We start from the raw sequence: 71,410 nt of genomic DNA, 5'->3' as shown, positions 1-71,410 counted from the left end.
CAACCATTACTTGTCAGAAGTTTTTCGTTAAATTGTACTGAACGTCTTTCGGGGGGGAGACGCAACTTTCACAGCGGCTTATTTCGTCCTAAGTGTTTTCATTTCGTCATTAGCAGTGCAGAAGTATTTATTTATTTATTTATTTATTTATTTATTTATTTATTTATTTATTTATTTATTTATTTATTTATTTATTTATTTATTTATTTATTTATTTATTTATTTATTTATTTATTTATTTATTTATTTATTTATTTATTTATTTATTTATTTGTCTTTACCCTCAGGGCCGTGCAGGCATTTCAGAGGGGAGTGGGCAAAAAGAAATACAGGAAAAAAAGAAACACTGCAAAAATCGGGTACATAAATAATACATCCTATATATACAATATTAGCTATGAAATCGGCAATAATTGTATTAGTAGACACAAAACTAGTAGTACTTATACAATGCAAGTTAAAGCTTTGCGAAAGTTATTTGTATCAGTAATAGATATAATTTCATTAGAAAGATCGTTCCATTCTTTGGAAGTACGGGGAACAAATGAGCGTAAGAAAGAATCTGTTTTGCATAAAGGGATGGCTACTTTGCAGGGATGATCAATGCGATGCGATATGTAATAGGGTGTCTGGAAAAAATTGTTGTGTAAGACGGAATGATAATATAACTTGTGGAATAGGGTTAGCCGGCAAACTTTTCGTCGTGAAGCCAATGATGGAAGACGCAAAATAGTTTTCACTTCTGTGACACTTGCTCCTCGGTTATAGTTAGAAAGAATGAAACGAGCAGAGTTATTCTGAACGCGTTCAAGTGCAGTAATTAAGTAATCATGGCTAGGATCCCAGACCGCTGCTGAGTATTCTAATTTTGGAAGTATTAAAGTTTTATAAAGGAGTGATTTCAAAGTAGACGGGGCGCGGGAAAAATTACGTCTCAGATAACCTAGCGTTTTGTTAGCATTGTTGATGATGTAATCTATGTGAAGCCGCCAAGTTAGGTCGGATGAAATGTGAATGCCTAGATATTTATAAGAATGGACGCTATCAAGTTCAATGTCATTCAGAGAGTATAGAGGGGACGAATTAGCAGCACGGGTGACACGCATTACCTTGCATTTGTTAGAGTTTAGTTCCATCAGCCATTGATTACACCAATTGATTATAGCCGTGAGGTCGCGCTGTAGAATGTTAATATCATTATAGTCTTTTATTTCACGAAAAATAACGCAGTCATCAGCGAATAAATGTATGTTAGATGACACATAGGATGGAAGATCGTTTATATAAATTAGGAACAATAACGGTCCGAGTACGGAACCCTGTGGAACACCTGATAGTACATTAGCAAAGGATGAGTTGTAGCCGTTAGCGCAGACATATTGGGAGCGATTGGTGAGAAAGCATTCGATCCATTTGAACAAATTGGTGTCAATATTTAGGGGAAGTAATTTTTGAAGAAGCAACTGATGACAAACCTTATCAAATGCTTTCGAGAAGTCTAAAAAGATGCAATCAACGACTGATGACTTATCCAGTATATGATGTAAGCTATTTGTAAAAGAAATTAGTTGAATCTCACATGAATAAGTTTTGCGGAAACCATGTTGTGCAGACGAGAAAAATGAATTACTCTCAAGAAAGTTCACGAGTGTGGCGAATATGATATGTTCAAGTAATTTGCAACATGTACTAGTAATGGATATGGGGCGATAATTAGCAGGAGAGGACTTGCTCCCTGATTTGTGAAGTGGAACGATCTCTCCAATTTTCCATTGTTCAGGAAGTGTGCTTGTGTCCAGTGACTGTTGAAAAATATAAGTTAAAATAACTGAGCTATAGGCACAAGTGCTTTTTAAAAATTTTGCATTAATGAAATCATATCCTGGACTAGAATGGTCTTTTAGAGTATTAATTAGGCGAGCAACACCAGCTGTGTCAACAGTCACTGGTGGCATCACCAGGTAATCATGATAACATATAGTAGGAAGACTGGTACAGATTTTGGATGAAAAATTATTAACAAAAGCCTCATTTAACACTTCAGCACAGATATCATTATTAATCGATTCACCACATGAGTTTAACAAAGCGATAGGATTGCTGGATGTGGGATTGATTACTCGCCAGAATTTTCTGGGATTTGTTTGTAGCATGTCCGGTAGGGTGTTAGATAAAAAGTGGTCCTTGGCACTTTTTAGTGCCAATATGTATAGTTTGGAGGCAGCTTTGTAGGCAGCCCAGCACGAGTCAGTTGGTGAACGTTTTGCGATGCGATAAAGCCGTTTTTTTCTTGTTTGATAATTTTTTGATATGGGCGTTGTACCATGGCGCGTGCGAGTTAAGAGACGATGTTGCGGACTGGAATATATTTGTTTGTTAGACGGGCAACTTCCCCTGCAAAGATATCCCAGTTTGACTGAATGGAACGGTCATGAAAGTTTGAAAGAAAAGATTCCATGAAAGTGCATAGTTCATCATTTATTGCCACGAAATTTGCTTTCTTGTAGTCGCGTATAATCTTTTTTGCCTTGGTATGTTTGGGGGGTGCCGCATTAAGGTGAAAAGTAATTGATAAATGGTCACTAATGCCTGAAAATAAAGTAATGTCTGATACAATATCCGGTCTATTTGTCAGGATGAGATCAAGTGTGTTTGAGGCATTAGGTGATATTCTGGTTGGTTCAGTAATTAGCTGCGTCAACGAAAATAAGGAGCACAAGTTAATGAATTCATCCCCCTGCGCTGAGAAGGGAGACAAAATGGGCATCGTATTAGTGTTCCAGGAAATGTTAGGAAAATTAAAGTCGCCGAGCAGGAATATAGGAGTAGAAGGGAAAGTCGTGCATATTTTATTAAAACAGTCATGTAGTTCGTTTATAAAGGTAGGCGGTGCAGATGGGGAACGGTAGCATGTACCCAGTATCAATTTACGATGATCAACACCCAGACTATTTCAAGACCAGTGTTAATATTGATACTTGAGGATGAAATGTCATTAGATATAGCGAGTAGAATGCCGCCACCACGATGAGCCAACCGATCACATCTGTATATGGTAAAATTATCAGCGTTGTGAAAAATTTCGTGATCTAGAACATTAGGCGTGAGCCATGTTTCAGTAAGAGCAATAATGTGAGCCGAACATGTATCAACAATAGATGATAATGCATGATGTTTATTTTGAACACTCCTAGCGTTAGTAAACAGAACAGACAGTTTCGTATTGGACGGAGAAATCAGACCACTGCCCCTCTCGTACCCCTAAACAATGGCGGAGGATGATGCATCTGAATGACTGGCAGTGCTATCTGTGCGTGTCCGAAGTTTAACGGAATCCGACGCTATGTCATACGTGTACAACCTGTTGTTGATTGATAGTTTATCATATTTTAGCTTGAATTTCGGCGACTGAGGTAGAGATTTTGCAAAACCTATTAGCTTTTTGCGGACGGTCCTAGTAGCAGCCGAAAAATTTTCGTTTACTGTGACGCCGCTTGATTTCAACTCACTGCGCAGTGAAAGCACTTGATCTCGCATTTTGAAGTTCGTAAACTTTGCGATAACGGGGCGACATCCGTTAGAAGAAAAATTGCCCAAACGGTGAGCACGATGGAATGAATCAGCGGGAAATGACTCAAATACAGCCTTAATCTGATTTGTTAGCTTTTCTTCTGTTTGGAGCCAGGATTCTTGAGAATCGGGAATGCCGTAAAAAATTAAGTTATCCCGACGAGAGCGATCTTCAAGCTCGTTCAGACGCAATTGTAAGCGGCAGTTTTCAGCTTTTAGTTCTTCTACTGATGACTGAGTAGATGTTAGTTCATCTGAGAGACGGTCAAATAAATCGGATTTCGTTTCTAGATCGTCCAATCGCTTGCGAATGTCAGTGATGTCTGTTTGTATAGTTTTTTGACCGGTTTTTATGGATTTTATGTCGGCCGCCAACTCAGTTTGACACTTCGCGCTTTGTGACGAACGGTTGTGCAAATCTTTGAGTAGCTGGAACAGGACAGACATTTGTTCGGCAGGGTCATCAGGTAAATTTTCAAGTTCAGTGACAGCGGGTTGACGCCTAGGAGGACCAGGGTTGGATTCGATGTCCCCACAGCATAACAACAGAAACAACATCGAGAAACACTCACACAATGCTTCACGCAAGGTCCCGGGGCACGGGAACACTACTAAGCACCTGTTATCGGATTTCTTAGCATATAGTGCAAATTTTTTACACACCTGCATGTCGAAAGAGGGCTGAATCAAGACAATGCCTTGAGCAGTGTTCCCGTGCCCAGTGAAGCCTCGATCGATGGGGTGACTGCTTAAGTAGCTAGTTGGTAGCGATGTCGTTGCCGATGATGTCGGACGAAGATCACCAAGTTGTGCCGATGATATCAGGTCATGGTAGAGAGGGAGCGTACAATTGCAGTCATCGAGCGGTGGGCTTGATACCGGTGACGAGGCCAAAGGTACTGGCTGGTTGAACTGCGCAGCTGATAGCAGCGATGCGAAGAAAGCCAGGAAAGCCTGCATGTCGAAAGAGGGCTGAATCAAGACGATGTCTTGAGCAGTGTTCCCGTGCCCAGTCTAGAATATGATCCAGAATATGATCCGTCGAAACTTGACAACACCTCAAATGCCTCGAGTGCCATCTGCTGGCTTCCTAGCATGGGCTGGGATAAAAACAAAACAGAAGGATATGATGCCGCTCAACCACGGAACGCACCTGTTCGCCGAGAAGGGGGCCTTGCTTCGAAGTTCTACGTGGAGGAGACTAGAGAGTAGTTTAGATGAAGCAACAAAAAATTGGCACAAAATCAGAAGAAATTAACAAGTTCACATTTAACAGCTTGGTGACAATTACCGCCTCCTCGATACAAAATGGATGCTACTAACTATCTGTCCATCATTAGGGGATGTCAAAATTCACCTCTACCGGTTCGGGCGGCGATAGCTACTCCATTTTGTTCGTCAATCCCAACATTTAAGGGGCCGCAATGCATGATTCCGGAAAGGCGCACCTTCGGCCGTCTGTGCCACTAGACCGTCTAATGCAGCTTACAGGCATAGACGTCATATTTCACGCACGGCGTCTTTTTCGATACCACAGGTCTACACAATCCTTTAGAAAAAAAAAAATGATGTCCCACAGCAGGACAATAGTTGTCTCTGCCGTAAGTGGACTGGGTTTAGCACGTTCCCTGAAGTTCATTACCTGAAGTCTATATAGTTCCAGGAATCCAGTTCCAGTACCCCTAAACTAAAAAAGTAGTGTTAATTCGATCTTGTCGCTCATTACGCCTCTCTGTTTTCATTCTTCGCAGGTGTGGCACATGTGCACCGGAGTTCCTAACTTGGGGGCGAGACACAGCTTCCTGTGTCCCAACGGCACCATCTTCAACGAGCGGAGGGGTGTCTGCGACTGGTGGTACAACGTGGAATGCAGTGAATTCAGCTTCTGAGCACCATCCACATTTCTCCCAGACGCGTACACATCCGCTCGCCGGGCCGGACACGACGCGTCACGTGTCACAAACAAGCGCAACTACTCGGCATACCGCGCACAACGACGCTGACGTCATGCAACGCACACGCGCGCGAACTGCCCTGGGACGGGGCATCTTGGGCGTATCTGTTCCTGAGGCGATTACAGTCGTCGAACGTTAAGATCACCGAAGGAGTTAATGGCATGACGTGATGGCGTGAAAGATATGCGATACTCAGAAAGTGCCCGGCGCTTATTGTGCCATTGGCCATACAGGTGAGATCACATTGTGCTAAGAGTTCATTAAATCTGTTTCTTATGACCCAGGTCGGAGGCGAAGCTAGTACGAGTTCTAGTGGGATTTCATCACAACTGCACAAGCCACGACACGACATTCCGTAGCGATTGTGACTGCGAAAAGTAAATCAGTGCAAAATTTTGTTTTTACGAAGTCTTAGCCATAGTGACGCATATTCCAATTAGTGATACAAGTAGTGCTTGTCGCCTATGCGTTAATACTCGCGCAGACTGCCTGGGCTGGAGATGAAGCGACAGTACTGTTGACATCGCGGTATGCGTTTAACATAGCCAAAAATTTCCACAATATTTATGATATTAGAACACTTGAAAACTCCAGCTGTAAGTCAAGTCTCTGCGCGTAATGTTCCAAGACGTTGTGTTGTGAGCTCGACTGCCAGAAGCGTTCTCATCGAAGGAGCGGATCGAATCCAGCTTGGTGATCAGAGAAGTCTGATCAACCCTGACCTCAAGGTGGTAGCAGATCCGCATGTTGTTGAAAGCGAGTACCTGCAACGTCACTGTAGCCTGTTATCACGCTGTGTAGTGTTGTGAGCGTCTCCTCCTCCCAAGCAGCTTCCCCTGTTGGGAGTGTGTCGTGTATAAGCCAGTAATCCAACAACATGTCGCCAATGTTCTAGCTCGCTCGGGAGACATATCCACGCAGTCGATCCTCCACACGTGCTAGCTATGTTCATACCACCGCTACAAACTATACAACATTGGAACCATAGTAACTCTCTCTATATAATACTATCCGTCCATACTATCTTCGGCATGGCTGCTGATTGCTCATATGGGATCTGTCAAACCAATTCCTTCCGGCGTGGCACCTGGCATCACTAACTGCCCACAACAGATATGGTAATGTAGCATAGTGAGTGTGAAGTTGTGTTGCTACGTTCACAGTGTAGCGTTTCTAGATTCTCAACTTCTCGGTGTATCCTGCCTTTACTTGTTGTAAGTCGGTATCACGCCCTACACCTTTCTGGCATGGATGATACTTGCTGAATGCCTATGAGAGATTGGCGCGATACAACGATGTTGTCTAGAGCACTCAGAGTATCTGTAGAGACAAAAAAGAAATGGACGCATACGTGCTTTGTAATTTCACCTTCTAGCCTCCTTCCGGTGTTGGTTTGGGAATTCAGCGTTGTTCTGTGGGCCACCCATTGATGTTTCTGTGTGGCGGCGTTCACAATACGGAATAAGGCCTTTCGTGAACTGGCCCCTGCACAAATTTTTTTTAAAGCAAATGCAATGACCCACATTTACCCAGAGTCAGTTTTCTCGTCACAGCCGACAATGTGACAAATTCTAGCACGTCAGTCGTACACAGGAACGTTTAACTCAGGATTTACTTCTGCTTGTGTCTGTTCTAGCATTTGTTGTGCTTGCAAAGTCTTTCTCTTATACCCTGAAAAAAAAAAAAAAAAAAAAAAAATCTCAAACGCGCTTATTTCGTTGGCGTGTGACATGCTCAAGACCCTGAACATTTCGTTCTGATGCAGACGTTTGACATGTTACAACTGCAAAATGAATTCTTCGTCTGAAGGGTGTTCTAATTCACGGCTCGCCACTTAATTCGATCATGTTAACCTAAAATGAGCGTTGAACAAACGTGAACGTGTCTGTTGAGTGTGTGTCGACAAAATATTGTTATTTGTGTGCCTTCCACAATTCAGGCTCCATAAAATCTTTATTGCTTTTTTTTTTTTTTTTACAGCGTTCCAATATTTATTTTGACTTGTTAGAATTTTACACGTTCGTATTGAAGAGAAAAAATATACGCATAAATTATTTTTCCTACATGCTTGAGGATTTAATATAGCAAGGGCCCATGTTAACGCTTAACATGTCAAGATGCACCTTTCTATTAACAACGGGTAAAAAGCAAGTCCTAGAGCTATCCTTGCTTCGTTTAATGTTATCGCCGCGCTTTACCAGCTCTGTTCTCGCAAAGATGTATTTACGCTTTCGCGAGTAGTGGGAGAGCTGATATATCGCTGTTTTCTTGCTGATGTTCAATATTTATTGAATGCCTTTCCTCTAGAGTTATCTTGTTTCATCCGAGGCAACATTTTATTTAATAACAAACTTTGTAATGCTTAATGCCAGTTTTTTTCCTCTTCTGCCACTTTTTGTTCAACTTTGGCACTCTTACAAGAAAAAAGAAAAAGTTGACTGTATTGCTCACAAACCTATCTCTGTCAGAACTATCTTACTATCATGCTGTTATCGTTGCCTACTATATCAGCTTTGGTAGCCGATCAATGATAAGTATACCTGAATTGTTTTCTCTCATGCTATACTTGCAAGTAATACTACATTCACTCACTCGCATCACACACACGATATTTCAGACATGTCCTCGCCAATCATTGTTTTTGTTGCAGTATTGGAGCACTTGTTTTTGTGTAATCCACCAACTTTGTAATTTCGGCTTGGAGATTGATAACTTTTCCAACTAATGTACGAAAGCTTTCCCCCCTGTACTGTCATCTGCTGAAAAAATACTTTGTAGTCCAAAGCAAGGCACCACTTTTCCTTTAGAAAATTACTTTCTACGGATAAGGCGTCATGCATCTCCGAGATGCCTCTTTTTTCTTTCTTAACATCTCTTTTGTTAATTACTAACCGATCCTCCTTCGGTTCATTACGCTGTCGGCGCAGCATGCCAGTCGTCTTAGCACACTCTTCTAGCCATATTTTTACGCACGAATAATAATAAATCTCCGCGGCATACTTTCGCGTACGAAGGCATGTGCGCCCTTATTATCTTTTAATCTGACTTTAGCCTACCTGACCAGTAAGCATGCCTTTCTTCTGCCCACTGAATACCTGCGCCTTTATCTCTTATTTCCACCTTCGCCGTTTTACAGCGGAGTGTTTTTGATAAAAAAAAAATAAAATGAAATAAAACCAATAAGTGCTCTTTCGCTCGCTGATTTTACGTAACGTTTACTGTTCGGTGTTCTTAATTATTTTTATTTCGTGCACATTGTATATACATTGTATTGAACAATAAATGTTGTTTCCAAATGTAAATGTTCATGTTTACATTTTGGATGGCAGCGAAAAGAAAAAAACGAGGACTGAGGTCCTTTCTTTTGCCGCATACTGTAACAATTTAAACCAAGCCAAAACGGGCGCCGGCAGAAGAGGAACAAACAGATTGCTTTCAGAAAAAAAAAAAAATGAAATCAAGGAGGAGTCGTGCAAGTGTTGGACACCTATATACCTGCTGCTTGTTCGCACGTGCGGCATTCGCTTCATCTGAGGTGCCCAAAATATTGTTATGTGGTGTACCATGCTGGCATTAGCAAGTGAAGAAAGAAGTGTCTGGGTGTGTGGACGAAGACGACGCTCAGTGTTGAGTTCTGCGGCTAAGCGATGCCCAGCGATTTCAGAGTGGTGTTACCCATCGGTACGTGATTTCCACTCGTAACATCTTTGGTGGAGGTGCGGGGTTGCTATTTTGTGTTATTTTACGGTAAACGGCTAAGTAGTGCTTTTTCTGTACGTGAATGCATTTGTTCGTTACTCACCAGTGTCATTTCACCGAAAGTTCTCCAAACACTGCCTCACGCAAAGCCCTTTTACAGTTCACGTCGTCTTCATCAACTACTGTAGCGTATATACGCTCCAATTTATGTTGTCTGACCGCTGCGGACTTCATTTTCTCCCAGAAGTCCAAACAAGTTTCGCTTTTACTTGACCCCGGCTCCCCGTTTATGCGAGTCCACTTAATAACACAGGACGTGAGTGTCGAAGACTAGAGAACACACGAATTCCTTACAGCTGCCAAGCAAGCGGTAATTATTCAATTTCTTGGGCTAAAACGGCCTCAACGTTAGCAGCTTTTCATACACCACACTTTTTCCAAGTCTCAACAGGCTAATTGATCTAATGGCGCATTCGGTTGGGGAGACGAGAGCAGAAGTGCCGAGCAGTACAGAGTAGTACAGGAGCACGCCGAGCGAAGGTGTAACTGTCCTCCCACGGGAACGCTGTCTGCGTGCCGAGAGCAGCGCCACGACACTTCTCTTCCCAGCATTCCCCGTCTGCCCGCAGTGGCGGCAGTTGCAACCCGAGGTATAGTGCTCTATCCGAGGAGAGGCCAACGCTCCTTGTAGAACCGCTTGTTTTGTATGCCTTTGTTCTCACAGCGCGGCGATCTGCCTCCTTTGGCACTTTCGACGCCAGCAGCGACTCTCAAACATGCATACAGCACCCGAGAATGATGCGCCGACGCTTTACAGCCGCCATTTTGAGCGTCGCCGACTGAAGAAAAAAAAATGGCGCGGATATGACGCTTTATGCCATGTGACTTCCTCTACACTCACTTTAGACGAGGGAGCAGCCCTGAGTGCGCTCGGATGCTCTCAGCGGAAGAGAAGCCCTCCTCCTCTACCATTGGAAGCCAGTGATTCTATTGCTGTTCTCCCACTGGAGGGCGCCTGCTTGTCTGAGAGCACTTCCGAAGTGTTCTCGAGTGCGCCTGCTCTCCCACTCGAATTCCCATAAGTGTACTCCTCTAATCTCTCAATTTTTTCTCTGAAGTTCACCTCGAAACGCTAAGGCATAAAAAAAAGCACACGCCCCTCTGTAAAAGCTCATCTCAGCACCTACCCACAAGGAATGAGGAGGAGGTCACTTCCTGATAATACGCGGGCCCTAAAATTGTAAAGGTGCGATGTGAGTTACTGCTCTTCCCGACCAGCTAATTTCACGACAAGAGCAAAAAAAGCCTGTGGCGATTTTCGTGATGTCAGCGCCGCTGCTGATGGGGCATGAACCAGCCCAAGAAGGATCGCCGCACGGTTACAGTTTCGTTTGCTTTGCCCTCTGATTGGTTCGTGAGGGCACAATAATAATTTATCTTATTTGACATGACGGTATATCTTTAAAGCTTTTTTACATGCATGCTTCCAGGATAGAGAGAGAAGAGCCGTTCGCTGAGCGTCATTGGGGGAATCTTCTAGTCACAGCCGAGAACGTAATCCTGCAGGATATGTCCGCGCCGTAGTGGAATGCTTGCAGGACTCTGACAGCACACTTCTTATCAGGCACGGAGCCAATTTGGATAAAACGAGTATTCGCCTTGATCAGAATGGCATATTTAAATACGTTGTACTGTTTCCTACGAAACACTGCTGAACGTACATGACCTACGGGCACATTTGCAGCGAGAACAGATTTCCTCGTTAGTGCATCTGCAATTGCTGGCTTCTTAGCGTGCATGTTAATATTGTGCATTGTTAACTACGAAGAGCCACGGAGGGCAGTGTAAGGACTACACTGATTTTTTTTTTTTTTCATTTCAAAATGGTTGTTTTTGCGTTTTAACTGCACCGCGCGCCCTAGCTCGCTGTCTCCACAATGTGGTATGCATGTAAACGAGAAGACAACAAGGACAGAGACCGACAAATAGAACTGCATCATAACGGTTTCACATTTACGACACGCCTTCTATCTATTGCTTACAAAGAGCACAAGGCGATGTTAATTATTCTGGGAATTAAGACAATGCTCTGAGAAATCTGACCTGTCTCTCTCTCTCTGTTTGGCTGTAGACGAAATTTTAAATCTGTATTCATATATGATGCAGGTCATAGTAAATGAAATTTATGGACAGAGCAAGGCGTAAGCGAGCGCTTAATCACCTTCAGTAGTTCTCATACATGTGCCACCTATTGGTTGCTTCGACCGACGGCACTCTACAATGCCCTGAAACATATACATTTGACCGCTCTATCCGCCATACGCAGAACCTCACTCCGGAGTAGACTCGTCGTCAAAGATTTTCATGGCTGCCCCCTCACGAACTAAATCTACCTGCCTGGCCAACCTAGTTGCGAAAAAGCTCCATCTCATTGTAACCATGTTTGAAGATCCCGGTCATCCAGTTCCTGTCATAAGTCTTCACTTACGCCAGCAATTCGCGAAGCTGCCGAAGGCTGTCTCTTTACTTTCACTCCTCTCCTGGACCCTGTTGAAGAGGAGATCCTAAATAAGCGGTTGCCGCAGCTTCAAATAACTTGGAGAGCATTTCCGTCCCAAATTTCCCGTTAAATCAAATCAGGAACGCAAGTCGTAACTATCCTGATGATTTAATAATGCTTTAAGGTCTCCACCAAGATAGCACCAAAGTCTACCGGGAAAACCAAGTTTTCGTTAACAAGCCTTGTGTAATGGCTGTCTACACAACCCACATTCCCCACAAATTGTGCATGCCCCGTCACCGATAGTCTTCGTCGCTAATGGTGCACGGTCACACATTACTGAAACGCCCATACTGTTAAACTAGACTTGTGTCCCCTAACATGGCGCCGCTGCTCCTTTGACTAGGGTCCCTAGAAATAGTTCTAGGGACTCTACTTTGACTTAGGCCTTGGCTTTGACACGGCTTGGCTTCCAAATATGCCACATCCACATAGTGTTCCGGAGTACCCGGGTTCGATCCCGACCTTGGCGGCCGCGTTTCGATGGAGGCGAAACGAAGAGGCGTCCGTGTGCTATGCGATTTCAGTGCACGTTAAAGAACCTCAGGTAGTCGAAATTACTCCTCAGCCCTCCACTAATAATATTAACACTAATAATATTATTATTAGACACCGATAATGACGCAAACCCGGAATACGGGCCCAGGTGGTCTAAATTACTCCGTAGCCCTCCACTACGGATTCTCTTTCTTTCCTCTCCGTGATTGAGGTGTCCACAGAAAAAGTGTGACAGATATTGCGCCTTTCTTTTCCTGTGAACCCATTATTATTAACCACAAAACAAATGTGACACATACTGCGTCTTTCCTTTCCTGTGACCCAATTATTATTATAAAATTACGAGGGACTTTAGCGACTAAAGTAGTCTAGCGTTGTCATTTGTCTAGCGTTCCTGCCATTTGCAATCCCACACTAGAACGCGCTCCAAGGAACGCCATGCGACAGTAGCCGCAAAAGTGGGACACACTTTGTCCAGGACAGTATGGGGTTTAGACGGCCCTACGGGGCTAGGACTGGTACTCCCCTGATGGGGCTGGAACAGGTGGGTCACCGCCGCTCGCGGTGGGGGCTAGCCTGCCACAGAATTTTTATCTGTTGTAGGCCGTCATTTCACCTGCCATCGTTTCGATGGTGGACGACGGCTCTTGTTGCAGCGTGCGTCTTTCTCTCCCTCTTCGTCCGTGTGCGATGTCAGCGCACGTTAAAGATCCCCAGGTGGTCGAAATTACTCCGAAGCCCTCCACTACGGCTCCTCTTTCTCTCTTTCCACTTTCACTCCCACCTTCCTCACTTCCCCTACGGCGCGGTTGAGGTGTCCACAGGAAACAAGTGAGACAGGAAACAACACAGGCAGCACACGGACACCTCTTCGTTTCTCCTCCATCGCCGCCGAGGTCGGGTTCGAACCTGGGTACTCCGGCACAGTAGTCGGGCGTCTTACCACTGCACCAACTACTGTGCCGGAGTACCCGGGTTCGAACCCGACCTCTACTACGGCGAATCTTTCCAGTTTCGCACCCATATTTCTACCATCGCTTACGGCGTGGTTAAGGTGCCAACAGAACAAGTACGACAGTCCTGATACTTCGCATTTACTTTCTTGTAAACTAATTATAATAAAAATATGTAACGACCGCGGATTTAAAAGGCGGTGTTACAGGCTGTCGCTGCAACACAAACAGCTTTAGATCTATCACTAGGTTCAAGCAACGCTTAAATCACCCCTTTTTTCAGCCGGGTGATGGCGTCACAGGTAAGCTCGCGGACGCCGCTTCTTGAAACTTTTGTTAAATATATTTGATTCACAGGAAGGGAAAGGCGCAGTATCTGTCACACTTGTCTCTATGGACACCTGAACCGCGCCGTAAGGGAAGGGAGGAAGGTGAGAGTTAAAGTGGAAAGAGAGAAAGAGGAGCCGTAGTGGAGGGGCTACGGAGTAATTTCGACCACCTGGGGATCTTTAACGTGCGTCGGGTTCGTATTCCGGACAGTAGTCGGGCGTCTTACCACTGTACCACCCCGGCGGAGCATGACCGCGCAGAAAACCTGATTTATTTTTTATAGCAAGGGAAAGGCGCGGTAACTGTCTCACTTGTTTTCTGTGGACACCGCAACCAAGCCGTAAGGGAAGGGAGGAAGGCGAGAGTGAAAGTGGAAAGAGAGGAAGAGGAGTCGTAGTGGAGGGCTACGGAGTAATTTCGACCACCTGGGGATCTTTAACGTGCGCTGACATCGCACAGCACACGGACGCCTCTTCGTATCCCGTTCCTCTCGCTCGTAACATGTCCCACGGCTGTGACAACCTCGCGAGGCACTTGTATAGATCTCGTCTTTGAGAATCAAGCATTGGTGTACCAAGTCGAACATATATCAGTCTATTTCTCCGACCACAAAGCTTCCTTCATGACTGTCAAGAACTGTTAGTGGAGTCTTTGTTAAAGGAATACGTGTGAAAAGTAAAAAAAAAAAATCTGTGATAGCGCATACATGTGTTGCTCGATTTCTTTGCCTCAATCTATCGAAAAGGTGAAACAGCTTATTTGCTGCGCTCAAATTTCGCATTAGGAAGTAACGTAATCGTCGGTATTTTTTTTCTTCTCTATTTTCTCTTTTGTCCGCACGAGGCAGTCGAGGTGGCTCAGCGACAGAGCCAGTAGCAGGCCTGTGCATTTTCTTTTCCTCCTTCCTACAGCCACAACAACAACAACAACGGGGCATCTAGCACTGTTTGCGTTCGATGCAACGCGGAGACTCCACAGTTAATGGTGTGACAATAACGTTTCACCTACACGGACATTTAGTGTCTTCGACGAAGGTGTTGGCTGAGGCGCACTGCCTGAGCGCCGGGGCGCAGGAACTGACGTTAAACACAGTACGAGAAGGCCGTCTCTGTGTGCTCCAGCCGAACGTGTGAAAGACACGGATAGGGCCGTCGTTCTTTCTGTTCTGCGAAGCCTTCGAGACTCTTGACTGTCTCGGAGGCCATCCTACGTTTCGCCCGCCGGCTAAATGTTGCGGTTGTGGCGGTGTAGGTTTGTGAGGCACTACAAAGACACTATTACCGTGATCCGCGATCGGTTACCGTCATTCACCACCGCGCGTTCGACTGCGCATTCCCAGATCCCCTTGACGCCGATAGATGGCGCCACATACTGGATGTCGGCACATATCTGCCGCGTAGGGACCAGTAGGGACCCATCATATCAGCTTATGGGGTGGCAGCTCCTGGCCCTACTGGGCTGGGACTAGTAGGTCACTACCGCTTGCGGTGGAGGATATCCTGCCACCGAATTTAGGGACCAGTAGGGACCCATCATATCAGCTTATGGGGTGGCTGCTCCTGGCCCTACTGGGCTGGGACTAGTAGGTCACTACCGCTTGCGGTGGAGGATAGCCTGCCACCGAATTTATATATGTTCTAGGCCGTGATTGCACCCGCTACCGTTTCGGTGGTGGACGAAGGCTCTTGCGACGCGCGTCTTTCTCTCCCTCTTCTTTTAGGAGAGGCGTGGGCCCTTAAAGTGCACGGACATCACACAAGCCAGACTGCCTCTCCATAAATGAAAATTGAATGCTCGTGATTATACAATTTGGAATGTCACTGTGCGTGTGTTGCGATTCATGTACCGATAAATGCTCGTGATGACACACACAGCTTAGAATGTCAGTGTGTGTTGCGATTCGGACACCACATTACTGCTAGGCATCACAGGGTAGAAATAAAACGTGAATTGACGCCATGCGGAACGGCCTGTTTAGTTGCACCAGGTAAGTAAGGAATTACGTTTCGCTAGTTTCAAAACCTTTGCTTTTGCAATCACTCATACCTTGTTATTTACTACAGGACTAATGGCTATTATGTACTTAAGTTTATGAAAAAGTTTCGAAATTGCAAAAAATAACGCCAGTGGACTTTGATGCGGTTCAACTGAACTTGGTTCGACTAGTGGCGCGAAGTACCGCGTGCAGCAGTAACGCTCGGGCTTTCGCATTTCATTGACATGTTAGTCGAAATTACTCCAGAGCCCTCCACTCAGGCTCCTCTTTCCCTCTTTCCACCTTCACTCCCACCTCCCTCCCTTCCTCTACGGCGCAGCTCAGGCGTTCACAGAACAAGTGTGACAGATACTGCGACTTTACTTTCCTGTCAGCCCCGCCGGAATAGTGCAGTGGTAAGACGCCCGACTACTGTGCCGGAGTACCCGGGCTCGAACCCAACCTCGGCGGCTGCGCTTCGATGGAGGCGAAACGAAGAGGCGTTCGTGTGCTGTGCGATGTCAGCGCACGTTAACAATCCCCAGGTGGTCAAAATTACGCCGTAGCCCTCCACTACGGCTCCTCTTTCTTTCCGCTTTCAATCCCACCTTCCTCCCTTCCCTTACGGCGCGGTTGGGGTGTCCAAAGAAAACAAGCGAGACAGTTACCGCGTCTTTCCCTTCCTATAAATCAATCAATTTTAAGGCGAAAGCCTTTAATAGCTCATGCTGTCTGACAAAGTGTGTCCCGCTTTTGCGGCATTCTGATTGGCCGAGGCGGAATGCTCCCGGCCATCTACAATGCCACACTTGAATGCGCGCCAAGGAACGCCCCGCGACAGGAGCGATGGTGTACCGTCCAAACTTGCACTTGCCGGAGAAAGTGTGATAGATACGGCGTCTTTCCTTTCCTGTAAACCAGTTATAGTTATATGTAGCACTGCAACGAACGTTGATAAAAGTCTCATCTTGTCTAGCGCTCCTGCCATCTGCAATCTCACACTTGAACGCGCGCCAAGGAACGCCACGCGACAAGCGCGATGGTGTACCGTCCAAACGCACACTTGTCAGAGAAAATGTGACAGATACTGCGCCTTTCCTTTACTGTAAGCCAACTACAGCACTGCAACGAATGCCGACAAGAGGCTAACGATGGGAGGCAGATTATTGGATAGGAAGGGTAGGCTTTCGCCATTCTCTCACAGACCCCTCCTGCACCCTTTGCAAACACCCCACTGCCACCCTCGCCCACATTCTATTCCAATGCCTGGCGTATCCTTCCCCGCGGGGTCTGGAGCACTTCACCACCTGGGAGGAATGGGAGACCCTGCTACGCTCTGAGGACCCGGTCCGGCAAAAGACCGCCACAGACCGAGCTGGCGACATCATGAACCGTAGGAACATGAACGTTTGAGTGTAGTGGGGCCGTGCCGGGGCCCAGGGGTCGGCGTGCCCCGAACTCCTATGTTTTTAAATAAATGTTTTTAGTACTACTACTCGCCATTCTCCTCTCAAAATGTATCTAAGAGGCCCTGTAATTTTTTTCTTTCTTCTCTATTTTCTCTTCCGTCCGCCTGAGGCAGCGGAAATGGCTTAGCTACAGAGCCAGCAGCAGGCCCATTCATTGTAAAGCGAAAGCCTTTAATGGCTCATATACTGTTGTGGACAAAGTGTGTCCCGCTTTGCGCGCGGCTGTCACGTGGCGTTCCTTGGCGCGCGTTCAAGTGTGGGATTGCAGATAACAGGAACGCTAAACAAGATTAGACTTCTGGAGGAAAGGCGCAGTACCTGTCACACTTTCTCCAAAAAGTGCGTTTGGATGGTGCGCCATCGCTCGCTATGGCGCACCATCCAAACGCACACTTGTTGGAGAAAGTTTCGCGTGGCGTTCCTTGGCGCGCGTTCAAGTGTGGGATTGCAGATGGCAGGAACGCTAGGCAAGATGAGGCTTCTCAGGCTTATGCCTTTCAATACTTTAGTCACTAAAGTCTCGTAATTTTTTTCTTCTTCCTTCAATGGCAACAAAAACATCAGCTTATGCAGCCCGCCAGAGGGTCACGGTGGCGGACTACGGATCACGGTATATTAAACCTCTAAATGTTTTTCATGTTTTATGTTTTAAAGTGTTAATTTTTTATTTTTATACATTGATACCATCAACAAACATTGGCTTTCCATTAGCATTTCGACATCTTTGTATCCTCCTTTTTGCAATGTTTCATTTTCATTTATTTCATTTCATTCAGCATTACAAACAAAATTTCTTGATTAGCATCATGAAACATTGGCTTTTGATTCTGCGCATTTTGACACCTTTACGCCTCCATTTTCTGTTTCATTTAAATGAATTAACGCTAAATTTTGCAATTAGCATCACCAAGCATTGAGGTTTAGTTTGAGCTTCGGACACCTTTAAACACCTGTTCTAATTTTTAACCTTTTCAGTTATTTCAATTCATCAATTGGTCAAATACACTCTAGATCTTAATAATTAGCATCAGCAAGCATTGGCTTTTCATTGTGAGAAATCTGACGCCTTCGAAGGTACCTTATTGAACGTTTTCTATTTTGAAACTATTTCCATGAATTAATTTATTAATTACACACTCCAAATGTTTGTAATTGGCATCATCAAATATTGGCTTTTAATAATTGGGCATGATAAAGGACAAACGAGGCAAGGACCTCACTGAAGCCTCAGAGATAAAGAAGAGGTGGCAGGAATACACAGAAGAACTGTACAAGAAGGACCCGGATGTGCAAACCCAACATAGGACGGTTGTGATTACTGATCTCGAGCCGGGCATCCTGAAGAGTGAAGTTGAATGGGCCTTAGCCAGCCTTGCTAAGAACAAAGCTAGCGGAATTGATGGTATTCCAGCTGAGTTGCTTCAAAACCTCAACCACGACGCTGTTAACACACTGCATACATTATGTCAAAAGATTTGGACAACCCTGCAGTGGCCACAGGATTGGAGGAGGTCAGTTTACATCCCCATTCCAAAGAAAGGCAGTGCCAAAGATTGTTCCAACTACCGCACGATCGCGCTTATTTCGCATGCTAGCAAGGTGATGTTAAAAATCCTGCAAAGTAGGCTGCAGCAGTATGTGGATCGGGAGCTTCCGGACGTGCAAGCTGCGTTTCGCAAGGGCAGAGGAACTAGAGACCAAATTGCCAACTTTCGCTGGATCATGGAAAAAGCAAGAGAGTTCCAGAAACCCATTTACTTCTGCTTTATTGATTATGCGAAAGCGTTTGACTGCGTAGATCACAGCAGATTGTGGCAAGCTCTCCAAGAGATGGGAGTTCCAATTCACCTCATCTGTCTCCTTAGGAACCTTTATGAAGGGCAAGAGGCCACAGTCAGAACTGGGCATGGTCTTACTGATTGGTTTCCGATTGAGAAAGGGGTGAGGCAAGGCTGCATACTGTCGACCTGCCTATTTAACCTATATGCAGAGTGCATCATGAGGAAGGCCGGTCTGGACGAGTCTTCAGCTGGAGTGAAGATTGCTGGAAAACGTATCAACAACCTTAGATATGCGGATGATACCACTTTAATGGCAGAAAGTGAAGTGGAACTCAAGAGACTTCTGATGCGCGTACAAGAAGAGAGTGAGAAGTTTGGGCTTAAACTGAACATTAAAAAGACGAAGATCATGGCGTCTTGCCCTATCAAGTCCTGGAGCATCAATGGACAAGAAGTGGAAGCTGTGACAGATTTTCTGTTCTTGGGCGCCAAGATTACCTCGGAAGGAGACTGCAGCCATGAAATTAGGAGACGCCTGCTTCTGGGAAAGAGAGCAATGGTTAGCCTTGACCGCCTAGTAAAGAGCAGAGACATTAGTCTGCCAACCAAGATCCGTATAACCCGTGCTATGGTCTTTCCAGTTGTGATGTATGGATGCGAGAGTTGGACTGTGAAAAAGGCTGACCGCCGAAGAATTGACGCGTTTGAATTGTGGTGCTGGCGAAGACTCTTAAGTGTTCCTTGGACTGCCAGAAGATCAAATCAGTCGATATTGTCGACCATAAACCCTGACTGCTCATTGGAGGGTCAAATTCTAAAGTTAAAGCTCAGCTACTTTGGTCATCTGATGAGAAGAGAGAAGTCGCTGGAGAAAGATTTGATGTTGGGAAAGGTTGAGGGTCGCCGGAGAAGGGGTAGGCAGCGAACGCGATGATTAGATGGCATTCTCGAGGCATTGCAGATGAAGCTATGTGATGTTAAGAAGATAGTGAGAGACCGGAAAGCGTGGCGTGACATGGTCCATAGGGTCACGAAGAGTCGGACACGACTGAACGCCTGAACTGACTCACGGGAAAGGCAAGGTGCAGTATCTGTCACACTTGTTCTGTGGACACCTGATCCGCGCATTAGGGGAAGAGAGGAAGATAGGAGTGAAAGTGGAAAGAGAGAAAGCGGAGTCGTAGTGGAGGACTACGGAGCAATTCCGACCACCTGGAGATCTTTAACGTGCGCTGACATCGCACAGCACACGGGCGCCTCTTCGTTTCGCCTCCATCGAAACGCAGCCGCCGCGGTCGGGATCGAACTCGGGTACGCCGGCACTGTAGTCGAGCGCCTTACCACTTCACCACCCCGGCTCTGAGAATTTTGAAACCTTCAAACAGAGGCGAGACACGGCGGCCGAAGCACAGTCGTTTCGCATGGAGAAGGAGAGTCGGACCGCTGCTCAGTGGCGGTATCGACAAGAGAGGCTCAATTCCTTGGATCCAATAGTTGTCGCCTGGCAATTGGCCATTCAGCAGGGAAAGAATGAATACCGAAAGGCGAAGCAAACAGCAGATACGCCTGAACAGAGACGAACGTCTCGTCAAGCAGAGACGCCAGGATTCAGAGCTAACAGGAGGCCCATAGCAGCTCAGATGGAGCCTTCGCAAGATCGAGAACCGACTACAGCAACAGAAGATCTAAAGGCCCATCATCGAAACGGAACGGCCGCGTGCTACTATACTTATGCAAAAAAAAAAAAAAAAAAAAAAAAAAACCATTTACGAGATCACTGCAAAGGCTGTACTGAAGAAATGCTTAAGCTTGAGTTTTTGCTGTGTTGTCTGCGAGATGTGTCAGCGGGATTCCGCCAGTGGCAGATACTGCGTCTTTCCTTCTCTATAAATGAATTATAGAATGCCGGTGAAACTCAATGCGTTCAACGGAACGCTGGTCGTGTTCGACAAGGGGCGCCCGATGTACCGTGTGCAGCAGCAAAGCTCAGGTTTTCGCATTTGTGCACTGCAGATTCTGCCGTGCCCTCCTAATTTTCACAACTCCAGTTGATTGGTTACCTCTCATACACACTTTCGAACAATTCCCATCAATTTGTGCACGCAAATCCCTTTACCACTTGTTCACGTTCAAACATTTCAAATTTCCCGGTTCCAAAAGTTGGGCTCTAATTAATTACCTAGTAGGGCGACGCCAACTATTTTGTCGGTTGCAAATCTTTTTTTGATGCTTTCTTCGATGGTACCAAACTAGCTCCTCTTCCGCGAGTGACGCTCTAAGTTTCGATACAGGCGAAACAAAGCGGCTTCATCCTGCTGTGCGTATCAGTGGACGTTAAAGATATCCAGGTGGGCGAAATAACTCCGGAGCGGTTCACTATGGCACCCCTTTCACTCTTTCCGCTTTCGCTCCTATCTTCCTCTCTTCCTTTACGTCACGGTTAAGGTGTCCACAGAACAAAGGTGACAGACGGCATCTATCATTTTGTGAGCCAATTATTATTGTTATTGGTTTGAATTATTTACCTAATTAAACCGTTTCAACGATTTCGTCCCTTACACCTTTCCTTGACGCTCTATCCTATGGTACCATTCTTTTTCCGATATACCAACTAGTTCCTCTTTCACAGCGCCGACAAAGTCAAGCTCACGCGAAACCCGCCTACATAGCCATACAATGCATACGCATTAATTACAAAATTGAAGGGTGCCGATCAATGTCTCTCCATCGCTAATCAATATAAGCTCGACCATAGGCTCAGCAACACGCCGAAACAAGAGGAAAGGCAAAGCCCTTGCCCTTTTTAAATTTCTCTATTTCATCAATAATTACAATGATTTCATTGACGTTGCTGTTGCCCTTTTCTGGTGAAAAGGAAATTGTATATTGTAAATTGGTTCTACCTCGCCTCGCTAATGTCAGGGAACGTTAAAGAGTACCCCAGGTGGAGAAATTACTCCGCAGCCTTCCACTACTGCATCTCCTTCCACTTTCATTCCCACCTTCTTCTCTCGATCCCCACGGAAAGTGTCACAGATACTGCGGCTTTCCTTTCCTGGGAACCAATTATTATTATTATTATTATTATTATTATTATTATTATTATTATTATTATTATTATTATTATTATTATTATTATTATTATTATTATTATTATTATTATTATTATTATTATTATTATTATTATTATTATTATTAATTGATCAATTACACCTTAAAGTGTTTCAATTGTAACCATCAACCTTGGTTTTTCATTCTGAGCATTTCAACACATTTAAGCCCCCTTGTTAAATTTTTTCTTGTTTCAATTAGGGATTAACTCGTAATCGCCAATCACACACAAATCAATCATCCGTCACTAGAGCCGCAAGTTACCCTGATCAATTTTTTTTTACGCAGCCCCGATTATTTCCGACACGTGGTGACGACAGTTACGTACGACGCCGACGGCTTATCGGCTGAACGAGCTGTATAAGCTATCGCTTAATACACTTCGCGTACCCGTTAAACGCCTTTTTTTTTTCTTTTTTTTTTTCGCTACAGCCCCTAAATAGGGGTCCAAAAATTGCACCTACGCAATCAGTGCGCGGCACGTGCGTGTTGTTTCACGGCGTCAGCAAGGCCGGCCTCACACACCGATCCTCGGCAAAACCAAGCTCCCCATGACAAAGACGGTCGAAACAGCTCACCACAGGGAATGGAATGCACACATTTTGGCCCTGTACATTTAACCTGATGTAAGGACAGTTACAGCACTCTCCTGAAACAACACCTGCATAATTTTTCAGTGACTTAGTCGTCATGTAGGTAAGAGTCTATATTACACCTAGCCTTTAGTTAGCATTAATAAATTTGCTTTTAAATTACCCGTTCATGATATTTTACAGCAAAATAATTAGTGTTCTTTTGCTTGGTACCACTGTGTCCAGACAAGCATATAGCTTTAGCGGAATTTGGCTGCGAAGTGTGAGTCCAGGCATATGGCATAAATGGCACCCCGGCGCGGTGGCTCAGAGGTTAAGCATAGAGAAAGAAAATATGGTTAATAAGATCGGCTACTGAATAAAAAATAAGCAGTGGTTTAGCTCTGGTTAAATCTAGTTGAGTTGCGAAAGCAACAGCTGCATGGCTACGCTTAGGATAGCTTAGGCTAGCTTAGGCTAGGCGCTGAGCAGCAGCCGGGCTCCCTTCTCTACAGTTGGTCGATTCTGTTGTTGTGGCTGTAGGAAGAAGGAAAAGAAAATGCACTGTCCTGCTACTGGCTCTGTAGCTGAGCCATTTTTAGTAATTTACAATTTCATTCCTTTTTTTTTTTTCGTTGCTTTCTATTACATCGCCTCAAAATTTCAAGTTATTTCAGCAACACTAGCTCCTAATTATTAGGTTATCTATATCATACAGTCAAATCGACATTATCAAAGATATGTCACCTACAACGAATTCTGGCCAATCCCCCACTGTGGGTATGTGCCATTACAACGAGGGAGGAGGAAAAGGAGGAGGAGGAGGAGGAGGAGGAGGAGGAGGAGGAGGAGGAGGAGGAGGAGGAGGAGGAGGAGGAGGAGGAGGAGAAGAAGCTGAGCCACCTCCGCTGCCTCGTGCGGACATACACCTAGCCAAGTCAAGATCGTTTTCGTATTTTTTCTTGTATATTTTACACTGATTTCTAAGAAAGGACTGATTGAGGAAAGCGCAGTATCTGCCAGACTTGAGACGGAAGGTGAGTGGGAGCACCGAGAGAGAGAGATCCCGTAGTGGAAGTCTAAGGAGTAATTTGGCATTCTCTGGAATTTTAACGTGGGCCCTTAAAGTGCGCGGACATCGCACAAGCCAGGACTGCCTCTCCATAAATGAAAATTGGATGCTCGTGATTATACAATTTAGAATGTCACTTTGCGTGTGTTGCGATTCATGTACCGCGATAAATGCTCGTGATGACACACAAAGCTTAGAATGTCAGTGTATGTTGTGATTCATATACCACCTCATTGTTAAATGGTTGTGAAGGCACACACACAGTTTGGAATGCCAATGCGTATATGTTGCAATTCGGACACCGTACATTACTGCAAATGCTCGTGATGACACACACAGCTATCTTAGAATGTCAGTGTGTGTTGTGATTCATATACCACCTCATTGTTAAATGCTTGTGAAGGCACACACACAGTTTGGAATGCCAGTGTGTATGTTACAATTGGGACACCACACTACTGCTCGGCACCACACGGTAGAAACAAAACGTGAATTGACGCCATGCGGAACAGTCTCTTTAATTGCACCAGGTAAGTAAGGAATTACGCTCCGCTAGTTTCAAAACCTCTGCTTTTGCAATCACTCATACCGTGTTATTTACTACAGCACATATGGCTATTACTCAAGTTTATAAACTGAGTAACTGAACTTGGTTCGTCTAGTGGCGCGATGTACCGCGTGCAGCAGTAACGCTCAGGCTTTCGCATTTCATTTACATGTTAAAGATCCCTTGGCGGTCGAACTCCCCAGCCCTCCACTCAGGCTCCTCTTTCTCTCTTTCCGCCTTCACTCCCACCTCCCTCCCTTCCTCTACGGCGCAGTTCAGGCGTCCACAGAACAAGTGTGACAGATACGGCGACTTCACTTTCCTGTGAGGCCCGCCGGGGTGGTGCAGTGGTAAGACGCCCGACTACTGTGCCTGAGCACCCGGGTTCGAACCCGCGGCCTCAGCGGCTACGTTTCGATGGAGGCGAAACAAAGAGGCGTCCGTGTGCTGTGCACTGTCAGCGCACGTTAAAGATCCCCAGGTGGTCGAAATCACTCTGTAGCCCTCCACTATGGCTCCTCTTTCTCTCTTTCCACTTTCACTCCCATCTTCCTCCCTTCCCTTACGGCTCGGTTGCTGTGTTCACAGAAAACAAGTGACCGTTATCGCGCTTTCCCTTCCTATAAATAAATCAGTTGTTTTTTTTTTTTTCCTGTGAACCAATTATATTATTATTATTATTCAATGCTGAGCCATGTTTCGAGCCATCGCGTGGTCGAGGCGGAGGCCACGCTTGACTTTGAACAGCCGAGGACAGTGAGGAGGAGGAGCAGAAGAAGGAGAAGAAGACTGGTAACTTACGCTCTCGCGTCATACTCTTAAAGGATTAGCTTAAATGTCCCCAATAATTTAGCACCTTACACTGATAGGGCGTGATAGGAGAATAATGTAGCAGGCCACCTGGCTTTTTCATCCTCTTCGCAGTCCCTTCCTCTTCACCGTGACCGGCAGATAGCTCGCCTCTCCGGCACAGTTCATGGACGCTGGCTTCTAAACCAGCTAGGCTAACATTTCCCCCATCCAGTCAGTCCCCCTGCCAACTCCTTCCCCTCAAGAGGCCACAAACCTCCGTATACTTCCTCTTTCAGCCAATATGTCGCCGGTCCTGCGTGCTGGCCGCCGACATGCTGCTGCCTCTCATCATAGTCCGTCCTTCAATACCCATGGAGTCGCTTACACGGATGCCTCTTATGTGGCTCCTCGCGGGTGCGGAAGCCAGGTCCTCCTTCATCCTCGTCTATCTACCCCTGTCACACACACTAGCGGCCCATTTCTCCCCCCTCCGGATATTATCTCGCTTGAGGTCCTCTCCATCATTCATGCTATTCAACGTTTCCATTCTCTCCCACCTGTGCCTCAGTGCCGACTCCCAGGCTGCTATCCGTGCCATTCAATCTAAAAGTCTAACACATCATCTGTCCTCGGAGCTCGAGGTTGGACTTGTTGCCCTGCAGCCCTGCCCCGTCTTCCTCCGATGGATCCCTGGACACTCGGGGATTGACGGCAACGAGCTGGCGAACCAGCTCGCCCGTGAAACTCGTAACCGGGCACCGTTCATCCCCTGGCCAAAATCCTTGGAGGGCGGGTCGAGACTGTCTCTTCGTGCCACCATCAGCGAATATTACAATGCTGCTCGCTTAGAACTGCAAGCTCTACCCCGACCCTCATCCTAATCTTTCCGTTCGGGAGGCTCATATATCCTTCGGCAAATACAGTTGAACACACTCATAACCCCTGCACGACTATATCTCTACAAATTCCGTTGTGATCCATCATGCCCCAACTGCCCTTCCCCTTATGCCAACCTTTCAAACTGCCTATTTTCATGTCCGGTTGCATTGCAATCGGTATTCTTTCCCACCTCCTCCCATACTATTTGGACCTGGGTGGACTGGCTTGGTGCTGAGGGTGAAGAACAGCGCCTGCCCGTCCAGCAGGCCATCCATGTATTAGGCGCCTAAGTGTTGCGCCTCAATAGTCTTTTACTACTACTACTACTACTACTACTACTACTACTACTACTACTACTACTACTACTACTACTACTACTACTACTACTACTACTACTACTACTACTACTACTACTAGCAGGCAAAAGAAGCTTCGGCCGTTGCCATCGCAATTCAACTAGGGTTACCCGAGTTAAACCACAACCAATTATTATTATTATTTCTATTATTATTATTAATCACGGGAAGGTAAAGGCGCAGCATCTGACACACTTGTTTCTGTGGTCACCTGAACCATCCCGAAGGGAAGAGAGGAATGGAGTGGAAGTGGAAAGAGAGAAATTGCATTTGCTGTGGCTGTAGGAAGAAGGATGTTGTTGTTGTGGCTGTAGGAAGAAGGAAAAGAAAATGCACGGGCCTGCTACTGGCTCTGTAGCTGAGCCACCTCCGCTGCCCGATTGATTTATAGGAAGGGAAAGGCGTGGTAACTGTCTCACTTCTTTTTTGTGGACGCCTCAACCCCGCCGTAAGGGAAGGGAGGAAGGTGAGAGTGAGTGGAAAGAGAGAAAGAGGAGCCGTAGTGGAGGGCTACGGAGTAATTTCGACCACCTGGGGATCTTTAACGTGCGCTGACATCGCACAGCACACGGACGCCTCTTCGTTTCGCCTCCATCGAAACGCAGCCGCCGAGGTCGGGTTCGAACCCGGGTACTCCGGCACAGTAGTCGGGCGTCTTACCACTGCACCGACTACTGTCGTGCGGACAGAGGAGAAAATAGAGAAGAAAGAAAAAGAAAAGGGAGAGAAATACGCGCGCCGCAACAACAGCCGTCGTCCACCACCTAAGCGGTGGCGGGTGCAATGACGGCCTACAACAGAAACAAATTCGATGGCAGGCTGGTCCCCGCCGCAAGCGGCGGTGACCTACCTGTCCCAGCCCCATCAGGGCTAGGAACAGCCGCCCTTCACAACAGACAGATTCGATGTCAGGCTAGCCTCCGCCGCAGGCGGCGGTTACCTGTCCCATCAAGGCCAGGAACAGCCACCCTTCACTTCCTTTCCCCCTCAGAGAAATTACAGGGTCTCTTAGATGTCTCTTAAGAGTAGAATGGCGAAAGCTACCCTTATTCAATCGCTATCCTCTCACTGTTTGCCTCTTATCGGCGTTCGTTGCAGTGTTACATATAATTATAATTGGTTTACAGGAAAGGAAAGACGCAGTATCTGTCACGCTTTCTCCGGTAAGTCTGGACGATACACCATCGCTCCTGTCACGTACGGCGCTCCTTGGCGCGCGTTGAAGTGTGGGATTACAGATGGCAGGAACGCTACACAAGAAATCTCACTGGGTATGAAGATCTCGCGCACAACTTTCGTGCACGGGATTTCGTTCCACGAAACGAAGAGGCGTTTGTGTACTGTGCGGTGTCAGCGCACGGCTACGGCTCCTCCTTCTATCTTTCCACTTTCACTCCCACCTTCCTCCCTTCCCTTACGCCGTGCGGCTTTCCCTTCCTGTGAACCAATTTCAATAATTGGTGCACAGGAAAGGAGAGACGCAGTATCTATCACACTTGTTCTCTGGACACCTGAACCACGTCGTAGGGAAGGTAGGAAGGTGGGAGTGAAAGCGGAAATAAGAGGTGCCGTAGTGGAGGGTCCAGAGTAATATCGACCACCTGGGGATCTTTAACGTGCACGGACATCGCACAACACATGAATAATAATAATAATAATAATAATAATAATAATAATAATAATAATAATAATAATAATAATAATAATAATAATAATAATAATAATAATAATAATAATAATAATAATTGGTTCATGGGAAAGGAAAGGCGCAGTATTTGTCACACTTGTTCTGTGGACACCTGACCACGCCGTAAGAGAAGGGAGGAAGGTGGGAGTGAAAGCGGAAAGAAAGAAATGGGTGCCGTAGGGGTTCCCTCGGCAGGTTAGTTCCCTCGTGATGTCATCATCAAGTGACATCATCAGGGGTCACTAATAAGCGGGAATATTTTGCAAGTGGAATGACCTCCCCGTTAAAAAAATAAAACAAAGTTCTGACAGAACTACATGTTTTCGTGGAAGTCGACAAGTACACAAGCATAGAGAGCATCCACAAGGTAGAGCATCCGCCTCGCATTCGAGAGGTACCGGGTTCGATCTCTAGTGCCGCCGGTTACCCACCGGTTTTTCAATGAGTACAAGTTTTCCCCCGGCTTGGTGCTCGGCTCTTCTGCCACATCGGAGCAACTATTTGAGACCTATGACCCCTTTCCCAAACATTTCCCCTCCAAAGAGCCTAGCACCAGGCCGGGGGAAAACTTGTACCTACTGAAAAGCCGGTGGGTACCCGGTGGCACCAGGGATCGAACCTGGTACCTCCCGAACACGAGGAGGATGCTCTACCACAAGGCCACGCTTTTTTTTTTTTTTATTGCATGAATTGGTACAAATACATCAGTAAAAGATCGTGGTTGTCATGCCCCTTGGCTGACAACCGTGTCTAATGGACTTTCATTACCACAAGTTCGCCCATCAGACTCAATACCTCCTCCGCAGCGTCTTGCTGCTTCAAAATTTCTTTTAGTTTATACACTTGTTCAACAAAATAATCACATACAGATCGTACATCGACATCACAGTGTCTATAAGCCATCCTACTCCTCCAAATACTGTGAAGGCCCAATAGCATGGTGAGGTCATACTGAAAATAATCATTAACAGTTGTCAAGTACCGATTTCCACGTGGCGTCAATGGCAGGTCTTTTTTAAGTGTCCTTTGTAACACATCCCAGTAAAACACCGCATCCCAACAATCCAGGAACACGTGCTCAACTGTTTCAGGTTTCCTACATAGTAGACAGTTTGAGCCCCAAGGTACAAAAAGGCCCTTTTCTTCCATCCATATTTTGATTGGGAGGGTTCCTGTATGCAATTTAAAAAAGAATGTTTTTACGCCAGGTGCAACAGTCATGTTTATAACTCGCTTGAGCACGTCTTTCCCTGGGCCTTCACAGTATAAGGTTCTGTACAATGGAGCTGGGAACAATTGTGAAATAAGATCCTTGTACAGCCGTTTAGGGGGTACCGTCGCTAAATACTCTACAGAGTACCGCACGCGCAAAAACCTGAACGACCACACCACTTCTGGCAGGAAGTGTGACTCAGTGTATCCCCAAGCAGAGCATGAAGAGACTAAACTCTGGAATTGCACTGGATAGCATGATTTGCATAAAGGTTCTCAGGAATGCATCTTTTTGATCACGTAGGAAACAAAACCTTAAAACCATCTGCCGCACATATAGAGGCATTAGAGACAACCCTCCGTCTTCAACTCGCCGAAAGAGATTATCTCTGCTAATTCGTTCCCAGTTGGACGACCAAATGAAGACCGCAAATACACGATGGAACCTTTGTATATTGATTCGAGCACAATACAGTGAAGGGTTTAACTCGCCAAACAGTATCCCACAGGCTTACATAGAATCACCCAGGCCGAGCCCCTTCCCAAGAGTTAAGTCCCGTAAATGACGGACACCCACGCCAGGGACCGCTCTTGTACCAGTGCACGTCTGGTCATTGTCGAGCTGCAAAACGAATCCTGACAGCTCTCCCACCGCACGTGGCAGACTTGTCAACTGCTGCCACCGCATTGGTCGTGTTGTGGGTCGCACCAACGTGCTCGGGCAGGCGGGATCGCAACACCCGTGGTGCACTTCCATGACGTGCATCCCTGCCAGACGTCTTCGCGTCCCCGACTTCGGTAACTCTCTTCGTGCTGCGCTCCACACGAGAGCTCGATTCTACCAGGTTTTGGTAAGTGTCTTAGATTGGACGCCAGCCCCATTGCAAAATTATTTAGGGCCTACCGCCTACGTACCGGAAGCGCGAGTGGAGGCTTCATCCCGCACCCCTATGATCTCACACCGGTACTACTGACAGACTCTCAAAGGATGCTTGCACCAGTTCTGCTTTAGCTTCGTCTTCACTCTCTTAGTCTACTGAGACGCCCGCAGGCCTCAGCGTTTCCCAGGACGTCCCTGGTGCAGGAGTGAAGACAGTCTCTAACAACACACCCAAGCCTCCTCGCGGGCTGGATTACACAGCGTTGCCGCTACTCCCGATGACTTTAGTCAGCGGGGATTCCCCTGCGGCATCCTTACATAGAGACTTAGCCGGCACAGCCCATCCCTGGACTGCACCGGCGGGTGAACAGACTCTTATTTGCCGCTGCGAGGAGTGGTCACCTCCAATTCCAGCGGCTTCCATCCTTGGGTCAGGAGGAGTCGGGAGCTCCCCAGCCTTATCCCTAGTCCCGTTTCTTGATAGGGTACATCATCGGTAAAGGCTGTCATTTTCGACGGGCCCCACCATAGCGGTTCATAAGCCCGAGAATCTGTCCCATTTCGGTGGGATAGACTTCCTCAGAGTGCACAAGTCTCCGAGGTTCCAGTCGGCCGTCTGAGCATTCACGTGTGGCCTCTCTCGATTACAGGAGCGCGCCATCGCTCCCATCCTTATTCCTCCGGGCTTCATCGCCAATGGTTGCACCCCTGTCGGTTACAGGAGGACGGAGGACGCAGCCCCTCCCAGTGACCAACCAAAAGTCAATCCACCCATCATCGAAAAAACTGCCTTAGTTTGCTCGATAACAAATTAATGCCACCAGGCTGACCTGTCCCTCTTCTTCACGCCACAGCTGAGTCCTGTCCGCTTCCGCGGAGGGCTCTCGGGTGTCTGCTCACCCGTGTTGTAGTCCCGCTCCAGCCATCCTGAGGTTTGAATTTACGGGCCCTCGCCAGACATGGGCCTGACTATTAGGAGGAAGACTTATGCAACACACTACCCGTCCCAATATATATATATATATATATATATATATATATATATATATATATATATATATATATATATATATTTAGGTGTCCCAGCTAACTTCGACCAATATTAAAAAAAAAAAAATACGGTTTGCTCTAGCACAGTGAAACAAATTCTGAGATGCTCTGAGTCGCCTGTGCTAACCTCCGGTATTTTCTGAAATATTCGCTTTACTCTAGTACAACCCACGGCTATCGTCCACAGCGTAACTAACAGCGTAACTACAGTACCTAGAATATGTATTCTAGGCACTGAAGCGTAACCGTGGCTTTTATTAATCGCAGATTGCTTGCGCACGTGCTCTGTGCAGATGTGTTGAAGCTTGGAGTTTCGGTTTCGGTTTTTTGTGGCGGAAAATGATTGAGCTGACTAGCAGTTGCATAATAATCATCTGGAAGTTTGTTATCTAAATGTGTCTTCATTTAACGTCCCAGTAACAACTATAGTAGGGTACAACTAAAAACAAAATTAAACACCACTCGATAATTGAGAGCATGGTGATTGAGAGTATGCTCGAGCTCTCTCTAGTTTGGCGCGGTAGCGTTTTCCCATTGGCAACGGTGAGTGCTGAGTTGACAAAGCCGTCGTGTCTCTTTGGAGGGTAAAGGCAGGAACTGCGCACTGTTTATGCTGTAACAGCTACGGGTAAGACACAATTTTGTCGTTATTATTAAGCATCAAACATTGAATAAATGTACGTATAGCCAACGAATCTTTCTTCTTGTTGGCCTTTATATAAACATTGGTTTAGAACAGGTGCAATACGGAGTGAATATCACGTCAGAGGCTAAAGTAGCTAATCAGTGTTACATTTACCGGGTGTACTGACTTCCCATTGCTGAACTAAGCTTGTTGTTCGCATTTTATCGTCATGACACCATGTTCGACTTGGTCGCTATGCTGTGGCTGCAATGGTGTTGCTGCGGGGAATGTCATTGCACTTAAATTGTTTACGCGTTCCGGCTATCAAGCAGGTTACTCCAGTAACAGTTGTCTTTGCCGTTATCTCCTGCAGCAAGATGAATACCTACCATACGTCCGCCAATGAGGAAGGGAGCACATTTCCTCAACTGGATTTAAGTGGAAAACTTATAATAAAAGCTCAGTTGGGCGATGACATACGCCGCATCCCCATACACAACGAAGACATCACATACGATGAAATCATTCTCATGATGCAGCGAGTCTTCCGTGGCAAGCTTTCCAACAGCGATGAAGTCACTGTGAAGTACAAGGATGAAGGCAAGTGCTGGTGTGTCATTTTGGGGGCATCATAATCTTGGAATTTTGGGCGTGTCCTTATCGCTTGTTGCCAACCTTGCTTTGGTTGCCGGTTTTGGCTCACGCAGATGGAGACCTGATTACCATCTTCGACAGCTCGGACTTGTCTTTTGCGATCCAATGCAGTCGGATACTGAAGCTTACATTATTCGGTAAGTTCTTAGCAATAACTTTAACATTGCATCACCACTGAGACATTTGACTTATGCAGTGAACCATCAGCCAGTTCCACTGGAGCCGGACGAAATTAAGCATCTCAGGAAAGAGCTGCAAGAAATTAGAAATGTTGTGAACCGTCTGTTGGATAGATTCGAGCCCCGTCACTTTGTCTCCAACAGCTCTGAGCCAGAAGATAATGCAGGTTAGTCAAGTGCTGAGTTTTTGCTTGCTTTAGGATTTTTACTTGATGTTTGATGGGCATTTTGTTGCAGGGACAGCCCCGCTGAAGGCCACAAATACTGTCGCACCGAAAGAGTTCGACCCACTTGCCACCAAGCAAGCCTCTGGTGATGAGGCTAGTGCCCAAGCAAAGCCTAAAGGTACATCCGCAACTTTCACTGAGCCAAGCCGATGGCGTATGCATATCACACCCACTTCTCGCGAACAGCGCTATGCGTTTGTGAGGATAACAACTATGTGCTCATGGGAACACTACAGCTGTAATTTTAAAAGCGGGAGTTCACATGCTTAAGGGCATTGCAATGTAAAGCAAGACATCATATTAACATGCAGTAAGCTGCTGTGTACCTGTGCTGTACCATTGGCTACAACATCTAAGATCGTGCAATTTCCCTGACAAACAAAATTGGTTCAACAATGACTACTCTCTCTAAATGAAAAAGCATTCAGAAAATCGGCCTAGGTGCCACGTCACTTCGATTTGGAAATGTGTGAATGTGTAACAATGTTTTCGATGTAAATGTTTTCAGCTGCTTGAAGGTCAGTAGGGTGATGAATACTTTCAGCTAAGCTGTAAATGAGTCCCATCTGTTTTGCACGGGGGCCTACTACGTACTAATGTGTATAAACAGGAACAGTGCCTTTATGTAGTACTAATGTGGGAAATGCCCTCACTGACTAATCGCTGTATTCAAGCATAGTCTGGGTCGATAAGAGTACTGCATTTTGAGGTCAAAAACTCATTTCACTGAAAATGGATTTTGTAAGCCAGCAGAGGTAAAAATGGAAAAAAAAAGTTAATGGGGCACTTTGGCTCATCAAATTGCTTCAAGGCCGAAGCCTTCTCTGCTGTGCTGCTTAGGCATTGACTGCGAGACCGTTTGGGATCGACTAGAATTGTGACAGATACGGCGCCTTTTCTTTGCTGTCTACCAATTTTAAACGCCGCTGATGCCTGCTGAACTGCGTCTATTTCTATATATGCTCTGTGGTGTGGCGTTCGAGGAAGCGCCAAATGAAAGGCGCCTCACAGACGCCTGGATCGAACGCTTGACAGAGTCGGTTTCTTATGTGTGTGAATCTCCTGGCGACGTCATCACCAGTCATGACGTCATGACCGGACGTCACATTCGGTCATGACGTCGCGGCCGATCATGACCATGGGACGGCTATGGACGTCTCAAGACATCTCACCATTACTATTGGTTAGTGGTAGTTAACCATGACTTGCACTTTCTGAGTACTAGTTAATGTCCGGTTAGTGTTGGTTGAACACCCTTTAACTAGTAAGTGATGGTTAGTGATGGTTGCAATGACCTCCAAATGCATGGGTTCCTATGGGCATCTGCTTAATTATTTTATTATTAGTCGTAATTTATCATGAAATTATCTTGAAACTGCCTTAAATCATGTTCTGATATCATCCGATTGCTATTAAGTATCGATTCAATGGTGATTGGCATATGCCCATATAAGGCATGCACCCGAACGTGGACACAGTGTGACAGTATGAGGCATTAAAGGCTTCCGCCTTAAAGAAAATGTTCCAGCAGTTGTCGTTTTCACAAGAAGACTACAGCACGTCGAAACGTTTTTGCTCACAGATTCCTAAAGCGTTGCTGTCATTCTCATCCGAAGGGTGATCATTGAGCCCTTTGTGGTCTTGATGTCATGAATTTGGGGGGGAAACCAGAAAAAATGACTGTCATAATTTTCTTGGCACTAAATGAATCTTTTTCTGCTAAACAAAGCTAAACATAGCCGCAAAGAGCCATAAAATCGAGTTTTACTGAAAACGAAAGTTGAGTGGAGTTGTTTTTTAGAGTAACATTAAAAAGGGCAACTCCAGCATAATTAAAGCATATTGAGTTTACAGTTGCATCGCTCTCCTTCAAGTTCCATCTTTCCGCAAGAGTAAACCATATCTTAAAATACCGAGTGGAAGCATTTTCAAACAGCGAGAACAGCAAACCGGAACTCGGTCAGTTGTCAGGGGTGGTACTTCCTGTGACAGAGATAGCATCAAAAATATTGCTAGAATAGAGACTCAGTCCTTTTATGACACACCTTAAAATTTTGTCAGTGAAGTAAGGAGCGGGTATTAACACATGGCGAATGTTTATGACATCGAAAATTGTAGAAATAATCTGAGCAGAGACCACCGATGCAGCAAAGTTTGAAATCAGTTAGTGCCATAATACAGTGACGTGTGGCTGCCAAACTTAATGGATTAAAAGCAACAGAGAAAGCTGTAGAAGTTTCGTTACGGATTGATAACCTCAAAGAATCCCTGGAGCTGGAATGTAATGATGCTGAACTGGTCGAGTTAGTGATTTCATAGCTCATATTCATCTATTTGTACTGAATTTTAACTGTTATGCCCTTTAATGATTTGCCTTTAGAGTCAGTCACTTGAACGCCAAGTTGAAATGGTGGCCTTTTTATTGCTCAGTGTTGTCCTACCACTGCTCCTGGTGTTGATTTTCACGGGCCATTTTTCTGTCATTGAAGCCATTCTTATAACTTGTCCGACTTGCAATGGAATGTTCTGCTGCTACTAGCATGGGGCAACTGGTCAACTGTTCCTCGAGGCTTATCCCACCAGATTCAGCCAGTTGGGAGTCGATCAACCAGCTTTCTCCTAGTTTTGCTATCCACTGTCTGTACCACTTTAAAACTAGCTTAACTTAAATGATGCAAGAGCCGGCACCTCTGGCTCACACCTATCACGTTGCAGGCGAAAATGGCCGTGTGGGTACCCCAGACAGCATTTCAAGTCTGGACTCGGCCACAGCCACTCAAAAGATACACCAGCAGCAGCAACAGCAGCAGCAGTTTCAGGCCTTACAACAGCAGCAGCAGCAAATGCATCAGCAACCACACCATTATCCTCAACACCCTGGCCAGCCTCCAGTTGGATACATCGGCCAGCCCGGAGCACAGCAGGCTTATGCACCTCAAGGTCAGTGACCTTTGTGGGTTTTCTCTCTGGAGATTTTGCCAGCGATAACTGTCCCAGAATCATTTTGTTTGCATCATGCTCCTGTGCCCACTCATTCATGGTTTCACCAGATGCTCTTAAAACTTGTCAGTGTGAAGTTTGTTCGCCATAGCGGGCAACAGAATTGCAAAGGCAGTAGCCACGGGCAAACTGTTAGTGCCATGGAAACGGCTTTTCGTCTGTTTTTACAATTGGTGCGTTTATCAAAAGTGCATGGTTCAGATTGCATTGTTTCCTTTCACTTGAAGCACTCTCAAAAGAGAGAAGTCAGTGTGAGCACATATATTGTATTAGAAAGCATGCAGCAAATTGCTTTAAAGTAGAAGCGTGCGAATATCATGAACTCGAGCCAAGTGAGCAAGAACAATTTTATGAGGCCGCTCGGAAACACATGGTCACTGCCTGCGATTATATTCGCCTCAAATTCCCTTTGGCTGACACTGCAGTAATTCTAGAGTTGCAGATCTGAAGTCCATCGACACTGTGACCTTTCAGAATCTCCTTTTCTTTATGGAGCGGTTTAGGCTTTACTGCCACTAAAGCAGCAAGAGTCGAAGGACCAAGCTTTGAATTCTCTTGAAATGGAATTTGTCAAACTTCAGGCGTTTGACATTCCTCAGGATGTGCTATAAGCGCAACGTGTTGACAAGCATTGGAGCGCCATGTCCCACCTGAAAGGCGCAGATAGGTAAACGAAATTTAGCCATATCTCAGCAGTAATGCTCGGAATCCTCTTTATACCACACAGCAATGCTGAGTGTGAGAAGCAGTTCAGCACTGTAATAAAACAATCTCACCCAGTTCCGATCATCCATGTCCGACACAACTCTCGGACACATTCTTTTGGCAAAATGTCGCTCTGGGGCAAACGTTACGCTTGACAGTACTCGAAGGAATTTTTGAAGAGGGCAGCATCTGACACATTTGAGATTCCCCAACAGTGAGCTTGATGTGGTACATCGGTGGTTTGAACAGAAAAACCAGATTCTTTTGAACTAAATAAAATCAACTTAGTCATTATAAATGACTGGTAACTCCTTTCTCTCTCATCTCACCCCCCTTGGTCCGATCAGATCTCTCTAATGCCTTCTCTGTGAACCTGGCAAGTATGCTAATCCCTATGGGAGTCATGCCGGGACTCACCCACAACGTTACAGCCGGAAAAATGCAGCACCCGGGAGCACAACAACGAGGTTCTGCTGTAGTAATCTTCTTGTGGAATTGTTCATAATTTTTCGGACATAATTTTGTTCAATGAAAAAGTTTGATTGACAGTTTGACTTAATGGTGGCATGACAAAGGTGCTTAGTGAATGCTTTTAAGGTGCAGTTAATGTGGCAAGGTACTTCCTTACTGTAGAAGTGATGTCCGAGGTCTGTGTGCTATGGTGGGGCAAGCTGTGGGACGATGCTGGCAAAGTGCAACAGGACAGCTTGTGAAGCGGACACAAACAGGGGAACTTGAGCTGCAACTCTGGCAGGAACATTCCTTCCATGTTCCCAAGTTGTATGTCTTAATGCAAAGCACTGGCTTTTCAATGCTGCTACAAATGCAGCAGTCACGATGGCTTGCATCCTGCTAAGCCCTCGTTATCTCAGTTTTGCTTGACTGCAAGCAAGCCTCATGATAGGCTCAAACACTAACGCAAACTGGAGATGTGAAAACGAAACTACGCAATGTAGTTGACGTTTGATTTCCCGTTGGTGTGGGCCACAGTGTACGCTGTGCAGTTGTGCGTGCAGCTGGCTTGGAGGAGAGGTATGGCTACGGGTGAAGTGTAGTAAGGGTGACAGATGCCGCCTGCAAGGAGGGGAGGCGGAGGCTTTGAATGTGGAATGGATCGAGGACATTCATTTTGCGATCTTCACTGAAAAAAAGCATTTCAGCAGTATTTCCAGGGGATAATTTACTTGTCTCTTTTTAGCAGTCCTGATGTTGCTTTGCTCTATCTACAGTTATGGGCAAAAGTGGTATAGAACACTTTGCCGATTTCGGAGCTCAGGAAAACTGCCTTGCAACACCATTTAGCAGCAGCTATCCTGGATTGACACAATAGTGGCGGCGCCCCTTTTTAATCAACATGCACGTGTTGTTGTTGCTGTACCTGCCACTGTGGCTACATAGCATTTGGATGCAGTTTTCAGAGGCTCCTTCGCAGGCTAAGGGTTTATCACTTTTGCTCACGACTGTACGTCTTCAGCCCCGCCGTGGTGGCGCAGTGGATGCAGGATAGAGTCCCGTTCGTGGTGGCTGCTTTTCGATGGAGGCGAAAAACGAGGCGCCCACATGCTGTGCACGAACCCCAGGTGGTCGACATTTCGGGAGCCCCCCACTACACCATCTCTCATAGCCTGCGCCGATTTCGGACGTTGAACCCCATAAACCAAACCATACCAGTGTATGACTTCATTTTTCTATTTAGCAGCCATTATTACTTCAAAAGGGTCAAAATAAGCTGACTTATTTGTATGCAGTACTTATTTTTGTGCATATGTGAGGAGCCAATAGAGATTTAGTAATTAATCATCTTGGAGAGTAGGAATGTTTTCTGTGCAATCTTTGACATGTTCCTTGGAAAAAAAGAAGTTTGAAAATTCTCTCCTCTTTCTTAACTCAAAGTAATTCGTGACTGAAGGTGATAGGCGAGTTGGACTATTGGCATACTGCTTGCCTGGTGAAAAGTGCAGACGAGAGTCGGCTGTGCGAATTGTGCCATTTTGATACAAATACAATTTTCTTTACCATGCTGTGTCAGCAGCATTACCATATTTACTCGCATAATGATCGCACCTTTTTGTTTTTGTTTTCTCAAAAACTGACACAAATTTCAGAGTGCGATCATTACGCGGGGTAAATTGTGCACAAAATGTTTTTGAGCACCGAAAACGCAAACAAGTTGCAGGTCTGACGTCTTAGAACAGATATCTCGATTACAACCAAAGATAAAAGTTGAGTAAGGCTTACCTTCACAATAAATGCACACATTGTATAGGCATCACATGAATTGCACAATGCCCATTTATTATTTCTTGTTCAGTACTATAATCCGAGTCTGAATCCTCGCCATCCTCACTTTCATTGCTGCACGACTCATCATCGGAAACGGCAGTGTCGTCGCTGGGAGCATCTTCCCAGTCCCACAGAAAGTCGTCTTCTGTTCCATCCAAATTTTCGATATGCCTGTCTTCTTGAAGCTCTTGGCCATTACATCATCGGGAATACTGCGCCACGCTTCTGCGATCCACGAGCAAAGCATCTCCACAGATGGCCTTCCGATCTTTCCGCTTGGCATCAAATCATGCTGGCCCATCGCCATCCACTCTGCATAAAGTCTTCGAACGTTGTCCTTGAACGGTTGGTTCAGCGACACGTCGAGAGGCTGCAGCAAGTCAGACCTCCAGGAATCGCTGCAATGTCTGTGCGCAGTTAAAGGCCCAGTGTCCACACTCTGGTCGAAAATATTTTCTTCCCCGGTGACTGGGAGACTTCGCCCCTAGAACGCAAGGCTGCAAAATGTTTTTGAAAACAGTAACTAATAACGCAGTTACAGCCACCGCAATCACCCGATTCTGTCATGCTTCTCTCCTTCCGTTCCCTCGCAAAGGTTTTTCACTCTCCTGCCTGAGGTCGTCTAGCCTCCGCAGCACAAATTCCCCTTCCTCCTCCTCGTTTGGCGGGAGGTGGGGCGTGGCACTCCGCGAGCGCAAGAAAAAAAAAAAAAAAAAAAAAAAAAAAAAAAAAAAAAAAAGACGGCCAGGGGAGCGCGCGCCGCTGGATTCAGTCTGGCCGTGGCGAGGGAAAAGCGTGTAGCGAGCGGTAGACACCCATCCTTCTCCCGTCAGTCAGCGAGACGAACCAATGGACGTCATTCGCGGTACGTACGTCATTACTGTGGCTCTTCGGGCCAGCGCAGGAAACGGGGAAGCTGGCTTCCCAAAGGAGAGCATGAGAGAGCTTTGAACTGTATTTTTGATGCTTTGCGGCGCGCGTGTCGCTGTAGCATTTTGCACAGACTATCTCCGCTACCTTATCGAAACACTGGGCTCCTCTGCTTAAAAGGGCCTTCCCTGGACAGTGGCCCTTTAAGCTTAGCACGCACGCTGTCCATAAGGTGACCCCTGAAACTCCGAAACCAGAAGCGAGGGAAGCAGAAGCGCTACTGGTCTTCGTCCCCAAACATTCTTAATCCAGTCGACCATCAGGTCTGCAGTCATCCATCCTTTCATTTGTGCACGTATATGGATGCCACGGGGAAAGTTTTACTTCGGAACAGTCTTCCGTTTGAGGATGACTTATGGTGGCAGCTTCTGCCTGTTGGCCGTCACAGCAAGCATGACTGTGCATCACTGCTTTTCTGCGCCAGACGGCTTCACGTAAACGCTCCGAGCACCCTTTTTGTTCGTTGACCTTTGACATGCCCCGAAACACAACTTTGAATAGGAAGGGTACAAGAAGGGAACAATTTGTGACATGGGGTGACCACTTCTTTTGCGAAGCCTAGTGACGAAGTGATGGAAGTTTATCACTTTGCTTTCATACGCGGATGGGAGCCGCTGGCACAACGACGTCCGCCACCTCAGCGAAAGTCCATTCCATCGCATAAAGAGAGTCGTCCAACCGGAGCTAGCGCGGAAATCCTTTGCGGCGATTCCCAGCTTCTCGGCAGTTGTACGCGCCTGCGTCTGTATCATTTCTAATGATACTGCACAACCATCTTTGCGCAGGGCCCTCACGCATTTTAGGATGGCCTCCTCAACATGAGGAACTTGCTCGTTTTGGGTCCTCGGAAAGCCCGGCGAGTCTTGTTTGTAGCCATCAGCTTCTCGCGCTGCTTCTTCCAATAGCGTATCCGGATTTCGTCGACACCGAAATGCTTGCCAGCAGAGCGGTTGCCATGCTCCAGGGCATAATCAACAGCCTTGAGCTTGAACGTGGCGGTGTAACTGGCATGCTGCCCCATGGTGAAATGGTGTAAGCTTATACAAAACCACAAAGCACGCTGCTGAAGCGCTCAAGAAATAGTGGGAGCTTGTCGGAATGCATTCGCTGCAGGATGGCTGCAGATCAACCAACAAGCGGCTGCTGCTATGACAGTGCAGGACATGAAAACAAAAACGGTTGCGGAAGCAAGTTCGGGGTGTGGTCATTACGCAAGTGCGATCATTATGCGAGTAAATACGGCGTATTGGCCAACATTGTGCCAATTTGCACCAAATAGGCCAAACATGCACAGCATTTTATCTCTCCTACATGTCGAGACTTTCAGAGGACGTCTGAACATTTGAACTGGTTTGAGATAGCGATTGCTATTTCAGTCGCATGCACTTGTTGTATGTATTCGATCAGTGTACATTCAGAAATTTCGGTATTTTTTGTATGTATGAACTTCTGGCCAGCCATTGCGGATTTCATATAACTTTCGCGGGTAGCAGCATTTCACAGTTGCTCTTCTTTCATAGAATCAACATGTGCGGTAATGCCATTAGGGCAAAGCGATGCTTTTTTATGGCTTTGGGAACTGACGCAGGAGCGCAGGAGGTGAGATGGTGAGATGGGCTGAGGAACAATGGATGGTGTTGAACAGTGAATACGTGCCACTACAATAATTTTCGGTCACTGTACCTGCCTTGAGAGATGCGTCATCTTCAGAACAACTTGAAAGAATAAAGCACGCATGCTTGCATCGTTGTGGTCACTTTGCGTCAGCCATTTTTGACCCTCATTAATTCGGACTAGGAGTATGGTTCAGGACAGTGTAAGTCAATCTCGTTGGACGCTAGTTGATTCAGGCACGGGGGGGGATCACTGGCTTCACAGCGAGGTATGACCCATGCAGCCAGCGGTCGCCGAAATAGTCCTACATCTGAATGTAGTGGAAGAGTGGCGCGCATGCAATTCGTGCTTGCTGTGACAGGCACAACGACAGCCTTAGTCCCTCACTTCCGAAGTACAGCTCTGCGGCATAGCTTTGGCTTCCTTGAAATCATGCCATCCCGCGGCTGTAGTCGGGCACAGAGTCATGTTGTTTCAAATGGTGCTTTGCGCGTTACTGGTCTTTTATTTTTATTTGGGGATGCATCACATTGTAACACTTACACATATTTTCGTCATGTACATTCATGTTCTTCTAGTACGCTGAAACTATAGATAGCGAACACAAAAGAAAAAAAATTATCTATAATGGGCGTCAGGAAAGTTTATTGAAAGCATCCATTAGGATGGCGTTGGCTATTTAGTGATTGTTGTCTGGTGTACTGTCTTCCCAGAGTCCCTCGTCGGAGATATCTTTGCACCTTCGCGCATAAGCTTGTCTTCAGTACGATGGAATGTGTTCTGTACCCCACATTTCTTTAAAGCACGACCAATAGGCTGCTCAGGAATGCTGGCCCAAGTGTGAGTGATCAAACTGTAAAGCTTAGGGTGGGGGGGGGGGGGGGGGACAATTTTAGTCATCTGTTGGTACTAATTGCAGGTTTTGTGTGCCTGCACAGCCCTCCGGATTTTTAATAATACTGCATGTGCGTCATCTGTACGTCACTGCTGCACTGGAAAAGAGGAGGCATTGTGGGGTCAAGGGCATGCCCACAATTCCTCACACTGAAGTGAGTGCCATCTGGTAGGCTGTCCTGGTTAAGTTAATATTCGTCAGTTGTTATGCACACCAGAGCCCCAAGAGTCTGCGCCCAATTGTATTATGTGCCACGTGTAGTGCAGCTATTAAAGGAAAGAGCAGAGATTTGCAATAAACATCCTAGCGTGCCCAAGAAGTCACTTGCAATCATCAATCATTGCAAAAATACCTCTGCTAATATGTATATATCCAGGGGCTACTTTTCTAGTGCCTTCGCAGGGGGCATCTGCTAAAGCAGATGTTTGCGTTTTCTGTGCGACATCACGGACCCCGAGCACTCACGCTTAATCTTATGTGGCATCGTCGTGTCTGGGGAAAAGGGGATCCTGTTGGTTGAGCCAGCGCTCTTGGCGGAGGCAACACACCACTTTGGCCCACACTTCCCATAGACGGCACCTCCGGCCTGGCCCGACCGGGGGAAATCGGCAGTCGCCTTTTCCTGTCCTCCCCTGCATCTTTTACTTTCCTATCTTCTTCCTTAAAACTGTCCTGTCTTCTCCCACCTTCTTCACTTCTTTTTACTTCATGGCGGCGAGGGTTAACCTTGTGTGACTAACCATCCTGTGTTATGCCATGTTTGGTTAGTCAGGGTGTACGGCTGGCGTCGGCAGGACAGCCTTTAAAGTTCCTGTTGCGTCCCCTTGGGCTCCATGGTGGGTGGCTGCCACTTTGACCAAAAAATACAACATGCTTATGGCTAGTTCCTCTTCATTATCCCATCGCCCTCCGAAACGAGGGCGCACCAACCAAACTGCCCAATTCTTTTTGAAAAGCAAGGCCACTTTCCCCCGATTCCATGTAATCCACAGTGAGCATGCAGAAAAAACTGCTAGGCAAGTTTCACCATTCACTGTTGCAAACACCCTAACCGACAGCATAGGCCGAGGATATAAAATAAAAAAGCTAACAAATCGAGATCTGCTTTTGGAAGTGTTATACCACCATCAGTACGAGAAGCTCTCAGGAGTCACCCACACCGATCATTAAACACTGTTTGTGGTAAGAGAAAAACGTGACAAATGTATACCGAATCAAAATAAGGCGTGATAACAAGGAATCGAAACAAAGCACGTTGTCCTCACCTTCACACTGAGCACACTTCCCAACTCCAGGTAGGGCACACGAAAATCCAGCCTCAGGCCTTACATTCCGAACCCGAGACGCTGCTTTAATTGCCAAAAGTATGGCCATGGCGCACAAAGCTGCCGAGGCCGACTCACCTGTGCAAAGTGCGCTGCACACGAACACGCCACTGATGACTGCCAGAACCAACCCCATCTTCGTGCGAACTGCAAGGGCAACCATCCTGCCTACTCGCGCAGCTGCCCTGTGTGGAAAACAGAAAAAGGCATTATCACTCTCAAGTAAAAGAAAACAATTGGCTGGGACTTCAGTCTGTTAAGTCCGGATATCAGAAGCGGAAAGCTTCGGCGATGCCATGGCTTAGCTTATGGTTTCTTTCCTCCTCGTTTGGCTCTTGTGCTGAAGCGTACAACTTGTGTAGACGTGCGTCGTCTATCTTTATGCCGTAATTCTTTTATAACGGGGGCTCTCTAAGCAACTCGACCCATGGTCCTAACGTATCCCGAGGCACCACATTAGAGAGATAGATCGTCTTGGAAAACAGTCTCCTTTTCAAATTTACCACAATGGTCTTATCATCTTCGATGTCCCGTGGCAACTGCTTTAGCATTACATCAGTTTCAACGGGAATGTTAACCACTAGTCCTTTTATGCCAAGCTGTCTGTTTCGCCAATTGAGAAGCCGCCTAATTTGTACAAACGGTATGCGAGGGGATGTCAAACGCTCTGCCATATCATTCAACACTGGCTAACCTAACGGCTTAGGCGGATAGCGATATCCGTTGGTAATACTGAACAGAGGAACTTTCTGTTTAACTAGAGACGCTCTGCACGTTGCACACACTTTCACCACAGTTTCACTCAGTTGCACAGACGCCAAGTTCAATGTTACGCGCATGGCATCACTTACCGGTCTTAAATCTCGTAGATGCCACAGTCTTTCGCAGACATCACATACATGACCGAATGGATTGTCCTCAAATTCAGTCTTAAACTTCTTTGTAGCGCCAGCGCTTTCACACACTTTCAATGTGTAGTCTCTACACTGGCGACTGTTCAGTTCGTCGTCAATGGCCTCGTCACTTTCACTCTGCTCACTGTTAAAACTGGTGGCAGTTGAAAGCTGTCTTTGAGCCTCTTGTCATCATTTCGCCAGGCGCTCCTCTCTTTGTTTAGGGATCTCCACTGCTCGTTTGTCTTGACGCCTCTCATTATATCGTTCTTTTCTACGTTCGGAATCTTCGTTGTCGTGCTCGCCGCACTCAAACGACGCTCAGCGTCTCTTTGTCGCCATGTAACAAGGCAAGCCTCCCGCTTTTCCAGCGTTTCAGCAGCTTGTTGAGCCCTACGCCTGGCATTTCTCCGCTCCTTCTCGGCCAATTTCCACGCCACCACTTCAGCATCGTCGTCTTCCATGGCCGCCTGCGCTCCCCTTAGAGAGCTCCTACATATATACCGACCTCTCCGACCACAGCCGCGTATCTGCAGCAGCGCGCTGCAGAGCCAGTATGCGCCTCTCATCTGACATCACACGGTTCTCTCAGAGCTGCGGCAGCGGCAGCGACGGCTCGGCCACCTGCGCCTCTACTCTGACGTCATGCAGTTTCGCGCATGCGCAGCTGTGGCTTTTTCTGACGGCGATGTCACGCTCACCTCGTTGTTGACTGGCCTAGTGAAGGTTTTCGCTTCAATATCGCATTCATTGAAGCTAGCAATCGGTTGTTGATTCAAAACCCATTGTACTCCGCTGTGGTGCAGCAGGGCGCGGCACCACAGGGGTCTTCAGCACCTACCGAGGCCACACAGTGAGCCCGGGGCGGTGCCATCAGCGCCCCTGGTGGAAGTAGCTGGTGCTGCTCCACCACCCCTCAAAACAGGCCACGCCGACCCCCAGGTCAGCCAGGTCCCAAGGGGTGAGGTTGAAAACAAGTGTACCCGTACCTTCTGCACGAGGGTCCAACACATCTGAGGATGTGATGGACACATCTCCCCTCTCGCCCCCGCAGCAGCGGCGGCAAAACTCTCTCGAGCGTAAAAGAAGGGACGAAGTCCGAATAACGGGTCCAAAAGACCCAAAACAACATAGGTTTTTAACCCTATCCCCAACTAATCCGCCATCATGGCATTTCTAGTTCACTGGAACTGTCGCGGGCTTTTACACAACGACACTGATGTAACTGACATTTTAAATTAATTTTCTCCAGTTGCGTTGTGTCTCCAGGAGACTAATCTCGAACCACAGAACAAAAACTTTCTTAAAAAGTATAAAGTCTTCCGTTGTGACCGGCAGGATTCAAGCGGGCTCTCTGGAGGCACTGCTATCGTGGTCCAAGGTGGCGTTGCAACACGAATAATCAACCTTAAAACCTCATTTGAAGCTGTTGCAGTCACCGTGGTGCATTTTAAAACGATAACGATATGTTCTTTATACATCAAACCTCATTTAACTATTACAGTTCATGATTTACAAACAATTTTAATGCAACTACCGGAGCCATATATTTTAGTAAGGCATTTTAATATTCATTCATCCTTTTGGGAAAGTGAACAAATGGACGCCAGAGGTTGGGTTTTAGAAGATTTTATTCTCAGCAACAATGTTTGCCTCCTGAACACAGGTAAACACACTTACTGTTCTCCAAGCACTGGAAAAATGAGTTGCATTGGTCTGTCCTGTTGTTCATCAAGCCTTTTCACTGATTTTAAATGGAATGGTATTGACAACGCTTATGGGAGCGATCATCTTCCCATCATTATCAGTCAAACATCCTCACCATTAATCACCTTTACTAAACCACAGCGTTGGAAACTATATCTAGCCGACTGGGCACTCTTCCAAAAACATGCCGCTTTAGAAAAAATCTTTTCGGACAGCTTCGATGTTAAAGCTAAATGAAATGTTCACAAAAATATCATTGCTGCTGCTCATTTAGCCATTCCCCAGACTTCTGGAGTAGTACGAAGGAATGGAGAGATCTGGTATACAAAGGAATGTAGAGAGACAAAAAAGAAGCAGTACAAAGTCGGGAATTTTTCGTCGATACCCTACACAAGAAAACCTAATTAAATTTAAAAATAGTAAGGGCTAAGGCTCGAAATATCCGATGTGATGCTGAAAAAAGATCTTGGCAAGGTTATGTGTCTGCAATGAACAGTTCCGTCACAGCAAAGAAAATGTGGGAGCAAGTCCGCAAACTCGATGGCAAATTGTCTCCTTTTGCAGTTCCTTTTCTTACACCCCCTGATGCACAAGCAAGTATTCTCGAGCAGGCTGACTTACTGGGAGAGCACTTCGCTCATGTTTCTAGCTCCATACATTACACAGACTATTTCTTAAAGCAGAAAAACGCAGAAGAAAAACAGCCTTCCTACAAATAGCTACACCAACAAACCCTACAATAACTTAGAAAGAAAACTGCATCAGGCCCCGATGAGATACACTATCAAATGCTAGCCCATCTGTACGAACCTGCAGTAGAAGCACTCCTGAACTGTTTTAACAAAATTTGGGTGTCAGACAAAATCCCCGATGCTTGGAAGAAGGCTGTCATTGTACCATTTCTGAAACCTGGAAAACTGCTGAACTCCTACTAGCTACAGGCCAATAGCCTTAACAAGCTGCCTTGCCAAATCATTCGAAAGCATAGTCAGTACAAGGTTAATGTTTATTCTTGAAGTTCGTGAACTCCTTGATGCTTACCAGTGCGAATTCAGAAGAGCTTGTTCAGCACTGGATCATCTAGTTCGGCTTGAAAACGCAGTCCGACAAACCTTCATACATAAACAGCACTGTCTCGCAGTTTTCTTTGATATGGAAAAAGCGTACGACAGCACCTGGAGATTTGGGATACTCGCAGGCATTGGCATCTGCGGCAGAATGTTAAACTGCTTTAAAGATTTTTTGTCCGACCGTTCGTTCCAAGTACACCTCGGAACTTTACACAAGAGAACGGAGTAGCGCAAGGATGCATATTAAGTACTACGCTTTTCATCGTAAAAAACGAATTCCATAGCCAAAGTAATCCCACAGTCTGGATATATACTCACTTTATGTCGATGACCTCCAAATCGCATGCACATCATCCAGCCTATCGGCATGTGAACGACAGATGCAACTAGCATTAAAGAAACTTAGCAATTGGGCAGAGAAAAATGGATTGAGGTTTTCCTCACAGAAAACAGTTGCCGTTCTTTGCTCTCTCAGGAGAGGCCTGCAATTCAATCCCACCCTGCACCTAAATAAAACCATACTCCCGATAAAGCAAGAACAGAAATCTCTAGGACTAACGTTTGACAAGAAGCGCACGTTACTTTCGCACATAACCAACCTGTCAAAGCCTCTCGAGTCAAAGCCTCTCGAGCTCTCAACAACCTTAAAGTACTCTCAAGGAGACACTGGGGCTTTAATAAATGTCTTCTTCAATATTTATTGCTCAGTAGTACGCTCCTGTTTAGATTACGGGTGCGTGGTCTATGGGTCAGCAAGACAGTCATATCCTAAACGACTGGGCCCAGTACATAACCTATATCTGATTCTTTCAACTGGTGCATACAGGACATTGCCTGTAACAAGCCTTTATGTCGAAGCAAACGAACCGCCACTAAAAGACAGGAGGACCATGCTTACACTTTCATACGCTCTCAAAATTCGTTCGTTACCGAAACATATCTGTTAATCCATACTTACAAACTGCCCCTCAAGAACACTGTACATCAATAAACCCTGATCCATCGGACCTCTCATACTCCGTTTTGAAGAGCAGTGCCAGGATCTCAACTTGCTGGATGCACTTCCTGATATTGCACGGAGACCTGACCCACTGCCATCTTGGTACAACTTCACTACTGTATGTGACCTCACTACTCACTTTTGCAGAGCACAAACACCGCATGAACACATTATACAAGAGTTCTTGGCATTAAATGAGAAATACAGTGATCACAAGGCATTTCATCCAGATGGTTCGAAGACAATATTTCATGTAGGCAGTTGTATAATAGAAGACAAACAAGAAAATACAGTAAGATTACCACAGTGTGCCTCAGTATTTACTGCCGAATGCTACGCCATATCCCTAGCAATAGAAAAAATAGTCAACAAAAACATTGAAAACAGTATCATCTATACAGTCTCTCTGAGCGTACTCACATCACTATATAAAAAAAATGCAACAGAACCTTTAGTAGGGGACATAGTTCATTACATAGTGATAGCAAAAGCACAAGGACTTAATATCAAATTTTGCTGGGTGCCAGGCCACGTTGGAATCAGCGGTAACAAGAGGGCTGATGCATGTGCCGCGGCCGTCTACAAGGCTCAAGTACAGAAAGTGAGAATTCCACACAATGATGCCATAAAATTCATGCAAAGAAAACAGACAAAAGTGACAGGGTGCATAGGATAACGAAAAAATAACAAGCTACACCTAGTAAAGCCAGTTATAGAAGAACTGAAAACATGCAGCCATCAAGAATGTTTTATTGAGGTAATCTTATGCCGCCTTTGTATCGGACACACCCACCTGACCTGTAACTTCATTCTAGCAAAGAAAGGCAAACTCGTATGCGAACACTGCGGAGAGGTGGTCACCATAAACCACATCTTAATATCCTGTACAAAACTGGATCAACTTAGAAAGAAAGCATTTCCCACAGTTCTATGACAACTACATTCCCCTACACCCTAGCTTACTCTTGCGAGAAAATTCACTGGTTAAAATGTCCTCTCTCGTTGATTTCTTAAAAGATGCCAATGTTCTTAACCTTCTCTAGTGTATTAAAATAATCACTTGCTTCCTTTCACCAAACAGATATATAAACCCAGAGTTTGGCGCATGAGGGCCTTAGCCGCCTATGTGCCATAAAACAACACAACACAACACTTTTGTAGTGCCCATGATGTCACGAGCAGTACATTTCTATATCTTTTTTGCGTAGTTTTGTTTGTATGTTTAGCTTATAATACGGAAGCACTTTGATGAAACGTAGTTGTATATTGGAAAAATCAGAGCTATAAAACATTACTATGGCTTCTGCTGGACTTGGAAAAGTTGTGGAGCCGAGGTCACATCTTTCACTTTGTGGTCAGTCTCTGTGTAGACATGAAGTGCCATTAGTAGTCATCTACCCATAAATTCTTGCTTCCTCGCTCCTGCCGTTTTGTCCCATTTTTTATTACTTTGTACGAAATTGAAGTTGAGGTCCTGCGTCACCTGCACATGCGTAATCTCAGTACACTTTAAGCTTATATGAACTAATATGGCTAACATGTCAATGCGACTTATGCTATGAGGAACTCCAATGTGGAAGGCTCCGGGAAGTTTCATTACCTGAAGTTCTTTAACGTGCACCCACATCGCACAGTACAGGGAATGAAAGCAAAAAAAAGTCGGTCGTGAATGACTGGGGCATACCACAAGGCTTCAGTGTATAAAGGTTGTCACAGGACCAACTGCTTTTTTGTTCTGAAAATGAAAAATTTCTAGTAACGACCTCAAGCTCTTGAATTGCACTGCAGTCGGCCCTCGATAATTTTAAACTCTGAGGGGACCAGTATATTGTTGGAATCATGCATAATTATCATTAAGAGGAGCTTTTTAATGCACTTTGTTGTCTATTCCTCTGACATTCTGTGCACACAGCTGTGTACTATACTTTAAGAAACTATAACACCAACAAAAAACTTTATCATCGCCCAACATTTCAGGACAAACCAATTCTTTCATCAGCAGGTGACTGAGAAATAAGTCAGAAGTAGCAGGGAGCGGCCTTCACTGTCGCTTTGTCGCCACTTGATGAAGGTTGTTTGCATAAATAGAGGCTGAAACCCTCTTTATGACAGCCCTTGTGAACTTTTTGTCTTAGAAGATCACATTCGAGGAAGTGAGAGTGCTGGTTGTGAAACACATGTTGAGTCAGTCACTACTCACTTGGCGTGGCACATACACAGCACGTCGAAATAATTTTGCACAAAATAATTTTGCACACGACTAAAACAAATTTGACCATCAGTATATTGCGTCGTAAAACTAAGATTGTCTTTCCTGAGGCCTCAAAATGATAATCTGATTGAGAAATATATTCATTTTTTATGGAAACAAAAAATTGCACGTGATATGGTAAATGTAGTTTGGTGTATGAACTTGGCAAGAGTTCAGCGCTGCCATGCATTTGCATTCAGTCTGAAAACTGCTTGCGGGGCGTGAAATACATGTGCTTTTTGTCTGTCTTCATCCTGTATGGGTAGGACACCCTCCTGCACAGCAGCAGCCGCAGCCGCCATCTGCCCAGCAGCAGGCGCAGGTTCCCGCTGGAGCTTATGGTGGTCCTCCCCTGCCAACGTCGAGGCCCGGCCCCGTGCCCACTCCCGGTGTGCCCGGTCAGCCCCTACAAGGGCCTTACAGTCAGCCCGGATACCCCCAGACATCAGTTGCGCAGAGGTGAGGTGAAAGCGACTCGGTCGAAAGGGGTCTGTAAAGCTGGCAGTTTTAATAAGTGGCTCTGTGGACAGATTCACCTAGTATTTTTATTCATAGTTAAAATCAGTTGCTTGGCTTTTAGTGGAAATTGTTTGGCAGCAGGGGATGCTACTGAGAGAAATGTATTTAGAATTAGGACGTCTCTTTTCCAGCCACTTAACTAGAACTCGAGTCGTGGCAATAATGAAAAGGACTTAGTGATCACTGCATGGAAGTGGATTCAATGACGGTGTGGCCTAGGCTCTGGCATCTGCATTCAAAATAAAGCAGTGTTGGCATAGTCACAGTTCGCTTGTGAAAACACCCAGTATAGCAGCGGTACAGCGGTACACGTGTTTAATTTCTCGGTCTGTAAAAGCTGCATTTCCCCTTAGAGTAGCCTCTTTATCATTAGATTGGGGTAACCTGTCGGTACAAACGAATTTCACTTTTAGTTTAACTATACTCATGTAAGGGTGTAAGGGCTGCACATTTCTTTCCGTGGTTCTGTTGAGGTGTGGACCATATGCAGGACTGGCATTTTTTTTTTTTATAATTTTTTTATTACAGCACAGCCCTAACTATGCATTCCTTTCTCATTTCGCAACACGCATTTTAATACCAAGTTAGCGCAACCTCGGCAAAACTGTCAAATGTGTTATGCACTAGAAAGTACGGGACAACGCTATGTGCAGCCGATGATTGATGCGAGTTAACTGTCCCGAGTGGAACAGGTTGCTATCAGTTGCTTGATCACATCACTGTATTGCTTTAGTGACAGGCATCACATCATCCCAAGTCTTTTAAGATTCGGTGCTTGCAATGAATGGCTTGACCAAAAGTATGAGCGGAGCTCCACACAAGCAACTTGTGGCCATCGGGGGATGGCCTTAGTAGGGGCTACTTTTTCTTTGCACATCACTGTCGAAAAGCTTGCAGAAATCAATTATACATGTTCGTTTTAATATACTGCTATTGTCTGATGGTAAACTCTCGGCAGGGTTAAACATTTTATGACTAGCAGTGTCTGAAGTATTCAACCTTCTTCGCTACAGCTTTGTTGTGAATCACTGTAAGCCTAGAGACACCAAACAACTGGCGTGCTACTACAATGCGTAAAAGATGATGACTGGCCCGTTGGCTCACATCGATGGATCCGACGTCATGATTGACACTGTGGAGACGTGGCTGTTGGTATGGTCCTGAGAAGTGGAAGTCCGTTCCTGCCTGCTCCTATCGTCAGAACCTGAGTATGCTCAACGTGGACCAAAACTCCAGGCTAGACATACGTGGAATACCAGCAAACATTTTCATCTTCTTCTGCACTGCCTCTCCTCGAGCTAAAACATTATCCACATCACCACACTACACCTTTTTCAAGACATTGTAACTGCTCTAATCACTAGCACTGGGGTGGTGCATTCTGTCAATAAGCAGTCACTGTACACGTATGCAGCAACACAACATAGACACAGCTTTGAAGCACTGGCACAAGAATACAGAGGTTGAAGCTACACACGTGAGCCAATAAGCGAACCTCACACCAGGATGTGGTGAAATTTCATAATTACAGAGGCGGTGTTCACCGTGTAGGGAGTTTGTAGGCAGTATGTTTATGGACAATAGGCTTGTGGGGTTCACAGATAAGTGAGCACAAACACAGATACAAAGTTCCCAATGTGCACAGAAAATAACACGTAATGTGTTTCTACAGACTGCTGTCAAACACAATAACGACTGCTAAACGATGCAACATATAATATGCTTCAGTAAAATTGCAACACCTGCCTTGGGCATATAAGAATTACTCAGTGTGATAGAAGGGCAGAACACTTCCGTGAACATTGGCTGAACGCATTGAAACACTCAACCCACAACATAGAAGCGACCTGAAAACATGCAAAGGACAAAAACGATCATAAGTGTAGGCTTGACAGGAGCTTTCATCCGGCTGGGCTAATCAACTTTGATCTTATTCAGTGTTACATGATGAAAGGTCACTCGGGCAGTGGGACAACGAACGCTTCTCCATCACAGTCGTGGGCAAGAATTGCAGCAAGAAATGTCCATATGTGTGTCCGCAAAGGCCGTGGCACTGTTCATCTGCACCAACAGCCACCAGCTCAGCATACTCACTAGGAATCGCACACTTTCACGCAGTGTACCAAGAAACCGTTTATCGCCTCGCATCTTGGGAAACGCTTGGCTGGGGAATCTCTCGTCTACCACTACAGCTTGTAAATTGTCCTTTGCTTCATTGGTACCACCTGACTTCAATGTAGTAGGTGGTGATATCATAGCACAGCTTGCTTCGAATTTGCCAGGACGTGGCTATGTGGTAGATGCAGTTTGTAGGAACTGTCATTTAGAGGAGGTATTTGCCATGAAGCGAAAATGAAAAATGCTTCAGGAGTGTTAGTCCAAGAGAGGCGCTCGCATTTTGCAAGTGCCTAGAGAGGTTGTTTATGATGGAGCGAGGATGGGCATAGAGATTTTGGGAAAGCCTTGGCACCAGCTATGGTTAATAGAAAATCTGTTTGCATGTTGGCCACCAACATTGAAGACCTTGAGGTGATGTTTGCGAGTTCAAATTTCAAAGTTGGCTGTTTTGAATTTTGTCAAATGGGTGACGTCCAGGTTGGAAAAAACGTCTGTAAACATCACTGGTTTTCTCTGCTTCTTGCATCGCCTGCAACGCCACATATGATGGCTTGTCAAGGTGCTAATTGTATATATGTGTTTGGATGAAAATTTCTCCTGTTGCAGCAAATGCGCCTGTTTTAGGGACAGATTACCTGGTTTGCCACAGGACAGCGCTTGTTCTGTGTTTGTGTGTGTTCCTTAGTCCTGATTTTTTTCATGGTTCTTTTTTTTTTTTTTTTTTTTTTTCTGTTCCGATGATGATACCCTATAATACTAGTGGCAATCTCACTTGCCTTGGTTAAATGCCCTTGCCTTAAATGACTGTCACTTTAAAAAAAGTTGCCTGCTCTAGATGATCATCAAAAAGCAAGTAACATGCTGTGCTTTGAGCTGAAATCTCATGGATGAGAAGTTCAAAGCTGTAAGAAGTTGTGGTGCTTTGCTTGGTATAAGAGAGGCTGCCCCTACTTGTCGAACAACACCAACTTCCACGCCCTTCTTTCTTCTTTTTCCTCAAAAGCATGCCTCACCCTGGTCAGCAGTTCCCGCCGGGAGTAGTAGCTCCACCGGGCGTGGCTCCACCAGCACAGGGCTTGCCACAGGGGCCACCGCAGCCGGGACAGCCACCGCAACAGCAGCAGCCACCTTACGGCGCTCCGCCCGTGTCGCAGGCCTACCCGGGCTACCCGCCTCACTCCGCGCCCTCCTCGCAGGCCGGCCCATATCACTCGAACCCTAGCCCAACCCCGTCTGGTGCCGGCAACCCTTACGCAAGGGGTGGCTCTCTGCCCACTTCATACCCCCGACCAGCTCCCACCTACCCCCAGGGATACCAATAACGATGGGAAGCAGGACGATAGCCACCGCGGCTCCTTTGCTTCCTCGCGCTCTCTCTGTTTCTTCCTGTAAAGGTTAAAGAAGAGCGAAAGAGAGAAGGGAGCACGCTTATCTGATGAGAGTGTAGAATTACCCGCAATGCGGGGATGTGAAGAGGGGTGGTTATTTTGTGCACGAGCAAGCTTGAGGACCACTAGCCACTGTAAAGCAAGGAATTTTCTTTGAAATCCAGAGAGAGCAGTTAACTAAAGTCCTAGATGTGTGAAACCACCAAAATCGCTACAGTCCTATGCCATTTTTGTACAGCAAAAACAAATTGCACGGCTGGCGTGGTTTGAAGATCGCAAGTTACTGCAGTGAAAACTCGCGCTTTTTCACTAAAGGAGCTAAAGCTGCCTCTAAACTGGTGTTAAATAGTGGAGATGCCTTCTATGTTTGCATTTCTCGTTATCGACATAAACAAAGGAATGAAAGGTGGCAGGTTTTTACACTGGATGAATGCTTTAAGTGGCAGCTGGTTCTGATTTATTTTTGCTTGTCGCTATTGTGATACTCAAAGCAAGTCGGGATCACTACAGAGCTGAGATTTTGAGCATCTAAGAAAAAGTGTGAACAGATCGTCTGAGGCTTTTTAAGATTATAGGCTTTCCTTTGATATTTCTGGGGGCATGAACAAATGTAAGACTTGTAGTGAAGCTTTTGCAAGCTGAATCTCTAAGTGGTATTTGGATAGCTGGCAGCTCGGTCACTGTGATTTACTCGAGCACTGTAAATTTGCACTCACCTTGATGCAGTCTGCTTGCTGTTTTTACATCCAGCCTAAATTTTCTGCTTAAATCAGGCCTTTTCGAAGTGCAGCAGATCTGTGCTACTACGTTTTTAGGTGCCTGAGCTTGGTGAGAAATTTAATCGTAATCCTTAACGTTCTTGCTTGAGAGGTGCCTTTGTTTTTTTTGTCCTTTTTTATTCACATTAGCAGTGCGTTCCTGTGGTCTCCTGCCTAAAGTGCTTATAGAAAGCTGCTACAAGAACATTCTTTTTTTTCTTTCATTATGGCTTGCTGTTGCTATTAATGTACTTCTAATATGTATAAGTCACAAACCTCTTATTGGCTTGCTCTTCCTTGCTAGCCAACCAGGTCAAAATTTCGATAGCAGGAGCTTGTGTGTAGCGTGTACGGTCAGTGTTTACTTTACACTTGGAACTGCCCACTTCCAGATGGCGTGGACTTTTCGTTGTTTAACTTTGTTGGTTGTTAATGTAACAAGGTAGTACTATCATACAGACTGCGCTGAAGCCTCGACTGATTAAAGCAAGCAGGAACAAACTGCATATATACTGCATATCTCGTGTCTTGTTGAATTTGAGTGAATGCTGCTTGAAGGAAGTTTATTTTTTTGTAAAACATGATCGATGGACCACAGTTCATGTCTCTCCTGCCTGGCCTGCTTGCATTTTTTTTTCTTCCCACTATATAAACCTAGCTGCTTAATCTTTTACATTCCACACACTGTTATGCTTGGCTTTTGTACATAATTGTATAACCTTAATTTGGATTCGGTCTACAAAACTTTGGTGGTGTGCTGCCTCCTGTCTGCAGCCAGCCAGCAGAAAGCAGTTTGGCATTGCGTGATTTCTATTTCCTCTGAGCAGCGAGTTCTTAAAAAATATGCTAGGTATGTGCGTTTGTAGGGCACCCTGATGGCTCCTGTGGTGTACACATTTTTATGTTGAATAAACATAGGGTACTACAATTAGTGAGAGCAACTCATTTTTCTGGTTGCATACAGTGAATCCTTTCAGGGAAGTAAACAGCAACAGGTGCATTTTGAGATAGGTACACACTGTCAGGAACACTGCACATAATTGTGCGGCGGAGTTTCAACGTTGCTGGGTCTCTGTCAAGCTTGGATTTAAGCCGGTTTATGGAATGGCCATAGAAGCAGTCTCTCCTCTAAGGCATGAGATTGCTCTTTAAGAAAACTGTGCTAAATGACAAGCAATACATAAACAGCAGAGATCAATTGTGGTGGTGCTGTGAAGCTGTCTTTGAAACAGTGGGTCACTGTTCAAAGTTTCCAAGCTTGAGCAAAATGACTGCCATGAAGTTTTTCTCTACAGGTGGGTATGCAATGCATGGCGTTATTGGCAGCCAGGCTTTTATGGGGTAGTTTTTGCTGCTGACCGCATCAGCACCAAGCTTCGAGCATTTTATAGCAAAAGTGGTTCTAGGAATTTCGCCTGAAACAAGTGCTGCTCTTCCAGTGTGGAATGCTTGAAGGATGTGACAGATTTGGAGAATGGTGGCGTTGCAAGAGGAGATGGGGAAGAGTGCAAATTAGCTAATGCAGACTCATTCAGCCTTCGCGAATAGATAGGTTTTGGTTTTATAAGGTTTAATGTCTCAAATTGAAAGGACGCCTTGCTCTCAGGCTCAAAATTTTTACCAACGTGCAGTGGAATCGCAGAGACACTGGCGTCTTGCTTTTCACCTCCATTGATTTCTCTTCCATTGAAAAGCTGCTGCCGTGCTTGAGTTCGAACGCACATACTGCGTGGGCTCAGCTACTGAGTGCTTTAACTGCCAAGACATATGGATAGTTCAGCTGAGAAGACTAACATTATTTCGGTGCTGTTTTCTATGTGTACGAGGGTAATTAATGCAGTGGGATGAACGGAAGAGAGGTAGCATGGCTTTTATTTTTAACGTAGGACAAGAATTTAAACCAGCATTTTGGCACAATCACCCAGCAAGGGCATGCTAGCTTGTGTACGGTGTACGAAATGACAGACAGGGATTTTAATGCCTAGGATTTCACAGAGTTGCATGTGCCCCGATCGACTGGGCGCGCACGCAGTGTAGAGGAAGTGAACACCCGGCGTCAGTACAGCGGTCTCAGATTGCCTAGCCTGCTTTGCTGACTGGAGTACAAGATAAAGTTTGCACCTGTGAGTGCGATCCATTAGTGTGTGCCTTCGGTTTCATGGTTCTGTCAGTCTCGCCGTGCAAGATATCTACATGTAGTCTTCGATAACATTTCTCCGATGGCGCAGACTCTTCGAGGCACTTCAGTGCACAAAGCGTCACCTTGCAACGAACCTTCGACTGCACTTTTACCAGTGCTTATCGGCCGCTTTCAAGTACCGGAACAAACGCTCGAGGAAACTTTCCGCGTCCTGTGTAGGGTGAGCATGCAAGTAGATCAATACCGCTCCGTTACCTGCCTCACAGAGGGACATCAAAATTGTGTTTCGAATGTCCTGCCACTTCACTTCGACGCACCGCCGGTTCGAATGGCGTTTCGAATAATGCAGCCGTGAACTCGCATGTTCACCCTAAGCGTGGACGACCCTGTACGTAATCATCGGATCGCTGAGAGGCTTTGTACTTATGTGTCTCAAGAATTAGAAATATGTCCGCGCAGTGGCGGTGGGGCCTACGAACCGCACATGCGCATTGCTTTAGCGGCATTTGATGAAAGCAGCTGTGTGGTTGGCGGCGTACCCAATCTTTTAAAAACATGCGCCGCTAGCCGAAGGCACGTTTTCGCCCGGTGAGCAGGTGTGAACGCGGGCTGATATCAGCTACGTGGCGAACATGGGAAGGAGCCGTCTAGAGGCGCTGCAATGAATCGCGAGCGTAGGAAGGAGCTCGCACTTCGTACATACACATGGACGCCTTCCGTAAAGGGAGAAAGTTGCTACGGCGCGCACTTGATTGCATCTTCTTTAGGCACATGGTGTTAGGAGTAAAAACCGTGGTTAGGCAGCAGCTAACTTCGCAGCACAAGCGCCGTCGTAGACTCCGCGCATTGAAGCTGCAGAAGCAGTAAGGCGCGGCTGAAGAAATAAACTTTATTAAATCAGTTACAGATCCCCGTCTCATATTTTGACGCAGTCATCACTGGAAATGCTCGATTGGTTCCTCCAATGTCTTGTTCTCCTGTACGGCAGCAAATGATACCTCGCCCTGGAAGGCCTTGTGCGCACGCACGTGAATGTGCTGGCCGCCCCCGACATGGACCTGGGAAAAGTAAAGTTTTCGTGACATTTTCCTCGTGAAGTTGCAGCCAGGGGACCTGAAAAGTCTCCGCGCAGCCGTGATACATTCTTGGCTTTCGTACATTCTTTCACTGTAAGCTGAGAAACTGAGGAGAAGCTGTTATTTAAAGAATGGGCCCGGCCTCTGATTCCGCTATGGGGAAAGCCTCTGACCTGTGTGGTTGACTCGCGAGCACGTACAAATCGGCACCGGCATTGCTTGCATTTGGAAACCGTCTCGCACCGCTGCTACGAGGAAGTTGCGAGACAGTTCATATGCGCAGCTGAGGCGCTGTACTGTACCTTGCAAAACTGGCATGTGCCCATGCACGATGTTTACACTGTCACGGACACTGCACTTTCGAAGATGCATGGCAGTGTGCTCGATCTATTAATCAAACGAATTGCGCTCATGGCGTCAGCGGAAGCATGATTTTTCGAACGGGACTGTGGTTGGCCGAGGAGTGTAGAAAGTTCCTCCTCCACCATCATTCGGGAAACATATCAACCAAATTGTACAAAATTTGATCACTGGTGAAGCGTACCTGCGGTTTAAAAGTCACGCGAGTACGATTCCGAATTGTCGGTGGAAATTCCAAGAGCGCGCGCAAGGATCTCGAGGCGGGGACACACCCCATCGCCGAGTGGCCGAGCGCGCCGGCGTACTGTGTACGACTGAGTTTCCACATGCATTTAACTGTGATACAGATAAAACGAGCGCCCGGTGGCATGGTAGTAACTATGAGACATGCAGATACATTAGCGCTTGGCTAAATGCGCGGAGTTTGGGATCACGATCCAACAGCGATCACCGCCTTGCATTTTGCCGCTGACGCAGCGATCGCGTGGCGGTGATTGACACTAACCTTAACGAAATAGTTGATGCCGTTCACAAGTTGCGTGCGATACTTCAGAGGAGTGAACTCGTCGAATTTCTTCCCGAGCTTCGTCTCCACTTCGGAGCGGACCTGCGATTAGGACCATGGGTGTAAACAATGAGCACACCCACTATTGTTAATGAAACATCTTGCGTGCGCGAAATAAACAAAACAGCACCTTTTCGCAGACCTCCTGGACGATGACATCGACGTCCTTAACTTCCTCGGACAGTCCCCCACAAAGCGGCATGATTGACCAGAGCTGGAAGATACAAAGAAACTAGGCTCAGTAGGCTGAAAGTGAATAGCTCCTCTGTTATAACGCCCCCACTTTGCGCGCGCTGCTGGAATGACTCACTACTCGTGACTTCTACGTCACTCATTCTCATGTTTCTCTATGCTTGTTCTTACGTGAAATCGAAAATCTTCCCATCGAATTGAGTGGTATTATGCTGCCATCTAGTCGTTTTGTTTAGAAACATAACAAAAATAACTACAAAATGAACGTTACAGTTGCTGCCGCCTTGTGACAACCTTGCGGACTTCATTTTATAGTTCGCTTAATATCCGAAAGATGCCGCGACAAGATCAATTGCAAGGTGGAAACACTGCTCTCGTCGGCGTCATGTTGGGTCCCACTCGCACGTTCGGAAGCATTGCGCGAAATGGGCGGCGGGCGGTTTCGATGATAAAACTACCGCTATCGTGCGAAGTTTCGAAAATTTGATATTCTGTCAACACAGGAGGGCATCAGAGAGTGTTGCAGCTTTGAAACGAATTGCTTTAAATTCTGTCATAATTTGTTGGTACTCTGCCCAGAAGGTATATATTTGCCTTGACAACAGTCTTTACATTCTGATATACGTAACATAGCCGGCCACAGTTTACTCACTTGTGATAGCAAAATTTGATTCCTTGGGACTTAGCGTGAACGTCTTTTTGTAGTGTAACAAATGTAGTCAGTACATAAGAGAGCTGTTTTATTTACCAAGCCAACTACAACTGCTCCATCAAGCAAAGGTTACTCTTGAAACTGCCATAGCATTACAGCTAAGAGCAAATTAAAAAATGCCGTCTTTTTCCAGTTAATTCGCATTACGTCAGTCGCCGCACAACTGGAAAGCAGCGCACGTTAAAGATCCCCATGTGGTCGAAATTACTCCGCAGCCCTCCACTACAGCTCCTTTCTTTTCTCTTTCCACTTTCACTCCCACCTTCCCTTCCCTTACGGTGCGGTTGAAGTGTCCACAGAAATACAAGTGAGACAGTTACCGCGCCTTTCCCTTCCTATCAATCAATCAATCAATCAATCAGTACTCTCTTTGATTGCGAAAGCAATAATACTCTAAGAGGTCAAGGCAGGTACTCCCCTGATAGGGCTGGAACCAGGTAGGTCACCGCCGCTTGCGGCGGGGGCTAGCCTGCCACTGAATTTTCATCTGTTGTAGGCCGTCATTGCACCCGCCACCACTTCGGTGGTGGAGGACGGCTGTTGTTGCGGCGCGCGTCTTTCTTTCCCTCTTCCTTTTCTTCTCTATTTTCTCTTCTGTCTGCACGAGGAAGCGGAGGTGGCACAGCTAGCCCCGCCGGGGTGGTGCAGTGGTAAGACGCCCGACTACTGTGCCGGAGTACCCGGGTTCGAACCCGACCTCGGCGGCTGCGTTTCGATGGAGGCGAAACGAAGAGGCGTCGTGTGCTGTGCGATGTCAGCGCACGTTAAAGATCCCCAGGTGGTCGAAATTACTCCGTAGCCCTCCACTACGGCTCCTCTTTCTCTCTTTCCGCTTTCACTCCCATCTTCCTCCCTTCCCTTACGGCGCGGTTGCGGTGTCCACAGAAATCAAGTGAGACAGTTACCGCGCCTTTCCCTTCCTATAAATAAATCAGTTTTTTTAATCAGGTGGCACAGCTACAGAGCCTGTAGCAGTCCCGTGCATTTTCTTTTCCTTCTTCCTACAGCCACAACTACTCTAAGAGGCATCCGTGTGCTGTGCGATGTCAGCGCACGTTAAAGATCCCCAGGCGGTCGAAATTGCTCCGTAGCCCTCCACTACGGCTCCTCTTTCTCTCTTTTCAGTTTCACTCCCACCTCCCTCCCTTCCCTTACGGCGCGGATGAGGTGTCCACAGAAAACGAGTATGCTCGCGATGACCTTCAAAAAGCTCAAGGTCAAGTTGGAACTAAAGCCACTACCAATACTTTAGGTACCTATGTCTGTACAAAAGGTCAAGGATCAAAGGTCAAAATATCAGCTTGAGGGGTTAGATGATGAGAAGCTGTACTTGAGTGTAGAAGAAGAGGAGTGGTGAAGAGGAAATGTGTTCAGATCCATAATACAGTTGGTAGTGTGCGCGCGTGTTGTGTCTCTTCGCATGTGTTTGTGTTTGCGGCGCCACATTTCTGGGGATCAAAGGTCAGTTGATGTGTGTGGGAAGTAGCTTAACACGTGAGTAGCTGCGTGGTGAGAAATGATCACTGACGTCAATCTCGAGTATGCATTGAGGCGCGCCTCGGTCGTAGCTGCGCCATGGATACGGAATATGCGAAGTCCAAACCAAGACGAACTTCTTTACGGATCACCGCAGTCTCTCCATATATCTATAACCAAAGAAAAACCTTCTGCTGAATAAAGAGGTTTACCCTATGTAACCATGCTTCAGCTATCGCTTCACACTATAGGTTTAACCGAAGCTAAACCACAGCCAATTTTTTAATGAAATAGCCCCGCAATGGGTGTGCAGTTACTACGCCCAGGGTTGCCGGGTTCGCACCCGACCATCGGCGGCTGTGTTTCGATGGAGGGGAAACAGAGTGGCGTCCGTGTGCTGTGTGATGTCAGTGCACGTTTAATAACCCCAGGTGGTCCAACGCCTCTTACACTGCTTTGTATTTTAGAGGCGTTGGGTGGTCAAAATTCCCGGAGTCCTCTACTACGGCGTCTCTCATAGCTCGAGTCGCTTTGGGACGTTAAACCCTACAAATCAAACCAAACCAAACCTATTTATTGCAAAAGCAAAGCCTGAGAGAGTTTTTGGGCGATTTCTCACCTACCTGGGTAATTTGGACCAAACGTTATCGCATATCATTTTATGCATCAACACAGGAACGATTAACTCGCGGACCCGCGCGAGACGCTTTACAAGACCATGATTTTAAGGGTTAAAATACATAGTTTGTCATCCTTGTTAGCCTTCGTGATGTATTCGATGTTGCGATACATGGGAAACACTCAACTTCTGAAACTGCGATCAGCTGAAGACTGGGCCGGCCAAACAGTCAATCGATCTACAATGACTCCTCAGGTCGAGCTCGATCATCTATTTTAATAATCAGTCTATACCTATATACCTTACAGGGATAAGCATGTCAATACTGCTCGGAGTCCGCTTTCTGTACGTAGTTTATATGGGCTAACCAACATAACGCAAATATTCAGCCCACCCTCTCACCGGATACCTAGAATTAAGCTTAGCAGCTCAGCTCTCAATTCGGTGGCGGACGTTGCTTAGTTTAACGAGGCTGCTGGTCAGCAATACTCAGCTCTCGAGTTCTGTACTAAGTAGAGGTAAAGGTCCCACTCGTCTTCGCTAACTTCCTTTGTCTAAGTAAGTGTGTTCACCACCACCACTGCCCAGGTTGGGGATCTGAGTTGTCCTTAATCTGGCCATTCATAATGCAAACGACCTCGGGCCAATGCGTAGAGCCAAAGCATTAACTGACTTAGCCAACCTTTGGCCATGGTTTGCCCGTCAATAGTCTGGGGAATTTTCCAGGCAGTATTCAGTAACGGATACCGCTCTCGTGCTATGTCAGTTTTGCTGTATACATTATTACATAAGAACGTGTTTATGGAATTACAAAGGAAGCGAGGACCGTCGGCCACGGTCACTGTCTTGTGCGGATAGCAGAGTTGAAATAACTAAGAGGTGGGAGAAGAAACGCTCGCTGCAGACATCTTCGCTGAAGCGACGGCGTGGCTGTAGGTATTTCCCAGATTTTTCTGATCCCCGCAGCCATAACGCACAGATCCAAAGTATTCTTTGGTATACTTTGGAACTGATATCACAGAGGCCTGGGATATCAGTTAGCATGACAGTGGGTTATAGGCAACGTTGTAGACAGCGGGCAGTGAGCTGATCAATCTGTATATATATATTTTTAACTTTCATATGAATTTATATTACGGTTTGATATGGTATATACCGCATAAATGCTATATATTGTTCGCACATGATATCGTATGAACGCACATTAGACAAAAATTAATGCGGGGCACTTGTGCCTCCATGGAATAATAATAGGGATGTTTTTTTAATAGGGATGTTAGCATTACTCTTTCAGGATTTCGGTATACCCTTTGGGTCACAAGACATTGCGGGCGGGAAATATGTTTACGACATTCTCCCCATCCACTCACAGTAGATCTGCAGTTACCTGTACTTCACCAGCTGCTTCGTTATCACAGAAATCCAAACCCAACACAAGATCTGAAACCTGTTCATGCTGTATATATATATATATATATATATATATATATATATATATATATATATATATATATATATATATATATATATATATATATATATATATACATACAAGTGAAAAATTGCTTCATACTGTTTCCAAGTTTATTTGTAGTCGACGTTTCGGCAGGAGCCCTGCCTTTCTCAAGTCTTTCACAGTATTTCACAGTCTTGAGAAAGGCATGGCTCCTGCCGAAACGTCGACTCCAAATAAACTTGGAAACAGTATGAAGCAATTTTTCACTTGTATATATATATATATATATATATATATATATATATATATATATATATATATATATATATATATATATATATATATTACATTATGCAGCACCCCGCATGATATTACCTCGGAAGCGTTGCTGCATTTTTACTGTTTCCGCTTATGCTGATGTGAATTACGTGCGCACGCATTCTTTATTTTTATTTTGCTTCTGTTTATCAACGGTGTAGTAGTGCCCCACAACCCGAAGAAATAAATGCGCCGCGGCTATTGCCGAAGCAAAATACAGCACTCTATGACTTTTTTTTCAGTATGACCTTTTATTCATAAAATCTCTGTTTCTGGCATCACTTGCGTCATATAACAAACAACATAGTTACACTGACTAGCGTTCACGTTAAAAAGTTATAAATATACGTCATTCTCTGCCAGGCGACGTCACGCTTTGATCGTTTTCTTGAGCCCGCCGTGATTCAACTCACGACAGCTGGCGGCATCCACGGCTTGCAGGCGACAACTATAGTCTCTAATCAGCTTGATTATTATTGAACAGAATTATCACTACAGTTGCGAAATTCTTCCCATGGCAATAAATGGCCCGAATATTGGAGGTTCTTTGGATTCCACGCAACTTGCGGCCTCTAAACGAACTGATTAAGGAATGCAAAAAGGAGAACTTAAGAGGCGCCTTTAATAGCTGTTTAAGCAGACCAAAAATGGCGCCTCTATCTAATTATAACTGTTAGATTCGATTAATTTAGAAATTGGCCAAGCAGTAGGTCTAGAATACGTTGCGTGGTTTCATAACTGATGTGTTTACAGATCTCTTGTGCTGTCGATGTTGCTCAGTCAAAGTGCTCCAGTTGGTCATCAAGGGACTTGTTCTCCTGTAAGGCGACGAAGGAGATATCGCCTCCGATGCTCTTGTGCGCCCGAACGTGGATGTACTGGTCGGCGCCTACCTGGACCTGTGGGTCGGGCATAAAGTGTTTTTTCAGTAAATTCTTCTATGGCCATGCTAAATACATATTTAAAAATCTTTACCACCGAGTTGACAAAGTGAAAGCTGGGACATCGATGAGAGTTTCGTTTGTAGGAATGCTGACTAATATCGATATTGCATGGGAATTGATTATCGTTTGTCTGCAGCTTATTCAGGACAGTGCTTGGCGCTACGGGAAAGTTAATATGTTGCGGCTGCAACCAGATGTGTAGTGTTTCGACGTTTTTGCGCTAGAAGAGCTCGAAAAAAGGATAAAGAAGCTAATACAGGGGCAAAAAGCTGCCTGATAGTGACTTCATAAATGCTAGAAACGAGTTTATGGATATTTAAACGGCTGAAGCTGAGTCGCGGGGTCCTGTTCAAGCTTGGTGACAACATCGGGCAATGATTATAGCTGTTTACTGACAGACCCGCATAGAGATAGAGGTATCAGCTTCTCGGCCGCTGGTGCTATATGTCGGATTGCTGAAAATACTTTAGATGTCGTGTAGATGAGGTGTACATTACAGGCGTGTGCGTCTGTTTTGTTCGTATAGCGAAACTAAAAACGACCATGGACCTTACGCACATGTTTTTCATGTCCTGCACATAAAGTAACAGGATGAGTTCCAATTCGGTATATTTCGAACATGATAGGTCTTTATGCGCGATTACGACAGTGCCGCTCTGTGTGAGCTGACAAAATGAATACTGATAGTTAAAATACAAGTCCTCTCGTACTGGTACACACGATATTATACAACGTACCTTGATGAAGTAATTGACTCCGTTCACAACCTGTGTCCTGTAGTTGACGGGCTTGAAGTCCTCGAGGGATTGCCCAAGCTTGTTCTCCACTTCCGGACGGATCTGGGGATCACGCAAATCAATAACTTATTGCCTTAACACGCCGCTGTCGACTTCTTCAGAGAAAATCTCTTTAAAAAGGCAGAAACACTGTTAGTAAGGTGGCCAATACTTTTAATTCCAAGCATCCCGACAACGCGCACACGACTTCTTATCGTATTTTATCTCCGCCGCTATACTTAACACATCGTTATGTTGACCGAGCGGATTAGAGCTTTCGGGGAATCCAGCGCCTCTGTGTAAGCTCCGTAATCTTTGAGTTGACAATCTAAAGTGGCTACAGCGAATCTCACTTAGCACTGAACAAATGTTTTCGTTGACTCTTTTTCCTCCTCCATTACTTTGAAGTAATGCTTGTGTTCATGCGGTCCAGACGCCGGTGCGCTCATGTCTAACTTGCTCCCTTTATAGTTTCCAATGACATCAAATCCATCCGTTGACTAGGGTATTAATTACTTCAAACGTACCTCTAAGGCCATTTAAACGGCAGTTAAGAATACACTGTTGTCCCTTTATCTTTTAAGCTGACACTGCCGCCGACAGCTGTCAGATAACTAGCAGGAGCCTTCAGAACACGATTGTAAAGGTTCCATGTTTTTTTATTTTTTATTTTTTTAGTTCATTCAGTGTATCTTTTCTCTTGTGAGAATAAAAAATTGCAAGGGTTCAACGCTGCTGAACCAAATATTGAGCGAAAGCATTGGCTGCGGGTGACCGAGCGTTCTTCTTCTTCTTCTTTTTCTTCTTTTTTTATTCTTCCTCAGCCCACATATAAAGCCCCCCTTTAACCAACCGATATGAACGTGCCTTAGCGGCTTATAGGGGTAACCTGAATGCCAGGGTCCTAGCAGGCTGATTGGGACATAACCGTCCCATGTGAAACGAGATACTCAAGTTGGCAGCTTCTGCCAGCTTGGGGTCGTCTACGGTGGTCGTCTAAAGGCCAAAGGTCAATGGTGGTTACCGCCGTTCCACGCTGAAGGCTCAAATTGCGAGCAGTATTGCTTTCGCAATAAAAAAAAAAGGATTGGTTGATCGACTCACTGACTTGAGATAAACTATGTGGCCGCTTCACAGCTGCCTGGCAAGAGTAAGCAGCAATTCGATTTGCACCAGCCCTCATTGAAGTGGGGCTTGGTCAGTCTATCGTTCAGAGTCGATTCCGTAATTTAATTAACGAAGTGAGAAAGGCAAACCAAACGAGTGATACCTTTTCGCAGATCTCCTGCACGGTGGCATTGGGCTGCTTGAGTTCCTCCGACAGTCCTCCGACCTTCGTGCCTGCCATGTCTGCTCGATGAATGAATGCGTGCACGTTGACAGTAATAAGTTCTGTTCAGGGCAATGCTGCGGTGACAGGCACCGCCGCCGCTTTTAAAGCTCCTGCGAAGACGGGAGGCGTGCCGGCGGTCACACACAATGACCCCGTGGGCACCTGACTTTGGACGGCGTAATCTCACCGCCATTGTTTGTATAGTACGGGCTTCAGCTCGCATGCACCTCGTGCCCCCGACCGCACACGTCACCGATAGCGTGGCTGGACGAGACAGACTCGGAGCGCGGCACATGGCCGTTAGTAACGCTTTCCGCTGATAAACGGGAACGCCACAGCTGCTGACAGGAAAGCCGATGACGTAACGGAAGATGGTGATGCGGATGTAGTGGTCTGACGCAATACGCGATCATCTACCTGTAGTTGTGACGGGGAGTAATCGGGTGTTTTTTTGATAGGCACTCTATATTTGTTGCATGAACTTACAGAGAAGAACAGTGCGATCCACTTGCTTCATTTGAGTTGCTTGCCTTGCAAAACAAATCCGCCAGAAATTTCCGCATAGATTATCGACGAAATGCCGTTATTTACTTGCACAACATTTTACACGAATTCCACACGCCTTGTATTTAGAGAAGCCGGTAAGTTGCCGTCAACTCGCTTTTACTCCTGGAGCGCAGAGGCGGCATCACATTCCACCAGTGAACTACGATGTAGATTCAGCCTATACTTTCGCTTCCTGGTGAGGACGGCTAGCAAGTAGTTTATTTCTGCAACAGCTACAAAATAACAGACAAGAACAAGCAAAAATAACGAACCGTAAAACAATATTCTTTCTTGGTCTTGTTTGGGAAGATGTAGGGTGTAATTCCACACCAACCCTAACAAGTTGTTTTGTCGAACTTCAAACAGTCACATTATACAATACAATACAATACAATACAATACAATACAATACAATACAATACAATACAATACAATACAACACAATACGATACAATACAATACAATACAATACAATTTGTTCGCCAATTTCTTTTACATAAAAATAATCTGCGAGTCATCCTGAGCACATACGTCGATCTTTGGCTGACCATGGTAGCCAGTGAATGCACCATCATCTTGACAGGCATAAAAAAAATATCATATAGCAGTGCCCAGCCTACTTAGAAAAAAAGAGTGCGAAAAGTCAAGGAATAATAATCACTTTAGTACAAACATGTAAAATGAAGGCAGTTCATTCATGTAAATAAAACATTTCTTTGGATGCTCAGATTGAACAGTGTTTAGCCCTGAAGCGTCCTTTAACGTCATAGCTTTGTTTTGAACTTCATGATTTTCTCAAGCAACGTTATACTTGGTTATACTGAAGTCTCTATTTTTTTCTTCCTGACCTGATTGTTTTGTGCATACCGCTTTTTGCCCTTAAGCTTTTTTACCGCTGATGTTTTTGTACTAACTATGCAACGAACTTAGCATAGGGTGTTACGTTAAATTTTCAGATGTTTTCTTTCTTTTTGATTTTTTTTTTGTTCATTTGCGTGACATCTTTGGCTTTCTTTTTCTAGTAACCTACCAGCGGCGAAAAATTTGCTCGCAATGAACTCTTTACCATCAATTTAAAACTAATTCTGTTCACAGTACTGTCAACCACAAGCACTGATGAACACGTGCCGCACCAGGATCGCGTGATCGTAAATGGCGCGTGAATTTTGTTCTGCTTCTTTTTGCGATGGGTCACTCACTAAATTAGGCTCTGATAGATAAATCGCAGATAAGACCACACGTGAGTTTGCTCTTCGCCCTTCCCGTTTGTGTTTACACCAATATCGGCTTCGATATGATCACACCACGCGTGTGCCAGAGCAAACTCTTGGCACATCAGCACCTTTTATGGTGAACGTGTACTCAACATGTAAATGGTGATCGCGTGTTTTTCCAGCACATGACAGTTCGCGGTATGGCATGACAAAAGGATGTGTTACTCCGATGCACCCTTGAGTTGCGCTTTGGAAAGCAAGGTATTGCATACTGACCTCATATCTGTTATTAACAACGCTCTGGTTTGTGACAACCCACGTCTAGAGCATCTACCGGTGACAAATGTTCCCCTTATTTTTAAATGAGAAACACATGCGTTGAGAGTAGCGAGTTATCATATACGAATGCGCTTTCACATTACTTCGCCCACGCTCTCCGACAACATGAGAGGCATTCCATTTCGAGTGGTCATACAAACATGAGTACATACCACGGCATTGATGTGCCATCAGTTCTCGGCCGCATACACTGCAGGACTCCTTGTATATAGGCGCCTGAATACCGCTAGGTCTGGCTCTAACTTAACTTTAAAAAGGAAAGAGAGTGTTCTGTTCAGAGGGTACGTTCTGCAATATAATGTTGGTTTGGTCTTGTGCTGGGGGGGGGGGGGGGGGGGGGGGCCTGGTTTTGCAAACGTGTTGTATCGTGGTTCTATTCATGCTCGATATAATTTCCAAAAAGATTAAAGTTCTATTGATTCGTGGTGTTTCCGCAGTGTTTCTTTGATCTCGGTATTTTTGTCAGTGAATGATGGTGAAAACTTTATTGAAACAAAAAGTGCTCAGCCCATATGGGCTTTGGGCCCCGACACAGCCCCACATGCATGCGATCATGTGATGACGGTCCATGACGATGGCCCTGCCGGTGGCGATCTTTTTTTTTTTTTTTTTTTTTTTTGTGCAGGTTCCTCGAATCGGAATGCGGCCTCCCAGGCCTTTCAGGTCTTGAATGCTGCGGGTCCAGAGAGGGAGGATCCACCGGGCAGCCTAGAAGGATGCGGGTGACTTTTGGTAATGCGCAGAAAGCCCTTGCAGGCCGAGATATGGGACAATAATGAGAGAAAAGAGAAGAGAAAAGGAGCGTGCAGCCCTGGAGTATTCGCCAGAACGCATAGTCCCTGTGGCTTAGGGAGGGTGAGGTGGTGGGTTGGTATTCTGGACTTTACTGTCGTCACTGCGAGCATGCTGGAGAGCACGGAGGAAAGCCTAGCGCGTCCCATGCAACCAACTCGCAAGAAGCGCATTAGCCAGTGACCTAAAATTTTGTTAATTTAACTTGTGCAGAAGAGCGCTGTGGAAATAATGGATTAATTTCAATTAACTACAGAATATGTTTTTCTGTGGTAAAAACCGTGAATGTAACTAAGCTTTTCGGACATGACAGTGTGTCCTAGCTAAGTGGAACCAATTTAGGGCTATTTGGAGTAGCAAGACATAGACTGCAGTGCATTTATTGCTTTCAAAGTTTAATTAATTAGAAAATTGTAATTGTCAGTATATAATTATCTGTTTCAATGCTAAAGTTTCAATTCGAAAATTGCAGACCATATCATGGAAATAGTTCATTGAAACGTTTGAGCCATGATAACACTTGTGGTAGGACATAAAAGCTTTACGCAAAAGAGCCACAGCTGCTGGCGCGCAGCTCTCGCCCAATGTAGACGCAATGCCTCATCGTGAAGAGTGCTGTCACCTTCGAATAACAAAGTAGAATAAGAGAATTGACTAATAGACTAATAGAATAATAGCAGAATAAACCATAATAAATATTAAAGTGCTTTACTTTCTTCTCACTCCCTAAGGAATCACTGTTTTTGTTGTGATACGCATTTTTTTTTTCGAGAACCCTAAAGCAGCCCCACTGTGACATGGGAGTTTTTTTCTTTGTGTGTGTGTGTGTGTGTGGGGGGGGGGGGGTATTTGTATGTGTGTGTGTTAATGTAATGGGGCCTGCATGGTGCGAGCATTTAATCAACTGTTTTTTCAAGATGGTGTACAACTTCTGCATTGACATGTTTTTCTTGAGACCAGTAATTGCAAAGTCAGATAATTAGTTTTTACTAATGAATTAACTTTTGAGAACAGAAAAACACCGCCGACTATAGACTACAGTACTTTCAACAGCTCTCAGTTTGTTTGGGTATTCCGTCTTTTGCTTTAAATTTTGGTTATCTTAGGCTGTGATACCTGGTGGATGTAGTCTTCTCAAGTCGTGCCATTAATATTTTTACGACTAGCTAATACGCAGAAATTTAGGGTTCTTCGCCACCACGTATATGACATACGCGCGTAACCGCAGCAGACTATTCGGGGTTCGCATGGCGAGAGAAGAAGCAATTATTTCAACTCCCCCCCTTCCCCCCCCCCCCCTTCCCCCAGCTTTGCGTTAACACTTGGCTCATTCGCGTGAAGTTATCCGCTTCGGTATGGTATCAAAATAAAACGATATTGGCGTTAACGTTCCCTTTCCGTCTTCGAACATAGCCCATAGTGCTCTCTTTATTTGTAAGAAACATCAAATAGTATGTAAAGAC

General features: G+C 45.7%; 4 protein-coding genes across 5 annotated transcripts in view; 2 read left to right on the top strand and 2 right to left on the bottom strand.

The window, feature by feature from the left end:
- The window catches only part of LOC146207661 (uncharacterized), a 163,363-nt gene extending 154,543 nt beyond the window's left edge, over nt 1-8,820 (top strand). For both annotated transcript variants that reach the window (XM_084589518.1, XM_084589526.1), the window contains exon 6: nt 5,322-8,820. In XM_084589518.1, coding sequence (XP_084445644.1) covers nt 5,322-5,459 — 138 coding nt within the window. In that variant the 3' untranslated portion in view covers nt 5,460-8,820. The remainder of the gene's footprint in view (nt 1-5,321) is intronic.
- Nucleotides 8,821-31,447: 22,627 nt separating this feature from the next.
- LOC146207660 (uncharacterized) lies at nt 31,448-56,020 on the top strand. The gene is made up of 8 exons (XM_084589503.1): nt 31,448-31,576; nt 31,947-32,173; nt 32,281-32,364; nt 32,424-32,573; nt 32,644-32,751; nt 35,349-35,573; nt 50,573-50,765; nt 53,947-56,020. The coding sequence occupies exons 2-8, from the start codon at nt 31,951-31,953 to the stop codon at nt 54,263-54,265; spliced, it is 1,302 nt and encodes a 433-aa protein (XP_084445629.1). The 5' UTR covers nt 31,448-31,576; nt 31,947-31,950; the 3' UTR covers nt 54,266-56,020.
- A 2,084-nt stretch (nt 56,021-58,104) lies between these two features.
- On the bottom strand, nt 58,105-59,544 carry LOC146207659 (cystatin-B-like). Its single transcript, XM_084589493.1, has 3 exons — nt 59,361-59,544; nt 59,171-59,272; nt 58,105-58,287 (listed from the first exon to the last, which is right to left on the bottom strand). The coding sequence occupies exons 1-3, from the start codon at nt 59,430-59,432 to the stop codon at nt 58,165-58,167; spliced, it is 297 nt and encodes a 98-aa protein (XP_084445619.1). The 5' UTR covers nt 59,433-59,544; the 3' UTR covers nt 58,105-58,164.
- Nucleotides 59,545-64,234: 4,690 nt separating this feature from the next.
- On the bottom strand, nt 64,235-67,247 carry LOC146207658 (cystatin-A2-like). The gene is made up of 3 exons (XM_084589483.1): nt 66,994-67,247; nt 65,685-65,786; nt 64,235-64,902 (listed from the first exon to the last, which is right to left on the bottom strand). The coding sequence occupies exons 1-3, from the start codon at nt 67,069-67,071 to the stop codon at nt 64,780-64,782; spliced, it is 303 nt and encodes a 100-aa protein (XP_084445609.1). The 5' UTR covers nt 67,072-67,247; the 3' UTR covers nt 64,235-64,779.
- Between the last annotated feature and the right edge of the window lie 4,163 nt (nt 67,248-71,410).

Source organism: Amblyomma maculatum, chromosome 1 (genome assembly GCF_055883805.1).
Source record: "Amblyomma maculatum isolate TAMU_Amacu chromosome 1, ASM5588380v1, whole genome shotgun sequence".
Taxonomy (NCBI): Eukaryota; Metazoa; Arthropoda; class Arachnida; order Ixodida; family Ixodidae; genus Amblyomma; species Amblyomma maculatum.
This window is presented reverse-complemented; position numbering and strand designations above follow the sequence as displayed.

Coding starts and splice junctions, on each gene's coding strand:
- LOC146207660 (XM_084589503.1), top strand. CDS start 31,951: ATGAATACCTACCATACGTCCGCCAATGAGGAAGGGAGCACATTTCCT. Junction 32,574..32,643: donor TGAGCCAGAAGATAATGCAG/GTTAGTCAAGTG, acceptor ATTTTGTTGCAG/GGACAGCCCCGCTGAAGGCC. Junction 32,752..35,348: donor TGCCCAAGCAAAGCCTAAAG/GTACATCCGCAA, acceptor ATCACGTTGCAG/GCGAAAATGGCCGTGTGGGT.
- LOC146207659 (XM_084589493.1), bottom strand. CDS start 59,432: ATGCCGCTTTGTGGGGGACTGTCCGAGGAAGTTAAGGACGTCGATGTC. Junction 59,273..59,360: donor TCCAGGAGGTCTGCGAAAAG/GTGCTGTTTTGT, acceptor TCCTAATCGCAG/GTCCGCTCCGAAGTGGAGAC. Junction 58,288..59,170: donor GCATCAACTATTTCGTTAAG/GTTAGTGTCAAT, acceptor TACTTTTCCCAG/GTCCATGTCGGGGGCGGCCA.
- LOC146207658 (XM_084589483.1), bottom strand. CDS start 67,071: ATGGCAGGCACGAAGGTCGGAGGACTGTCGGAGGAACTCAAGCAGCCC. Junction 65,787..66,993: donor TGCAGGAGATCTGCGAAAAG/GTATCACTCGTT, acceptor CGTGATCCCCAG/ATCCGTCCGGAAGTGGAGAA. Junction 64,903..65,684: donor GAGTCAATTACTTCATCAAG/GTACGTTGTATA, acceptor CCCGACCCACAG/GTCCAGGTAGGCGCCGACCA.